The following is a 72,089-nucleotide window of genomic DNA, read 5'->3' on the forward strand; positions in this document are numbered from 1 at the left end:
TGAATTTCCAAAAATAGGGAGAAATTTAAAGAAATTAAAGTCCCTTTATAAGAGATGTTAATTTATGAAAGTTGAAAATAATATTAAACAAAGCTTTTAATATTACTGGGGAAACATTATTTAATTTTTAAAAAAGAAAGAAAAACTCACTCATGATTATGTGTGAATTCACCATTATAAACTTGGCTATAATATTTTACTTTAACAAAATAGACAAAGGTCATTTTTAAATGTGGAAAGTAGCTCTCGAGGTACAGAGGACTTTTTTTTTTTTTTTTTTTAACAGATAAGGAAGCCCTATAGGCTTGCCTGTTTAATGTATATCAATGGAAGAAAAAGAATCAAAATGGGAGGTATTAGTTGACATAACAAATTATGATAAATCAGAGGTTTAAAACAAGAGAGATTAATTTTCTCACTGTTCCGGAGGTCAGAAGTCCAAAATCAAGGTTTTGGCAGAACCGTGCTCCCTTTGAAGGGTCCAGAGGAAGGTCGTCCCTGCTCTGGCACCATCTGTGGTTCTGGCTTTGTTGGCTTGGATCGGCCCGTTCCCACCATGCTCCGTCTTCATGTGGCCTTCTCCCCTGGTCTCTGTACCTTCATCTCTTCTTGAAAGGAAGCTGCTTTTTGGATGTAGGCTACGCTATGCTTGGTTACTCAGTCATGCCCAGCTCTTTGCAACCCCGTGGACTGTAGCCTGCCAGGCTTCTCTGTTCATGGGATTTTGCCAGGCAGGAACACCAGAGTGGGTAGCCATTCGCTTCTCCAGGGGATCTTCCCAACCCAGCAATAGAACCTGGTCTTGTTCATTGCAGGTGGATTCTTTACCATCTGAGCCACCAGGGAAGCCCCTTTGGATGTATGGCCCACTCAAAATCCAAGATAATTTTATCTCAGGGTCTTTAACTAATTACAACTATGAAGATTGTCTCTCCAAGCAAGGTCTCATTCTGAGGTTCTAGGTAGATGCAAATTTTGGTGGTACACTTTTCAATACATTACATAACAGAGAAGAAGAGAAAAGAAATCTTTTTTTAAAAAAGTGGCTGTGTTTGAGTTGAGACGATGCATGATACATTTTACTGAGCATCTTTTTATCAGCTCAAAGGTTGCAATATTTTTTGTACACTCAGAGAATAATTTTAGATAGGTAAGATCTTGAGTCTCATGTAATTACAATTCCATATGTTTTATGTAATTCATTTGAAAAGTTCTTTTTTTTTGAAGTATAGTTGATTCACAATGCTGTGTTAGTTTCCTGTGTATAGCAAAGTAATTTACTTATACATACATATCTAGCTTTTCCCCCAGATTCTTTACCTTTATAGGTATTAAAAATATTGAGAATAGTTCCCTGTGCTATAATACAGTAGACCCTTGTTGGTTATTTTATATATAATAGTGTGTATATGTTAATCCAAATCTCCTAGCTTATCCCTCTCCCCCCACCACTTTTCCCCTTTGGTAATCATAAATTTGTTTTCTATGTCTGTGGGTCAATTTCTGTTTTATATATAGATTCATTTGTATCAATTTTTAGATTCCATGTATAAATGATGTCATATATTTGTCTTTCTTTGTCTAACTTACTTTACATAGTATATAATCTTTAAGTCCACAAATGGCATTATTCACTCTTTTCTATGACTGAGTAATATTCCATTGTGTGTATATATATATATATATATATATATATATATATATATATATCATATCTTCTTTCTCCATTCATCTGCTAGTGGACTCATTTGATGAAAAATCAGCGAGATGTTGAAACTGGTTCAAAGATACTTCCAAGCTTGAGGGCAAGCGACACTGCCTTCAGTACAGCTAAAGTGGGGAGAGCAGAGGCAAAAACACTGAAGCCAGCACCAGGATGCTCTGATGATTTAGTGTTTAAGCATCGGGGTCCAGAGCCACCCTGTGTCCTTCCCCTAAAGAAGGCACTCTGGGCTCCTGAATCTAAGAGGCCAAATTATCCCACCTACCTACCAACAGGGGAGAAAATTTGTGTGGGGTGAGGGCAGGTTGGTTGAATAGTTTCACATGGTTGCTAACAACTTTGCACTACAATGAAATACTGTATAGCCCGGTTGGCAAGCTACAGCCCAAGGGCCAAATTCAGCCCACTGCCTGCCTTCATAAATAAGGTTTTACTAGAACACACATGCACACACACATACACCTAGTTGGACGGGCATTTGAGAAGCTCAATATTAGTAAGTAATATAAAAATAAGATTGCTGATTTAAATAGAAAACTAGCTGAATTTCAAAGGACGATAAACTATAGCCTTTGGAATTCTCCATTTTACCAGACAGAATTGATGTGTACCTCCATAAATAACAATCTTGAGTCAAACAGATAACTTCACTGTCTCAAGACATTAACCAGTGGTAAATGATAAATTAAATATAGTTCTGTCATGCAGGGGTGAGAGAAGAGGAACAGAGTAAATTCCATAATGAAGAGAAATGCATTTTTTAAATGGAAAAAAATCACACACTGAAAATTTCAAAAGTTGAGCTTTCATTATATTCTCAGAATAAAATAGCTCATAAAATAGTGAAGAAATATGATTGGAAGTATTTATTATTCATTCATTTTAAATATAACTAATGGTCCCATATGTAATTTTAATACTAATGGTCTTATGTGATTGTTATATTAGGCTACAACTCTTGGGGTAATTTTAAGTAACAAACATATGTTAGGATGAATCATTAATTTCATTTCAAAAGGACTAAATTCAGACTTATTTACACAGAAGGTTTTTTGGCTATAATTAAAATTGAAATGTTATCTGCATAATTTCTAAAGTAATTTACAGTTATAAAAATAAAATCATTAACTCTTATATGTACAATATTCATTTACTGTTTCAAAATATACATATTATATATAATTTATATGTACATATGTAATCATGCATATATAACTATAATGTAGCTTTAAAAACTATATATGTAGCTTTAAAACTATAGTTTTATGAAAAATGGGACAGAAGTTTTAAATTATTAAAACATTTTCTATATGCAATAACACAAAAAGTAAAAAATGCATTAAAAAATGTATACGCAATAACACCAAAAGTAGAAAATACATTAAAATATATAGATATATACACAATAATGAGTTTCTCAGGTGGCACGAGAGGCAAAGAACCTGCCTGCCAGTGCAGTAGATGTAAGAGATGTGGGTTTGAACCCTGAGTCAGGAAGATCCCTAGAGGAGGGTGTGGCAACCCAGTTCAGAATCCCATAAAGAAGCTTGGCAGGCTACAGTCCATAGGGTCACAAAGAGTTGGACATGATTAAAATGAGTTAGCATGCATACACACATACACAGTAACATCAAAACTATAAAATATATTAAAAATTAAAGTAGCCAGGGAAAGCTTTCAAAATAAATAATCTTAGGTGTAGACACGTGTTTCACTAAAGGCTGTTAAGAACTTTCTTAGATGAAAATTGTTAGAATCTTTTGCTCTCAGGAGAATATGTGTGTTTTTTTTTATAAATATGTTCTCTGGATTTTTACAATCATATCCACCAATTATGCCAACTTGGCAACATACAGCACCAGGTTCTCCTTAAGCACTTAAATACCAAGGATGAGTCACAGGAAGGGATTCAGAAAGAAGACCAAAAAATTAACTTCAAAGAAACTCACCGGAATATATACCAGAAGAATTCTAAACCTTGTAAGCATTCACTACTTCATTTCAATACATCCAAATAATAATTGAGACTCTTCCCTGAGTCTGTACTTGCTAGATGCTTTAGGAGAAACAAAAGTCATACCTTTAGAGCTTTCACGTTTCCCTTGGAAAATTCCTTTAGCCTGAAAATGCTGATAATTACAATATCTTCTCTGTATCGCAGCTGGAAGTTTCTTTCTTTGTTGATCAGTAGTCTGAGAGCCCTGCTGATATGGCAGGACTCTTGCATCATCAAGGCTGAAATAAAAAAAAAGTATATAACCAGGGACTTCTCTGGTGGCCCAGTGGTTAAGACTTTGCCTTCTAAAGCAAGAGGTGTGGGTTCAATCCCTGGTCAGGGAGCTAAGATCTCAGATATCTCTTGCCCCAAAAGCCAAAACAGAAAACAGAAGCAACATTGTAACAAATTTAATGAAGACTTCAGTGCTAGCCTATTCTCAACACTGCTGTGAGAAAATCTGCTTAAAATTTAAACAGGTCATAAACCACCACCACACTCCCACCCCCACCCTCCTCCCATCCCCTTTAAAACCTGCCCACAACCTCTCATTTCATTCACAACAAAAGGCATCATCCCTACAATGGCCTGCAAAGCCCTACCTGATCTGGCCCCAGCTACTCTCTGAGTCATCTTTCTTGGTTCCCACTCCCTCTGCTGGGCAAGTCAGTCAGGACACTTCATTCTTTGAAGCAAAACAAGCCTGTTCTCACTCAACATTGGGTAGTTGTTTCGCCCTCTGCCATGAATTCTATTCAGTGAGGGTGCTTCTCTCTCTAACTTTCTCCCATGTCTACGTATAAACATCAGTCCTTCACTGAGTTCTGTTCATAAAATAATAAGAGACCTCTTCCTACCTCATCCTGATTGTTGTTCCTCGTAGAAGTCAATCACCATGGTTTGCAAGAGTATTGACTCTTTTTTTTTCCTTCTTTGTAGTTTGCAAAAGGACAATGAGCATTCTGGACAGAAAAAAAAAAAAAGAATTTTGAAGACTTTGGGTCAGCCAGAACTAGCTGTGTCCTGGGTCAGTGGAGCTGGGAGGGAGAGAGAGAGAGAAATTGGCTGGGGGGAGGGGTCTAAATGAAAAGATTAGCAGGAGGAGGCACGGTGAGAAGCTTGACTTTCTTTCTAGCTGTGATGAGTATTTTACTTTCAGATTTACAAGGTATAAATATATTATTGAAAGATCTGCTTACTGTGTAAAAAATGGATGGAGAGGAGCATATTGGATATTTTGTGGCTCTCCTTACCCACTTTCTTCCTTGTCTATCCTAGAAGGCTGATCTTTATAGAGAATATCAATCAGTCCCTCTGGCCTTCTGGATTCCTATTAGATTCAGCCGATGGGAGGATTAAGAAGAAGAGATCAACTGGGGAAACTTTACTTCTGACGACATGCCTGCTGAGCTGAGGCTTGACAGCCCCAAGTTCTTCTACCCGAATCCTTGGCCGATGTCAGGAGGAAGCCTGCTACAGTCACTGCTCACGCTGGGCTGCAGTGACCACCGCCTTGCCTTGCCCACCAGGACACGGGACTGGCCTTGACACGTTTCATCATTCCTTGCTGGTTCCTTCGCCACAGTCACATCTTGTCACGTGCCGTCTGTTTCCTGCCAGGGTCCTGACGGTGGGTAAATGGAGGATGAGTTAAACAAGTGCCAGGGCCTCCCTGGTGGTTCAGTGTTTAAGAATTTACCTTGTAACGTAGGGGGTGTGGGCTGGATCCCTAGTCAGGAATCTAAGAGCCCGCAGGCTGCCGTGTGCTGCAACTACTGAGCCCTTTGCTTTGAAACCCACACAACTAGAGACTCTGTGCATTGTAACAAAAGCATATACTTGTTGCAAATAAGAACAAATGCAGCCAAAAGAAAAAAAGAAAAAAAAAAACAGTCTGGAAGAGAGATGGCTTAGACTATTAATTTGATGCAAAAGTAATTGCAGTTTTGCATCTTTGAACTTTGCCACTTGATATTGGAATACTTTCTTAAATAAATGTGACTATGTTGTACATCATTTTAATGCTCATTTTGCTTTTTTTGTTAATAACTTATTACTTGCTATTTATTTTATATTTATTTTACACTATAGAAATGATGTTAGACAAAAAACAAATCTGAATGATTTTTCATTCGAGTTCAAAATGAGTCATAAAGCAGTGGAGACAACTCACAACATCAGCAACACATTTAACCCAGGAACTGCTAATGAATGTAGAGTGCAGTGGAGGTTCAAGAAGTTTTGCAAGTTGGAAAGATCAACAAACTTGGTATGTGAGTGCCTCACGAGCTGATTGAAAATCGAAAAAATCATTGTTTTGAAGTGTTGTCTTCTCCTTTTCTACTCAACAACAATGAACCATTTCTTGATCAGTTTATGACGTGGTGCAATGAAAAGTGAATTTTAAACAATGACCAGCAAAGACCAGTTCAGTGGTTGGACTGAGAAGAAGCTCCAGAAATGCTTCACAGAGTCAAACTTTCACTAAAAATCAAAGTCATGGTCACTGTTTGGTGATCTGCTATCAGTCTGATCCACTACAGCTTTCTGAATCCTAGCAAAACCATTATATCTGAGAAGTATACTCAGCAAATTGATGAGATGTACCAAGAACTGTGATGCCTACAGCTGACATTGGTCAACAGAATGGGCCCAATTCTTCTCCACGACAGTGCCCAACCGCATGTCGTACAACCAACGCTTCAAAAGTTGATGAAATTGGGCTAAAAAATTTTGTTTCATCCACCATATTCACCATATTCTCTTTCTTGCCAACTGGCTAACACTTCTTTAAGCATCTCAACAACTTTTTGCAGGGAAAGTGCTTCCACAACCAGCAGGAGGCAGAAAATACTTTCCAAGAGTAACTTGAATCCCCAAACACAAATTTTTATGCTACAGGAATAAACAAGCTTATTTCTCATTGGCAAAAATGTGTTGATTATAATGGTTTCTATTTTGATTAATAAAGATGTATTTGAGCCTAGTAATAATGATTTAAAATTTACTGTACTAAACTACATTTACTTTTGCCCCAACCTAATAGCATGGTGTCAGCAGAGATAAAGATGGGTCTGAGGTATATTTTGGAGGTAGAATTGGAGGGCTTTATAGTTGGGAATGGCAACCCACTCCAGTATTCTTGCCTGAAAAATCCCGTGGACAGAGAAACCTGGTGGTCTACAGTCCATGGGGTCCCAAATGAGTCAGACACAACTTAGCCACTAAACAACAACATCAGTCACTAGAGGACAAGAGAAAGAAAGAAGAACTCCGAGGTTTGTGCTTGAGCTTCTGGCTGGACTGTGGAGTCATAGAGAGAGAGAAACCAAGATGGTGGAAGCAGTAGGGAGGAGGAAAAGACGGATAGTCCCTTTTGACATGCAGAGCTGAAACTGCCTCTTCAGCAGAGAACTTGATTAAGGGTCTTGAGTGCCAGAGGGACTCTAGAGCTGGATAAAAGTGTGGATGTCATCAGCATAGGTGGGATGTTTAACATGAGACAACCAGAAAGGGGTAACTTTAGGAGAAAGCAAGGGTTTAAATGAAAAAGTATCCAGACACAGTCGCTTTCAAAAGTGGGAAACTCAAACCTTTCAAACCTTTAGAAATGGGGTAGAGAAGGAGAATTCAGCAAAGATAATTGAGAAATATCTCAATTCAAAATATTTCAAAAACAAAGATCAAGGCATCCAGTCCCATCACTTCATGGCAAATAGGTGGGAAAACGATGGAAACAGTGACAGACTTTATTTTTGGGGCTCCAAAATCACTGCAGATGGTGACTACAGCCATGAAATTAAAAGACGATTACTCCTTGGAAGGAAAGTTATGACCGACCTAGACAGCATATTAGAAAGCAGAGACACTACTTTGCCAACAAATGTCTGTCTAGTAAAAGCTATGGTTTTTCCAGTAGTCATGTATGGATGTGAGAGTTGAACTATAAAGAAAGCTGAGCACCAAAGGATTGATGCTTTTGAACTGTGGCGTTGGAGAAGACTCTTGAGAGTCCCTTGGACTGTAAGGAGATCCAACCAGTGCATCCTAAAGGATATCAGTCCTGGGTGTTCATTGGAAGGACTGATGCTGAAGCTGAAACTCTAATACTTTGGCCACCTCATGTGAAGAGGTGACTCATTGGGAAAGACCCTGATGCTGGGAAAGATTGAAGGCAGGAGGAGAAGGGGATGACAGAGGATGAGATGGCTGGATGGCATCACCAACTCGATGGACATGAGTTTGAGCAGACTCCTGGAGTTGGTGATGGACAGGGAGGCCTGGCGAGCTGCAGTCCATGGAATCGCAAAGAGTCGGACACGACTGAGTGACTGAACTGACTGAACTGAGAAATATGATGTATTGGGGGGGGGGTGGATTATGCAGGACAGAAGCAGAGTGTGCAGGTCCAAAGGCATGGAGGCATGAGGGTGAGTTTATTGAAAATAATTTTACGTTAGGTGTAGAGTGAAGGTTAAATGAAAAAACTTTCATTAGCATCCCATCTAGCTCATTAGAGACCTTTCCTGAGGAGAGAGGATAGAATACCATCTAGTAAAAAGAAAAAAATAATGCTCTTTTGTGTTCATTTATGCATTATTTTTCATAGTTAAGGGTATATTTTTCTTGACACCATCTAGGCAGTCTCACTGGTAGGATTCAGGAGGTCAATTCCTTGCCCCAAACACTACATATTTATTTATAAGTATCTATTACCACCACATCTTAATTGAATTATAGGGCAAATTATACTTTACGAAACAGAATGAAAATAGCCACAAAATAAATTACAGATGTTCAAGATGGCATAACAATGAATGTGCTGTCAAAAATCCCATTCCAAAAGTTTCAAGTCTATCCAGAGACCTTATTAATTTTTTTCCACTGCCTCACTTTAATAGTCACTATTCCAAATTGGCATTTATAATTTTTTTTAAAGTTTTAGCTATAAAAGTTATATGGTCTCTTTCACTGATGAGTTCTACAAAGTGTTTCTATTAAAAAAAAATTTCCTTGCTATCAAGTGAATATACAGATCATTTTTTGGGGAAAAAAATGGCACATTGATTTTTCAAGAACTCTACTTCTTTCTCTTTGCAATTAAATTATTCCATTTTTTTCAATATTAATGTTTACATCATCTTTTCTTTTGCAGATAATAACTAATCAATAACAGGATCCTGCCTCAGTATTAAGATAAAATTTAACTATATAGTCAAGAAAATCTTGGTAAAAACAAAATAAATTTGATTTGTAGAAGTCATTTTTAAGCTGCATTTTATTATAAACATCATACCAGACCTTACTAGTTACCCTATTTTTCAGGTGAGATTTTTTTTTAAGTGACATTTCTCAAAGTAGTATAAGTAACATAATTTATGTAAAATCATCCATGGGCTAGCTCTAATTTTCCCATTCTATGTCTTAAGTGGTTTGTTTTTTTTTTTTTTTTTTGATGTGTCAATTTCCTTAGTCCTTAAGAGAATCAAACAAAATTAAAATGCAAACTAACTGATTAAGATTTTTTTTATCTATATGAAAATGAATGCTTTGAGTCAAGACATGGACAGATGGCTATTGTAGTAATTAATTAAACCATGGATCTGTTTTTTACATTTAGATAAACAACATCCCAAAGTACTCCTTTTTTACTTAAAGACACAGCTCTCAAACATCCTTCCCAGCTTCAAAATTATATTTAAATAAACCAGAATGTAAACAGATTAAAAATGAATGATTCCAGCTGGGACAATGCAATGAAAAAAGACCAACTCTCACAATAAGAACAAAGAAGAGATTTGATTTAATATCAAGCTTTACCCATTCACTCTTAGAAAAGTCAAATTTTGCTTGCATTACTTTTTTTACAAGTAAGATAAATGAGAATCTGCTTCTTTCTATTTCAGGAAGAGTTTTTTTGTTGTTGTTGTTGTTGTTGTTATTGTAAGGGAGACTTTTTTGTTTGTTTTGTTTTGTTGTTTTGGTTCATATTTCTAAACTGAAGAAATATGAAGTACAGCTTAAATTAGTGAGATATGTGACGACAGGTATTTGACTGAATACATCCTGAAAATTTCCAGGCGTGATAGACTGTACACTTTAATTTTAATAAGGTGTCAAATTTCTAGTTTGGATTTGGTTTTTCTCTAGGGGAAAAATAACTGATTATTCCCTGATATCAATAAAAACTCTGTGGATCACTGGTATAGGAGTAACTTATGTTTGAATAGTTCATCAGCTCGTACAGAAACTGGGAGAAAACACCCAATCTGATCACTCTCATGACAAAACTTGGAAATTACAGGTAACTTATGTAAATATTTTATTTATTTATGCATTTTTGCAACCTAAGCCCAACTTTATTTTGCCTTCTACCACCTATTTAAAATTTATTCAGTGGAAAAAGTTTTCTCTGATGGAAGAAAGAATTCTGGCAGGATCACTTTTATGGTAACTTGGAGGTAATAGAAAATCCTACAGTCACAGTAAATTATAACCAATCTTGGCTTAGATTGTATTGCCAAGACTGTTGTATTAAACAATATATCCACCTGTACTCAAAGAATAGACTGTTCCCACATCGCAGCTAGCGTATGCTTCCCTTCAGGGAAGAGTGTGCTTTCTCTTCTTTTCCTAACTTTTTTTTAGACATATATAAGATTTACAGAAAAGTTGCAAGAATAAAAAAAAAAAAATCCCTTATGCTCTTCATTCAGATTTCACAAAGGCTAAAATGAATATTTTACCATATATGATATTCTATTTTCTCTATCTGTATATAATTTCTTCCTGACTGTGTCAGTCACTCAGTCATGTCTGAGTCTTTGTGACCCCATGGACTGTAGCCCACCAGGCTCTTCTGTCCATGGGATTCTCCAGACAAGAATACTGAAGTGGGTTGCTATTTCTTTCTCCAGGGGATCTTCCTGACCAAGGGATCAAACACAGGTCTCCTGCATTGCAGGCAGATTCTTTACCTTCTGAGCTACAGAGAAGTCCCAATATTTTCCTGAACTGGATGAGAATAACTTGTAGCCACCATGCTTCTCTAGCCTTAGATATGTTAGCATATATTTTCTAAAAACATGAACTCTACTCAATACTTTGTAATGACCTATCTGAGAAAAGAATCTGAAAGAGTGGATGGATATGTGTATATGTATAACAGAGGCACTTTGCTGTAGAGCAGAAACTAACACATTGTAAATCACCTATCCACCAATAAAAATTAATTAAAACCAAACAAGGCTGTTTTCAGCTCACGGACCTAGACAGCAGACTTCTGTCTGCGAGGGGAAGGGGAATGGCGGTGGGATGGTTTGGGAGTTTGAAATTAGCAGATGAAAACAATTATATATAGAATGAATAAATAACAAAATCCTTCTGTACAGCACAGGGGACTATATTTAATATCTTGTGATAGTGGAAAATAATTTGAAAAGGAATGTATATATATACATATACAAGACAATAAAATATGTATCATGCATGTGTAACATATATGTATATGTGAATATATATGTATCACTTTGTTGTACAGTGGAAATGAGCACAACATTGTAAGCCAACTATGCTTCAATAAAACAAATTTTTTTAACAAGGCTGTTCTCCTATAACTTTAGTATTATTCTCAAAATCGGGGTAATATTGATGCAACACTATGATCTGCTCTGCAAACCTTATTCAAATGTTGCTAACTGTCCCCATAACATCCTTTATAGTAAAAGAAAATCCCAGGTCTATTCAGTTGTCTTGTTTCTTTAGTCTTCTGAGGCTCTGCTCAATACTCCAACAATTTAGGACTAGGACTACTCTCCTCCTAGAGAAACGACTACTTTATATCCTAACAAAATTCTACAACCTTCAAAAGAACCAAGTGTATCTATTAATAAAGTAAATGGTTACACTTCTGACTACAAAGTGTCCAGGCCTCTCTTCTTCAAATTTAGAGAACATCCCCCCTAGGAAGAAAAAACACAATTCCACTCAGTCCCTTCTCCAGTTCATTCTGAATGTTTGGATGAAGTGATTCCAGTCCCTGGGATTCAGACCTGGTGATATGTGAACTAAAAGCAAAGAAAAGTGTCATTTTCCCTGCTTTTCCACAGATACCAGTTCTCTATTTGTTCACAAGAACAAAATATTTCCAATGAGAGTTCCCGCCAGAATAGAAACAAATCAATCTAATCAACTGAAAGTGATTTATCTAAGGTTCTAATTAGAAATCTGTTCTGTGTCTCTTGGATTCACCTTCTGGAAGATTCTTTCTTGTCCATTTTCTTCCTTGACCACAACTGCAGTGATTGTTGAAGGTACATTATTTTGGGTCACTATATTTTGAGATTTCTAGAACTTTCACAGTCTGACTTGCTCATGCAAAAGTGGGTCCCTTGGAGCTCTTTTGATGCTAGAATAGTACAGTCTTTGTTGCTATTGTTTTGCTTAGATTTTTTATTTCTTTAGCAAACTAATCTCTAAAAAATGTAGTAGGCTTTTACTCTATTTGCTTCTAGGTGCCAGTAGGCACATTAAAAGTATTTTTCTCACACATGATTCCTGAATGTGATTTATTTGTTTGCTTTGCCCCATATCTTTTTCTCTCAACATAATTACGTCTGCCTTGGGCCTACTGCTATGAAACATGTCACTTTTCCCCTGTTGGATTCAAGCAAGTCAAAAACTCCACATTTTCTTTCTATATTTCCACTAACAAATTCTCTCTCTTTATATATCAACATTCTATGGGCCCACTTCCATCTTTTTTTATTTCATTAATGAAGTCCTTGGAGTATTAATTAAATGTCAACTCATAGAAGCATTTTTCCTAACAAACAACGTAAAACAGTTTTCCACTGAGTTTGCTCTATAACCCAATTTCTCTTTCTTAACATTTTCACACTCTGAAATTTTAGTTATTCATTTTTTTATAATTCATTTATTTTTTTATTGAAGGATGATTGCTTTGTGGAATTCTGTTGTTTTCTGTCAAACCTCAACATGAATCAGCCATAGGCATACATATTCATTTTCAACCTCACAAGTTTTCTGCCTCCCCAGGGGATACACAGAGTATGAGAGAAGTAGCAGGCACTGTGTCCAGCACACAGAGGCACTCAGCATTTACATCCTGGATGAGCCCGTGGATATATGAGCGAGAAAAATGTGCTTCAGGTAGAACCTGTGGCACTGTGTTCCAGAATTATAATTTTTAATGCCTCTTGAGCCATTACTTTTTAAATGGTTAACAAGAACAGTACATGCAAAAAAGAAAAATTGTCTTAGAAGACAATTCTAGCCAATCTCAAAGTTGTGCATTTATTTTCTGAGTCATGCTGGAACACTTGACATGGGGCAGAACACCCTCTCAGGAAGAGTAAGGCATTAAGCCGATGAGTACCTTGCCCATACAATCTGCCTGGGAAACTCATTTCAAATGGAACGCAAGAGTCTCGTTAACTTGTTCCTTCTAGTTTACCAGCATAGTGCCTTACTGTTAACACTATAAGAAAGCCAAAAGCGGCCTTCCTTTGTATGGAAATTTGGCAGAAACATATGAACTTCTTAACCTCACAGTTGTTTTTTCTTTTTTTTTTTAATTTTTATTTTCAGTACATTAAATTTACTCATAAAATCATTCTAAAAATGTACAATTTTTAAACAAAGTAGAGTCAGCACAAGAATAAAACGTGTGTGTGTGTGTATGTGTCTCATTCAGCCATGTCCGACTCTTCATGACCCCATGGACTTGTAGCCCACCACACTCCTCTGTCCATGGAATTCTCCAGCAAGAATATTGGAGTGGGTTGCCATTCCCTTCTCCAGGGGATCTTCCTGATCCAGGGATCAAACCCAGGTCTCCCATATCACAGGCAGATTCTTTACCAGCTGAGCCACCAGAGAAACCCAGAAGAAAACATAACTCCCCCCAAAACAGAATAATTGACATTTGCAGTTCAAAATCAAATTAGCAGAATATTAAATATTTACAAAACTATTTCTTTTAAAATATGTTACATTAATTCTGTAGAATTTACATAAAAGAATGGCTCAAAATGGGAAAATTTTACTTCATTCCTAAAAGAAAATACGTCCAATAGAACCTGCGAAGATTCTTGAGTACACAATGTCTGTCAAAGCCTGTCTTGGTGCCTCTAAGAACTTTACATGTGTGGGGGGCTTCTTTCAACAATGGGCTAGAGTGGCTGATTGGTCCATGGGTTCAGAAGAGGCTCAGTTACTGAAGAGTCCCAAGGTTCTTGGAAATATCTTTAAACTCAAGGTTTTTAGGATATTGTCAGAATCAGTAATAAAGCAAACATCCTAACCATCCAAAGAAGATACCAAATTGAAAAATATTAGAGTACTTCTATGAGGATACAAATGCATACTACATTTTAGCAAATTATGTAGAGCAGAAAGGTTAGTGTAATATTAACATACTCTACTATTCTTTTCTTTTTTTCTCCAAAGAAGACATACACGGGGCTGATAGGTACATGAAAAGATGCTCCACATCACTATTCATCAGGGAAATATAAGTCACAATGACAATGAGATATCACCTCACACCTGTTAGGGTGATTATCATCGAAGACAAGAGGCAGCAAATGTCGGTGAGAATGTGGAGAACAGGGAACACTTGTGTACTGCCTAGGGTGGGAATGTAAATTGGTACAGTTCAGTTCAGTTCAGTCACTCAGTCGTGTCCCATTCTTTGTGACCCCATGAATCGCAGCACTCCAGGCCTCCCTGTCCATCGCAAACTCCCGGAGTTTACTCAAACTCACGCCCATCGAGTCGGTGATGCCATCCAGCCATCTCATCCTCTGTTGTCCCCTTCTCCTCCTGCCCCCCAATCCCTCCCAGCATCAGGGTCTTTTCAAGTGAGTCAGCTCTTCTCATCAGGTGGCCAAAGTATTGGAGTTTCAGCTTCAGCATCAGTCCTTCCAATGAACACCCAGGACTGATCTCCTTCAGGATGGACTGGTTGGATCCCCTTGCAGTCCAAGGGACTCTCAAGAGTCATCTCCAACACCACAGTTCAAAAGCATCAATTTTTCGGCGCTCAGCTTTCTTCACAGTCCAACTCTCACACCCATACATGACCACCGGAAAAACCATAGCCTTGACCAGATGGACCTTTGTTGGCAAAGTAATGTCTCTGCTTTTTAATATGCTGTCTAAGTTGGTCATAACTTTCCTTCCAAGGAGTAAGCGTCTTTTAATTTCATGGCTGCAATCACCATCTGCAGTGATTTTGGAGCCCAAAAAAATAAAGTCTGACACTGTTTCCACTGTCTCCCCATCTATTTCCCATAAGGTGATGGGATCAGATGCCGTGATCTTAGTTTTCTCAGTGTTAAGCTTAGATCAACATATTCACTCTTCTCTTTCACTTTCATCAAGAGTCTTTTTAGTTCCTCTTCACTTTCTGCCATAAGGGTCGTGTCATCTGCATATCTGAGGTTATTGATATTTCTCCTGGCAATCTTGATTCCAGCTTGTGCTTCTTCCAGCCCAGTGTTTCTCATGATGTACTCTGCATACAAATTAAATAAGCAGGGTGACAATATACAGCCTTGACGTACTCTTTTTCCGATTTGGAACCAGTCTGTTGTTCCATGTCCAGTTCTAACTGTTGCTTCCTGACCTGCATACAGGTTTCTCAAGAGGCAGATCAGGTGGTCTGGTATTCCCATCTCTTTCAGATTTTCCACAGTTTATTGTGATCCAGACAGTCAAAGGCTTTGGCATAGTCAGTAAAGCAGAAGTACATATTTTTCTGGAACTCTCTTGCTTTTTCAATGATCCAGCGGATGTTGGCAATTTGATTTCTTGTTCCTCTGGCTTTTTTAAAACCAGTTTGAACATCTGGAAGTTCACACTTCATATATTGTTGAAGTCTGGCTTGGAGAATTTTGAGCATTACTTTACTAGTGTGTGAGATGAGTGCAATTGTGTGGTAGTTTGAGCATTCTTTGGGATTGCCTTTCTTAGGGATTGGAATGAAAACGGATCTTTTCCAGTCCTGTGGCCACTGCTGACTTTTCCAAATTTACTGGCATATTGAGTGTCACACTTTCACAGAATCATTTTTCAGGATTTGAAATAGCTCAACTGGAATTCCATCATATCCACTAGCTTTGTTCGTAGTGATGCTTCCTAAGGCCCATTTGACTTCACATTCCAGGATGTCTGGCTGTAGGTGAGTGATCACACCATTGTGATTATCTGGGTCATGAAGATCTTTTTTGTATAGTTCTTCTGTGTATTCTTGCCACCTCTTCATATCTTCTGCTTCTGTTAGGTTCATACCATTTCTGTCCTTTATTGAGCCCATCTTTGCATGAAGTGTTCCCTTGGTATCTCTAATTTTCTTGAAGAGATCTCTAGTCTTTCCCATTCCGTTGTTTTCCTCTATTTCTTCGCATTGATCACTGAGGAAGGCTTTCTTATCTCTCCTGGCTATTCTTTGGAACTTTGCATTCAAATGGGAATATCTTTCCTTTTCTCCTTTGCTTTTCGCTTTTCTTCTTTTCACAGCTATTTGTAAGGCCTCCTCAGAGAACCATTTTGCCTTTTTGCATTTCTTTTCCGTGGGGATGGTCTTGATCCCTGTCTCCTGTACCATGTCACGAACCTCCATCCATAGTTCATCAGGCTCTCTGTCTATCAGATCTAGTCCCTTAAATCTATTTCTCACTTCCACTGTATAGTCATAAGGGATTTGATTTAGGTCATACCTGAATGGTCTAGTGGTTATCCCTATTTTCTTCAGTTTAAGTCTGAATTTGGCAATAAGGGGTTCATGATCTGAGCCACAGTCAGCTCCCGGTCTTGTTTTTGCTGACTGTATAGAGCTTCTCCATCTTTGGCTACAAAGAATATAATCAATCTGATTTCGGTGTTGACCATCTGGTGATGACCATGTGTAGAGTCTTCTCTTGTGTTGTTGGAAGAGGGTGTTTGCTATGACCAGTGCATTCTCTTGGTAAAACTCTATTAGCTTTGCCCTGCTTCATTCTGTACTCCAAGGCCAAATTCGCCTGTTACTCCAGGTGTTTCTTGACTTCCTACTTTTGCATTCCAGTCCCCTATAATGAAAATGACATCTTTTTTGGGTGTTAGGTCTAAAAGGTCTTATAGGTCTTCATAGAACCATTCAACTTCAGCTTCTTCAGCGTTACTAGTTGGGGCATAGGCTTGGATTACCATGATATTGAATGGTTTGCCTTGGAAATGAACAGAGATCATTCTGTCGTTTTTGAGATTGCATCCAAGTACTGCCTTTCAGACTCTTTTGTTGATTATGATGGCTCCATTTCTTCTAAGGATTCCTGCCCAAGTAGTAGATATAATGGTCATCTGAGTTAAATTCACCCATTCCAGTCCATTTTAGTTTGCTGATTCCTAGTAGGTCGACATTCACTCTTGTCATCTCCTGTTTGACCACTTCCAATTTGATTCATGGACCTAACATTCCAGGTTCCTATGCAATATTGCTCTTTACAGCATCGGACCTTGCTTCTATCACCAGTCCCATCCACAACTGGGTATTGTTTTTGCTTTGGCTCCATCCCTTCATTCTTTCTGGAGTTATTTCTCCACTGATCTCCAGTAGCATATTGGGTACCTACCGACCCGGGGAGTTCCTCTTTCAGTATCCTATCATTTTGCCTTCTCATACTGTTCATGGGGTTCTCAAGGCAAGAATACTGAAGTGGTTTGCCATTCCCTTCTCTAGTGGACCACATTCTGTCAGACCTCTCCACCATGACCCGATCGTCTTGGGTGGCCTCACACGGCATGGCTTAGTTTCATTGAGTTAGACAAGACTGTGGTCTGTGTGATCAGATTTGCCTGTTTTCTGTGATTATGGTTTTAGTGTGTCTGCCCTCTGATGCCCTCTTGCAACACCTACCGTCTTACTTGGTTTTCTCTTACCTTGGACGTGGGGCATCTCTTCACGGCTGCTCCAGCAAAGTGCAGCCGCTGCTCCTTACCTTGGACAAGGGGTATCTTCTCACGGCCACCCCTCCTGACCTTGAACGTGGAGTAGCTCCTCTTGGCCCTCCTGCGCCCCACACAGCAGCCACTCCCATAAATTGGTACAGCCACTATGGAAAGCAGAATGAAGTTTTCTCAAAAAATGAAAAAGAAAACTACTATATGGTCCAGCAACCTCCCTTCTGCGTACATATCCAGAAAATGAAAATAGGGTTGTCTGCACCGTAAGTTTACTATACGGGGTTATTCAAAGTAGCAAAGGTGCAGAAATAATCTAACTGATGTGGTATGTATATATGTTATCCACAATGGAATATTATCCAACCATGTGAAAGAAGAAAATTCTGACATTTGCAATAACGTGGATGGACTTTGAGGGCATTGTACTAATTGAAATAAGTCAGAGGAAGATACATACAGCATGGTGTTACTTATCTATGAAAAACAAAAAAGAAAATCCAGTGTATAGAAACAGTTGAACAGTGGTTACTAGGGGTAGGGTGGGTGAGGGAAACAGGGAAAGACTGGGAAAAAATATATATAGTTTCAGGTAAAAGATGAAGAAGAAAGACACAAGATCTGAGGCTATAATATATTACATGGTGACTCCAGTTGCTAACATGTATAATTAAATTTTAAATGTTCTCACCAAAACCAAAAGCAAATGCAAGCAAACAAAATACTTTATAACTTGCAAAAACTGTAAATACCATCCAGAGAGAAATCAATAAAATGTGATATATTCATACACTTGAAAACTACAGAATCACTGGAAGTTTAAGGAGGAATGAACTGCTGTAAATGTCTCACAGACATTAAGCAGAATGAAAGAATCTGGACATAGGAGTACTTATGTGACGTTCAAAGAGAGCAAAGCTAATCTATGGTGACAGGAGGTGGGGTATTTGGGGTTACCAAATGTGAAGTGTTCTGTAGTCATGTTCTAAAATATTAGGCTGAGTGTAAAATTTACTGAGCTGAACACTTAACATTTACGCACGTTACCATAGATATGACTGGAGAAGGAAGTGGCAACCCACTCCAGTGTTCTTACCTGGAGAATCCCAGGGACGGGCGAGCCTGGTGGGCTGCCGTCTATAGGGTCGCACAGAGTTGGACAGGACTGAAGCGACTTAGCAGCAGCAGCATAGATATGACATAACTTAATGAAAAATATATTTAATCCATGGATGACAAGTATATATGTTAACCAAACATTTCTCATCAATGCTGTATTCAGATTAATTTTTACTGCCACAAACCATTTCCATCTGTTTCATACACACTTTCAGGGTCAGTTTCCCCTCTTTCTGCCCCAGTTAAGTGTAGGACATTTACTTGTTAACTGCCATTCTGCTGTTTTATGAACCAGCTCTGTTTTCTCCGGAAACTTCTTTCTAGTTCCAAGCAATAAGGAGCATGTGGAGTGTTGAAGAGTCTGAATTAATTTGCCTACACCAACACATCACTTTCAAGGTCAAAATCCATTTGAATCATCAAACAATTCTGCACTAACCAAGGAGTATGATTTAAATTGCAGCAGAAACCTAGTTCCAGGGCAGGAATAGAGACACAGACGTAGAAAAATGACATGTGGACACAGTGGGGAAAGTGGAGGGTGGGATGAAATGGTATATTAGGCTTGACATGAATATACTACCATGTGCAAAATAGATAGCTAGTGGGAAGCTGCTAAATAAAACTGGGAGCTCAGCTTGGTGCTCTGTTATGACCTAGATGGGTGGGATGACCTAGATGGGACCTAGATGGGTGGGATGGAGCAGGGGAGGGTGAGAAGGAGGTCCAAGAGGGAGTGGATTCATGTATGCATATGCCGGAGACGCAGGAGACATGGGTTTGATCCTGGGTCAGGAGGAACCACCAGAGTAGAAAATGTCAACTCACTCCATTATTCTTAACTGAAAAATCCCATGAACAGCAGAGATTGGTGGGTTACAGTCCATGGGGGTCACAAAGAGTTGGACATGACTGAGCATGCATAGCTGATTCATTTCATCATTCAGCTGAAAATAACACAACACTATAAATCAGTTGCACTCTTTTTTTTTTAAGGAAAAATATTGCAGCAGAAATAGCAAGGAAATTCATAGTGAGGAGATATGCTAGAGAGAAAGCATATCTAATAATATCTTTCTTTCTCTTATTCCAGAAGTACCAGATTAAAATGATTACTAATGCCTTTGCTACTCAGATACTCACACTTCAAGGGACCAAAGAAACCACGGATATTAGCACAGGTTTTTCTTATGAATAAGAATACCGTGTGCTTTGCCTTTACTTACTTGAAGACAAATATATAGAGACTAGAAAGACTAATACCATTCAAGAAGATTACAGAAAATGCAATTTTGAAGCATAGATTAAATTTTGTAAATAAATTATATATTTTGGGGGCAAAATGGTTGTCTTGGATTGGGCTGCTGTAACAAGATACCGTAGATTGGATGGTTTAAAAAAATAGAAATTTTTTCCTCATAGGTCTGAAGACCAGAAGTCTGAGATCTGGATGCTGGCATGGTGCTTCTCTGCCTCGTGGCCTTGTGAAAAGTAAGAGAGACGTCTTTTCCTCTTTTTATAAAGGCACCAGCCTGTCAGAGTAGGCTGCCACCAGTGCGACCTTGGGCTTCCCTTGTGGCTCAGCTGGTAAATAATCCACCTGCAGTGTGGGAGACCTGGGTTCCATCCCTGGGTTGGGAAGATCCCTTGGAGAAGGGAACAGCTACCCACTCCAGTTTTCTGGCCTGGAGAATTCCATGGACTGGAATGGGGTCACAATAAGTCAGACATGACTGAGTGACTTTCACTCTATGTGACCTTTCATGCCTGCTAAGTTGCTTCAGTTGTGTCCAACTCTGCACAACCCTATGGACTGTAGCCTGCCAGGTTCCTCTTTCAAAGAGATTCTCCAAGCAAGAATACTGGAGTGGGTTGCTGTGCCCTCCTCCAGGAGATCTCTCCAGACCAGGGATCAAACCCGAGTCTCTTCAATCTCCCGCATTGGTTCTTTACCACTAGCGCTACCTGGAAAGCCTCTGTGTGACATTATTTAGCCCTAATTAACTCTTAAGAATCCTACCTCTAAATAAAGCTCTTTGGGGGTTAGGATTTCAATATATGGATTTTGGGCTTCCCTGGTGGCTCAGAGGTTAAAGCGTCTGCCTGCAATGAGGGAGACCCGGGTTCAATCCCTGGGTCGGGAAGATCCCCTAAAGAAGGAAATGGCAACCGGCTCCAGTATTCTTGCCTGGAAAATCCCATGGAGGGAGGAGCCTGGTAGGCTACAGTCCAAGGGGGACATAAATCAGTCCATGGCAATAGTCTAGTAATTAAGGGTGGGCGCTCTGGAGTTATAATAACATATTATAATAATATATAACTATAATATATAATCGGAGAAGGCAAAGGCAACCCACTCCAGTACTCTTGCCAGGAAATTCCCATGGACGGAGGAGCCTGGTAGGCTGCAGTCCATGGGGTCGCGAAGAGTCGGACACGACTGAGCAACTTCACTTTCACTTTTCACTTTCATGGGTGGAGAAGGAAATGGCAACCCACTCCAGTGTTCTTGCCTGGAGAATCCCACGGACGGTGGAGCCTGGTGGGCTGCCGTCTGTGGGGTCGCACAGAGTCAGCCACAACTGAAGCGACTTAGCAGCAGCAGCAGCAGCATAATATATAATAAAAATAATAAAGTTCAAATCTGATATACCATCTCCTAACTGTAACCTTAAACTCTCTATGATATACTTTTCTCATCTGTAAATCAGATAATAGTAACAACCCTATAGCATTATTGTAATATTTAAATGAATACAGACATGCATAGCAGATAGCAATTTATTCAAGATACAGTTGATGCATAACATGGTATTTTTTAGCTGTGCAATATGATTTGCTATGACTGTCTATTGCAAACTGATTACCACAAGTTTTGTTAACATGTATCTTCCCACAGTTACACTTTCTCTTATGGTGAGAGCTTGTAAGATCTCGTAAGATCTACTCTCTTAGCAACTTTCAAATATATAATAAAATATTGTTAACTATAGTCACCATGCTGTGGATAGTATCATCAGGACTTACTTATCTTCTAACTGAAAGTTTTTATCTTTCAGTTATAGAGATAACTCCTTTATAACTCCTTTCAGCTATAAAGATGACTCCCTTTACCCGTTTTACCCACCTGCGACCTCCATGCCCTGCCATTGGCAACCGCCAATCTGTTTTATAATCTACGAATTTTTTAGATGCACATGTGAGTGAGATAATGCAATATTTGTCTTTCTCTGTCCGATATTTCATTCAACATAATTCCTTTAATGTGCATCTATGTTGTTGAAAACAGCAGGCTCCCCATCTTTTACGACTGAATAATATTCCATTTTGTATGCATGCAAGTGTAGTCCATGGGGTCACCAAGAATCAGACATGACTTGGCAACTGAACAACAATGGATGTAGGCATGTATATATATATGCATGTGTAGGGGGTTTCCATGCTGCAATTGGCGGCTGTAAATAATGCTGCAATGAAGACAAGCTATAGCAATATCTTTCTAAGATAGATGATAATTTAAAAAACAAATATTAGTTATTATTACTATTAGGTGCCATTGCAAGAGTACTTCTCCTCCATGGGGGATAATCTTTTAAAAATAGATTGGATGAGTCAATGCGCTACTGAATATAATTTTTTTTTCCATAAAAAATAGCTTGTAGAAATGCAGCAAAACTAATGTAGTGGTAGTTCTCAACTTTATGTCAGACCAGAAGAATCTGGAAATTTGATATAAATGCAAATTCTCGAGCCTACACCAGATGAAATAAAGACAAGTTTTAGGGATGACATTCAGTAATCAGTGTTTTAGCATGTCCTCCAGGTAATTTTTTCACACACACATTAATGTTTGAGAATCACTGAAAAATAAGTAAGACAGCCCTGTGAAGGAGATAACCTTCACAGAGGGAAAGCCTTCATAAAGAGGCAATCTTTGATGAATCTTTGGCCTGGAACACTGAGCCTTCTGTTACTTTCAACTGTTGAATCAATGAAATTAAAATCCATGTTTTACTGCAAATACAAAAACAGTAAACTATAAAATAATTGACATAATTTATGCCAGTAATGAATAGAAGAAATGTAGAAGGCTATAGGCAACAATCACACTACTAGTAAGGTGGTTTTACTTAGCATAAAGGCTTTTAAATTAAATCTACTTCAGAGACAGTTCTGTGAATTCTGCTATCTCTGCTGAAATCTCCAGGATTTGTCTTTTTCTAAAAAAAGGAAAGGTCACATGAGGAGCTCTACTGCTAGAATTTATGCAAGCTGTTTATGTTCTAGGCTAAGCCCTTAAGGTCAGCTTCATTTGATAACCCAATTGTGCAAATACCTGCTTGAGAATCAGAGACATTTTTGCATAATCTTACTTGATCTTTCCCTTTGGCTTTGCAAATGAGCATCACTGTATTTTAAAATGGCATTATGTCATTTTTCAGTTGGAGTTCATATTGACTGAAATTACTAAATGAAAGACACCAGGCTGAAGTCCAAGTTATCATCTGCAGTCATATTTTCAAGGCATTAAAAATGAATAAAATGGAGTCAAGGCCATAAGCCTATTTCACAGATGAGGAGACAGAATGGATCAAAAAATTCCTCTGACTTGTCACAGCTGAACATGAAAGTCAAGAAGTGGGTCAATGTACATGTGAGTCTTATCCAGAAAACTCTTCACCATTAATTCAACTTCAGCGTTTACTTCTCTATTCAATACTCATGCCTGGCCTATGGCCATGGTTATAAAAGAATCTTCTCCCAGTAATTAGGGGTGAGGAGCAGATGAGTGAGTAGGTCAGAGGGAGGAGGAAGAGTTAAGAGGGAAAAAAGCGAAGGTGAGTGAAAATCTTTAACATGAGACATCCTTAATATCCTAGAATTCATGAAATGCTTTATTTTGTATAGTTGTGATGGAATCTTCAGACCATAAACTAGTTGACAAGAAGTTTTTGCAGTTGCTACCCATCCAATGAGGCAGGGCAAAGAGAAGCCAAATATAAAGCTGTGCAGAGAGCGGATATTCAAGAAAGACTTGATTATTACTCTGACAAACAGAATATCATGGCGTACAATCATCAGATTGCCTCTCTCCACCAGCCTCTCAGGGGCATTTCATGGGGTTCTCACAATATTGCAAAAGCCCACCTTCATGCTTGAGTTAAATTCTTCCTGTTGTTAAAGCAAGTTCATGTGCCTGATGCACAGTGAGGCCAAACAAAGGGGAACTTAGGATTTTGGAGCAGAGAGAGGTTTATCGCAAGGCCAAGCAAGGGGGTGAGGTGGCTCATGCCCTGAAAAGCCTCAAGCTCCCCAAGGATTTAGGCAGAGCATTTTTAAAGGACAGGGGGGAGAGCAGGAGTTGCAGGGTACATGGTCTGCTTGTGCAGTCCTCCAAATGGCAGATGATGAGGCAGCAGCTGGCATCACAGGGGTTAAGGGGGCCTTCTAGTAGTTATTCCATTTGGTGGGGGAGGTTTTTAGATCGGCAAAACAACTTGGGAAATTTGCATCAGATACTATTATCTTTACCATCTGAGCAAAGAGTCAGATATGACTGAGTGACTAACACTTTCACTTTCACTGTTATCTTGGTATTTCCGAGAAGAGCTAAAGCAGATATAGGGGAAGGCCCCATAGGGGTCTGCTGGGTTACAGCTGCTATTCATTCAGTAACTGGTTTACCGTGCCAACTTCATTTGTACAGGAAATGAGGTACTCCACGAGTGTTTAATTAGTATTTTATTGCAAGTGGAACTGAGGTTAATGGCTTATCAAAGCCTTTTTAAGTGAGAAGTTGGCTAAAAATAGAACATGGCATTAAACACACATGCATTAAACATTCAGACCACAGTTTGAGGTATTTTGTCATGTTAGTGGGCTTATTATCCTGACTATCCTAGTGCTAAAGTCCTTGAAACATTCGAGTTTTCTTTAAGATTCACTAACCATCATTGTCACATATAAATCAGAATGGCATGCTTTAATTTAAAGCTTTACACAAAAATATTGTTCAGATATTAACTCACAAGAAAGCAATTTATAGTTAAAGCAAAACTGCTCACAGCCTATCAGTTTACAGTAGACCATTTAATTTTAATTAACTAAAGCTCTCAGTACCATGCCGAAGGGCTTAAAAATAGGTCTTTCAGTTTTTAAAGACAAAGGAATCTTAAATGTCAAGAAAAATCCCTTGTGAGACTCAAATGCCTTTTGAAAATTTTACTATTTAAAAATACTTCTTTGGTAGTTATCTCATTCTTAAAGAAGCCACTTTGCCCCTTAACACTGAATTGTGTGCTTTTGTGTTCAGTCACTCAGTCGTGTCCGGCTCTTTGAGACCCCATAGACTGTAGCCCACCAGGCTCCTCTGTCCAGGGAATTCTTCAGGCAAGAGTACTGTAGTGGGTTGCCATTTCCTACTCCAGGGGATCTTCCCGACCCAGGGATGAAACCCATGTCTCCTGTCTCCTGCATTGGCAGGTGGATTTTTGATCACTGTGTCATCTGGAAAGCCCTAATGTTGCAGAAAATGAAAGTGAAAGTCACTCAGTTGTGTCCAACTCTTTTCGACCCCACGGACTCTACAGTCCATGGAATTCTCCAGGCAAGAACACTGGAGTAGGTAACCTTTCCCATCCCCAGGGGATCTTTCCAACCCAGGGATCAAATCCATGTCTCCCGAATTGCAGGTAGACTCTTTACCAGCTGAGCCCAAGGGTCTACCATAAATATTCCTATTTTTAAAGTTAGATTTCCATTTTATTAGGTACAATATAATTTTAAGCAGAAATTTTAACTTATTAGAATTGTCTAATGAGATTTTACATGTAGAAAGTAAAACAACTTTGAGGAAAAGAAGTTTTAATTATACAATTAGTGTCAACTAAAAAAAAATTATTCACAATGTAAATGTCAGGAATGTTTTAATGGTTCAAGTCTGGGAGGCAGAACCTCAAGTAAGCCTGAGAGAACTGCTCTGAGGATGTTTGGTGGGGAGCCAAGGTATATAGAAGTGTTGCAATAAAGGGCAGGTTATCTGAACATCAAAAGATTATTGTTAATTAAAGAAAATCAGATATCCCAAGTTAAGGAATTTAGTGCTTTTCTATGTATGGGAAGATGCAAGAGTCTGGGCTCCCTGCAATCATTTCTTTGATATGCACCTCAGCTCTCTGGGGCCAGCATCCTGTTTTCACATCCTGAGTCCCTTCAGGACTCATCAGCTCACCTTTAGCTGTGGCTGTAATAGCTGATGACCGTGACATTCTTTATTTACTATCATTAGCAATCAATAATTTACAGATATCCTATTTTAAATTTCAGTAGTCTGCAATCATTGAAAGTCTTAACTGCTCAAAACAATTTTTTCAGAAAATAAGTCCATTGCTGCTCAAAATAATTTTGTTTTATTGGAAAGCTTTACTATTTGATACACAGTTTTAACATGTGTTACACATTCAATGTCATGTATTTGCTATAGCTGCCTCTGTTGCCTATAAGTTTTAATCATTTTTTTTTTTTAAAAGCAAAATGGTAACTCATGCAGCCCTGGATTCAGGCTGCCTGGAATTGATTCTTGGTTTTCCATTAAACTAGCTGCAAATGAGTTGCAGGTTATTTTTTGGTTTTCATGTCTGTAAAACAGGATGCATGTGCTATGGCGTGAGCTCAGTTGTGTCCAGCTCTTTGCGCCCCCATGGACTGTAACCCACCAGACTCCTTTGTCCAGGGGTTTCCCAGACAAAAATACTGGAGTGGGCTGCCATTTTCTACTCCAGGGAATCTTCCTGACCCAAGGATCGAACCTACGTCTCCTGTGTCTCCTGCATTGGTAGTCGGATTCTTTACCACTGAACCACCTGGGAAACCCAAAGTGGGAGGTATTAATGATCTACTGCTGTGAAACAAGTTGCCACAAACCCAGGGGTGTCAACCAGGCTCCATTCTCTTCAACACTTATTCAAGTGCTTGACAGAGTTCATTTCCTTGACGTTGAAAGACTGAAACCCTCAGATCTTAAGACTGCCTCTCCACAAACAGTACCTGAATGAGTGCTCCAAGGCCAGAAAAGAGAGTCCCTCCCACCTCCAGTCTCTTCTCTCAGGAAAAGGCTGAGCCCTCTTTTAAAGGGCTCACCTGATAAGGTCAGGCTCACCAAGGAGATGCTCCCTTTTCATCAACTCAGCATCAGCTGATTAGGGACCTTTTAATTTCACCTGCAAAATGTCTTCACCTTTGCCCTATTCTGAGTTAGAAGCAAGCTGCAGGTCCCACCTGAACTCACTGAAAGGACTGAGGGGGCAGGAGAAAAGAATTTCACAGAACATCTGATAATTTTGCCTAACATACTGGAATAATAACGGTACATACCGCTTTGGGCTGATTTTTTTAAACTTATTTGTATAAAGTATTTAGAATAATGCGTGATACACAGACTATTATTTGCTACATATATATTTTTTAGTTTGACAGTCATTTCTGCAGAAGCTTGAACAAGTAAAGTGGTGTCCTTACTGGGGAAGACTGCACGTTGACTTGGAGGTGGCAGGTCGGAAGGAGCCTCAAAAGCTCTCTGTACTCTGCTGAAACTTTGGCGGTAAGTGTATTCTGTTACTTTCCCATATAGCACTAATGGAACCAAGTGACAAATTTCCATGGGACCATCACATAGTTCCATAGAGCTCCGTGGTCTATTGTTTTTTTAAAGATGTTTTTGATGTAGACCATTTTTAAAGTCTGTGTTGAATTTGCTTCAACATGGCTTCTGTTTTATGTTTTGTTTTGTTTTTTTTTTTTTTTTTTGCCCCAAGTATATGAGATCTTAGCGCCAACCAGGGATTGAATCCATACCCCCTGCACTGGAAGACAAAGTCTTAACCATTGAACTATCAGGAAATCCAGGTCTATCATATTTCAAATGTTAAATATTTTTCCTACTGGATATTGGGAAACTTAAGTTAAAGTCGAGGAGAGGTAGGGAGGTTATTACACAGATTATTCTATAGGTCTCCACATTTATATTTTCCACATTGCTTTAATGTAGGATCAAGAATTTTTTTTTCTAAGGGAATAATTTCTGCTCAAATGAATAGTAATGTACTATATTAACCAAAGAAAGTATCTTAAAAACCTATTTCTGATGATTTTGCCTTTTCCTCTACTCCCCACATTCCACAGAAAATCTGAATCATCCACAGAAATGCTCTGTTTAATTAGAATAGAGTAAGCCAGCTATGGTTGTGTTAACTTTTAACTTTGAAAAATGAGAAAGCTCTTTTTCTTCTTGAAGCCTCAGGCTATGGTGAGGTGGAGAGAGGTGGGGTAAGAAGGGGGGAAGAAAAATTGAAAGTGAAAGTCACTCAGTCCTGTCTGATTCTTTGCAACCCCATGGACTATACAGTCCGTGGAATTCTCTAGGTCAGAATACTGGAGTGGGTATCCTTCCCTTTCTCCAGGGGATCTCCCCAACCCAGGGATCAAACCCAGGTCTCCTGCATTTCAGGCAGATTCTTTACCAGCTGAGGCACCAGGGAAGAAGGGTGATATCCTGGTAAATAAAATTTTTATTTTCCCAATAAGCTTGAAAACAAAGCCATCATCTATTTCCCTCCACAGTATTCAACTCTGCATTCAATCCCTAGAGAACTCAGAGGGAAATAGGGCTACACCAAAACACAGCCCTATTATTTTTTCAGTAACAGTCACGAGAAAAACTTCACAGCTTTTTCTCATTAATTCTCAGAAAATCCCAGTGGAAAAAGGAAAGTCTTAAAAACAAAATGTAAAGAGCTTAGTGATTCCAAAATGTAATTTAGATAGAAATACATCTTTCTTTGCTTTGATAAATCATCAACATTTTAGCTTAATTTACTAAATGTTTTAAGGGAACTTCAAGAGTATTCTCACTCAAATATGCAACATTAAAGCAACTCATTATGTTCTTCTTCTGACATCTGATTGTTGCCCCCTTCTACATTCCTCACAAAGTTTCCTTTACTAAGATTTCTTGAAAAATAATTGGTTTGCATATACTGCCAAAGCAGTTGATTAGTTTCATATTCTGGTCAAAATGTTATTAATAAGTTCACTATTTAAATTTCAAAGCAGGCACACATGTTGAAGTGACAAAGAGAAATTGTTTTGTCAGTTGTCATTTTCTTCTCTTTCACTGAGTTTTGAGGTATTTCTTAATCCTTATAGCAGTTTTTAAAATCATTTTAGGTTTTTCATTATTTGATATCTACTAACAGTTGGAGTTTATGTCTTGATTTCATAATTTTAGTGATTATTTTCTTGGTGATTTGTTTCTGTATATAGGGAAATATTTTAAAAGAAAGAACTGGTTTATGCAAACATGTATATCCTCAGATATCCATAGCATCATAATATTCTGTTTATGTTGGAAGAGGAGATTTATCTCCCCATGTGGCATGATTTCAGGTCTTTTTGAGACCACACTATCACATATTCATAATGTTCAATTTATTCTCTTATGTGTAAGATTGCATATTCAGAATCTTAGTTTTTTAGCTTAAAATGTTGATGCTATTGAAAGTCAGGTCCAGGTATAAAATCCAACTTGACCATTGTTTGACAGGCAGTTACTCTGTCTCCCTCAAATCCTTAGGAAGTTACACACACACAACTTGAAAGCAGATCCCTTCTTAAAGTGGGGCTGACCACCCACTATTTCCATTAGGTTCAAAGTCCATGGAACTAGACTGCAAGCCCAATTAGTAGCAGAGCCTGTGATATGTCAGTAACTCTATTGTTTCAAAATAGTTTGAAAAATCCTGTCTGCTCCCCTCTTTCTTGAGCTCTTGTTGGGTTGCCCTGCCCACTTCCTCCAGGGGATCTTCCCAACCCAGGGACTGCATCCAGGTCTCTGGTACTGCAGGCAGATTCTTTACTATCTGAGCCACCAGGCAAGTCCTTAAAGTGAAGTCGCTCAGTCATGCCCTACTCTTTGCGACCCCATGGACTGTAGCCCACCAGTCTCCTCCATCCATGGGATGTTCCATGCAATAGTACTGGAGTGGGTTGCCATTTCCTTCTCCAGGGTATCTTCCCGACCCTGGGATTGAACACCAGGTCTCCCCCACTGTAGACAGATGCTTTACCGTCTGAGCCAGGGAAGTCCTTAGATAAACAAAAGAAAAAGAAAGCTGCCAACATTTCAACTCACGGCTACATGTCTAAGGAGCCAGTGGACTCCTCCTCTTTTTATAACCTCATCAATCTCTTCTACACCACTGAGAGACTAAAACGCTTGAGAAAACAAAACAAAAAGCAAGAACAGAGCAAGGAGACTGAACTAGGCGGGGAGTCAGCTAGAGCCGGCAGGTTGCTTAATGGGAATCACGGCTCCTGTATTACAAGGTAGACTTGGCAGAAAGAGAAAAAGTTCCTAAATGCAGGCATTCTGAGAATTACAGTTATTATATATGCACTTCTTGTACGCTAATTCACCCTAATGTTCAGAAAATGAGTCCAATGCTGATGCCAGAAAATAAAAACTTTTGGACATGGGGAATTGACTGAGCTGGCATTTCCCCAAGTACATATGCTCTTTTAAAAATGACTGTAAGATATCAGATATTGCATAAAAGTACAGAAAAAGTACAGGATTCTGTGCTCAAGTGAATGAAAAACAAACAGGTTAATTTTAAAAAGCAGTTTTCTTTTTAAAATTTTATTTTATTGAAGTATAGTTGATTCACAGTATTGTGCTTATTTCTGTTGCGCAGCAAAGTGACATAGGTATACAGTTATACACACTTTTTCACATTCTTTTCCATCATGGTTTATCACAAAACATGGAATGTAGTTCCCTGTGCTATACAGCCAGACCTTGTTGTTTATCCACCTACATATAAACACTTAATCTGTTAATACCAAACTCCCATTCCATCTCGCCCCCATGCCCCCCACACACACCACAAGTCTCTTCTCTATGTCTGTGAGTCTGTTCCATAGACAGGTTCATTCATGCTATATTTTAGAGTCCATGTATAATTGACACCATACAGTACTTGTCTTTCTCTGAGTGACTTAATTCATTTAGTGTGATCATCTCTGGGTCCATACATGTTGTCAAAGCAGTTTTCTTGACTCAGGTTTTCTCAGACTTCATTATGTCAATGTTTATCGTAATGACGATCATGGGGGCAGCCAGCTGCCTGGTTTGCAGCATTTATACAAAAAAAAAAAAAAAGTATATCATAAACTACAACCTTACCCACCCCAGAACATCATAGGGGATGAGTATTCAAAAAGAAGATACAATTATTAAAATTACATATGTCAACCTACCCTTAATCTGTAAATCTAAGAACCTGTACAAGTCAGACCCTTAAAGATAAGGATTTGTAGCAAAGATGAGTAAAATGAGACAGGCAGGCCTTTGGTGAATGAGGCAGACTGGTAACAAACCATTTCTTTTCATGGCCCTGCATGATTACCAACTCTTCTCTCACTACTAATTGGCCAACCCTTTCCCAATAGCCTCGTCTGTCCCCTCTAGTTCTAGGTCTGAATTCAGGAGGAGCCAGTGTCTGTCTTTGATTAATCAACACACACCATTTTGGACTTTGCTCTCAGCACCTTGCCAGTTCTGTGTCCTTTGATGCCTGCGTGGGGTCCTCTTTGGCCAAAGGACCTGCCCAGTGTCCAGTTAGAGTCTACCCTGACCTGTCCTGTGTTCCTGACCTAAGGACTATTGGAAAAGAAAATTGAGCAAGGCTGAAACCCTGGTAGAGCATTCTATGTTTGCAAAGTAAAATTACAGAATTAAAGGGGGGAAATAAGCACCATCCTAAAAACACAGACGAGAAGCAAATCCCTGAAGGTGACCTTTCAAAAGAAGCACAAGTGTGTGAAAATATGGGGCGATCTCAAGATTCCAGGAGATCTCATTTGTCTTGGTAAAAACAGAAATCCCTAAGAAATGAAAAGTGGAGAAAGAAGCAGGATAAGAAGGAGAGACAGGATGTCAAAGAAAAAAGAAATGGCATAATTCAAATATACAGAACAAGGAATAGAAGCAGAATCAATGCTATAGAAATTTAAATATATGCTGTGAAAGTCAAAAGTACAAAGTGATGCAAACAGGAGAAAATAGTATTTACGTAAGAAGACATTAGCTCAAACGCAAGCCCTCTCAAATCTTCCTGGTATGCCCTCTGGGATTCATGGTCAGTTACCAGCATCTTCTCTACATTCATTCCTTACTGAAACTTTTCCTAAGGGTGAAACCTAACTTAGCAACTCTTTCAGGTCAAGGCTGTATTTCATTTCATGCACCATGTATCCCAGTGCACAGAGATAAGCAAAGTGCTTCTTCATTCTCCATTGCTGTTTCCAAACCATTTTTAGTTCTTTTTCCTTTGCAAATCTCAACCTCTTTAAAAATCATGTTTTGGAACTCTGCAATTTGCTACCCTCTCTGATGTGTCATCCACTTTTTTTTTTTTTTTTTTTTGTACAAGACAGTATCTCCCTCTCCACCAGTATTTCTGCAATTATACTTGATGCTTTCAACACTCATTTGGATAATTCCTTTTGGCCTTCAAGTTCTTTGACCTTCTAAGCCCCAGTTATATATATATATATACACACATATATAATGTATTATATATACATATATAATGTATATATACATATATAATATATAATGTGTGTATATATATATAATGTATATATATGTATATATATTGTATCCTACCTTGACTAAGCATGTGGTCATTGACTTGATTTGTTTATAACATCTGCTCTCCCCCTTCAAAATCACAATAAGTATTGTGGGCTTCCCTTGTGCCACTGGGCTTCCCTTGTGGCTCAGCTGGTAAAGAATCTTCCTGCAATATGGGAGACCAGGGTTTGATCCCTGGGTTGGGAAGATCCCCTGGAGAAGGGAAAGGCTACCCACTCCAGTATTCTGGCCTGGAGAATTCCATGGACTGCATGGCATCGCAAAGTCAGACATGACTGAGCGACTTTCATTCCCCCCCTTCAAAATCACAATAAGTATCCCTTTTTCTGATGACCACCTCTAATTATTCCAGCTCACCCAACCTGGGATCTCCATGCCACCAACCCCTCAAGAGTGCTGAGAGCTCCAATCTGTGAACCCATCTACATTTTCTCATATTTTTTTAAACATTTTTTGATGTGGACCATTTTTTAAAGTCTTTATTGAATTTGTTACTATACTACTTCTTCTTTTTTAATGTTTTGGTTTTTTGGCCCAGAAGCATGTGGAATCCTAGCTTCCCAATCAGGGATCAAATTTGCACCCCTGTATTGGAAGGCAAAGTCTCAACTACTGGACTACCAGGGAAGTTCCCAGTTATATTTTCAGCATTAGTAATGCTTCTTATGTCATCCAGCACTCTACTCCATGCTCCGCCTGGATTCCAGACCTCCTAACTCCCCATCCACCCAAGCTTTTCCCTTCTCTAGTCTCCTCTATCCATCCCTTTGTACAAACAAACAACCATGCAACAATATTTAAAGCTTCTTTTTCTCAAACCCCATCAGCAAGTCTCGCCAGCTGTTCCTCCAAACCATATCCTAAATCCATGCGCTATTCTCTGTTGCCTACCATCTCCCTAGTTCAAATGACCGTTACTTCTCACCTGAACTATGTCATGCGTTCTCACCCTAACCACACCTCCTACTTCTTTCCTATCGATAACCACTCATGATATACCAACAAGGCTAGACATTTAGAGAATGTAGACTGAATCAGAGGTTTCCACTTTGTAAAACCCTTCAATGGCTTTCCATCTCTCTGCAGGTCCCATTAGATCCTTTGTAAGCTGGACCCAGCCTATCTCTCAGACTTTAGCTCCTAGGAAATGATGTCATATTCACTGTGCCCAAGACGTTCTGGCTTTCTTTTGTTTATGCGAACAGTCACCACTACCATGATACCTGCACACAAATGTTGCGTTTCAGAGAGGCTGTTCTAATACCTCTGTTTAAAACTGAGTACCTCCTCCCTCTTTTCTCACCAGTGCTTTCTGTCAGCTTCCCTGTTTTTCTCCCCTGTGTCTATGGTCCATCTATTTCTCATAGAATAAATCTAAGGATCCACTACAACAAGGATCTTTCTATTGTACATACTGTGGCACCTTCAACAGTGCACAGTGACTGCTACTCAGTAAAAAAAAAAAAAAAAAAAGTTAAAAAAGAAACTATCAAAACTGTCAGAGTTGAAAACTGATCTGAGTGTTCAGATTTAAAGTATTCAAAGTGAGTGAGTGAAGTCGTTCAGTCCTTTCCTACTCTTTGCGACCCCATGGACTGTAGTGCACCAGGCTTCTCTGTCCATGGGATTCTCCAGGCAAGAATACTGGAGTGGGTTGCCATTTCCTCCTCCAGGGGATCTTCCCCACCCAGGGAATGAACCCAGGTCTCCCGCATTGCAGACAGATGCTTTAACCTATGAGCCACCAGGGAAGCCCAAAGTATTCAAATGTATTAAGAAAAATCATCAACCTAGTAAGGACAAATTTATGAAAAGTTGCAAAATTTAAAGACAGGTTTTCCACAGACTTTTCAGCTGCAACAATAGGAGCCCAAGGACAGTGGAATTACGAAAAGGGATGGCTATTACTTTGACATTTAGAGCCAACTTAATTTCCTTCCATATGGGATGCTTCTAAAAGACTCTCAGATGGGTTATAGCTGAGGAAGGTTGCCATCAACTCTTTTAGGGTTAAAATAAATAATAAACTAGAATAAAGTTGTATTTTATTTCTATTACTATTATTTTTTAATGTTTATTTGTGTATTTGTCTGCACTGGGTTGTAGTTGTGGTATGCAGGTTCTTTGTTTCAGCATATGAGATTTATAGTTGGGACATGTGACCTCTTAGCTGCAGCATGTGGGACCTAGTTCTCTGACCAGGGATTGAACCCAGGCCCCCTGTACTGGGAGTGTGGAGTCAGCCACTGGACCATCAGGGAAGTCCCTAGAATAAAATATTTTAAAAGAATGAATACAAACTCAGAGATCAAAATAAGATTTTATTTTTTAACTTCAAGAGCAGATCAGGAAACTACTTAGGTACATTTTATAGACTTACAAACCATGCCTCAGAGCGCTTCTATTAGCAGTTTAATTTTTCCTACAACTTCCTTCACATACCAGGAATTATAGTTCTCATTCCACATGCTTAAGATTTCAGATGAACTATCTTGCCAACCATGATAACCAATGAAAACAATAATTGGTTCTTTTCCATTCCAAGCTTGAAATATTTTTTCTATTGTGACACTGTGCAGGGGGAGGTGTAAGTAAAATTACTCTCTCTAACCCTCATTCCATGGAGGAAGAGATTCATCAAGTTCCGTCATGACAGTTTTCATTACCTAAAAGCATAAGTAATAATTTTAATTATCTTTGAATGACTTCAAACACTTTTTTTGCTGTTGTTTGTTTGTTTTAATCTCAGGAAAGATGATGAATCACCCAGATGCTGTCATGAACAAGACTCCCTTTATGTCTCTTGCTTTGTTGTTGATTATATAAATGTTTCTTCCTTGACAGTACTGAATGGAAAATGATCTCATCTATGTTACATATATGCAAAGACAAAAAGGCTGAAAGGAAATTAGCCAAAATTATGCATCATTTCCCTCTTTACATATTCCTGAATTTTTAAAATAATTCGTGGCTATCATTGTGTTTATGACTTAGTTTTGTTTTCCAGTTTGTGCTTTAGTTAGTTTTGTTCTTAACTGGTAGATATAATTATTGATTTCCTCTGTTCACCGGGTCAATCTACTTTATTTTTGTTGGGCTGTTTTGGCTTTGCTCATGGGTTTATATGTATATGAGCATAGTCCATTATTTTAATTACTATTTGCCTGATTTTGTAACTGCCATTTGTCTGGGGTTCATTTTTTGGTTTCTCATTTTTGGATATTTGTTTTAATCTCACTTAATGCCGTAACAAACCACTTGTGGAACCTTCATTCCTAACCAGAAATCAAGCCCTGAGCCTTTGCAGTGGGAGCACTGATTTGAAGACCCTAGAATACCAGAGAACTAACCCTAGTATCAGTATCAAATAGGGAGAATCAAATAGTGAGAACTCACACAAAGGAAACCACTCAAATACGAGACCCGGCATCACCCCACCAACAGTAACACCCTGTGCTACACCTCTAAACAACCAACAAAACAAAAATACAAACCGAATCATCAGCAGACAGGATTATCACCTCACTCAGCCTTGCCCATCAGAGGAAAAACAAACAAACAAAAGCTCAGCAGAAATCTCAACTTATACAAAGCTTACGCAACCACTGGACCAAACTTAGGAGGACAGAAACCAAAAGGAAGAAAGAATTCAACCTTCTTAAAGAAAGAATTCAACCTTCCTTCAAGCCTGGGAAAAGGAGACCTCAAACACAATAAGTTAAAAATAAATAATGAGAAGTCAGAGAAATACTACACAAATGAAGGAACAAACTAGAAATACAGAAGTCCAAATAAATGAAGAGAAAATAGGCAAACTACCTGAAAAGGAATTCAGAAAAATGATAGTAAAGATGATCAAAAACCTTAAAAACAAAATGGAAAAAATGCAAGAATCAATTATCAAAGACATAGAAGAATAAAAAATAAACATACAGAGACAAACAACACAATTACTGAAATCAAAAGTACTCTAGAAGGAATCAAAAGCAGAATATCTGAAGCAGAAGAACAAATCAGTGACCTGGAAGATAATATGGTGTAGATAACTTCTAAAGAGCAAAATAGAGTTAAAAGAATGAAAAGAACAGAAGACAGTCTCAGAGACCTCTGGGACAATATCAAATGCACCAAGATTCAAATTATAGGGGTCGCAGGAGAAGAAGAGTAAAAGAAAGGGTATGAGAAAATTTTTGAAAAGATTATAGTTGAAAATTTCCCAACACTGGAAAAGGAAACAGTCAATGAAATCCAAGAGGCACAAAGAGACCCATACAGGATAAACCCAAGGAGAAACACACCAAGACACATACTAATCAAACTAACAAAGACTAAACACAAAGAAAGAATATTAAAAGCAGCAAGGGAGAAGTGACAAGTAAAATAAGAAGGAAACCCTGTACGCTTAAGAGCTGATCTTTCAGCAGAAACTCTGCAGGCCAGAGGGGAACAGCAGGACATATTTAAAGTATTGAAAGGGAAAAATCTACAACCAAGATTACTGTACCTGGCAAGGATCTCATTCAAAATTGATGGGAAACTCAAAAGCTTTTCAAATGCGCAAAAGTTAAGAGAATTCAGTACCACCAAACCAGCTTTACAACAAATGTTAAAGGGACTGATATAGTCAAGAAATATAAGAGAAGAAAAAAGATCTACAAAATCAACCCCAAACAATTAAGAAAATGACAATAGGAACATATATATCAATAATTACTTTATTATTTTCATTTATTTTTATTAGTTGGAGGCTAATAACTTTACAATATTGTAGTGGTTTTTGCCATACATTGACATGAATCAGCCATAGATTTACCTGTGTTCCCCATCCTGAACCCCCCTCCCACCTCCCTCCCCATCCCATCCCTCTGGGTCATCCCAGTGTACCAGCTCAGAGCATTTGTCTCATGCATCCAATCTGGACTGGCGATCTGTTTCACATTTGATAATATATATGTTTCAATGCTATTCTCTCAGATCATCCCACCCTCGCCTTCTCCCACAGAGTCCAAAAGTCTGTTCTATACATCTAATGCATTAAATGCTCCAACCATAAGACTGGCTGAATGGATACAAAAACAAGACCCATATATATGCTGTTTGAATGAATACAAAAACAATACCCATATATATGCTGGCTACAAGAAACCAACTTCAGACCTAAAGACACATATAGATTGAAAGTGAGAGGATGGAAAAATATATTCCATGAAAATGGGAGGCAAAAGAAAGCTGGAGTAGTAATCCTCATATCAGACAAAATAGACCTTAAAATAAAGAATATTACAAGAGATAAGGAAGGATACTACATATTAATCAATTCAAAAGGAAGACATAACAATTGTAAATAACTATGCACCCAACACCAGAGTAGGCAATGGCACCCCACTCCAGTACTCTTGCCTGGAAAATCCCATGAACGGAGGAGCCTGGTAGGCTGCAGTCCATGGGGTCGCTAAGAGTCGGACACGACTGAGTGACTTCACTTTCATTGTTCACTTTCATGCACTGGAGAAGGAAATGGCCACCCACTCCAGTATTCTTGCCTAGAGAATCCCAGGGATGGGGGAGCCTGGTGGGCTGCCATCTATGGGGTTGCACAGAGTCGGACACGACTGAAGTGACTTAGTAGTAGCAGTAGCATACACCCAACACAGGAGCACCTCAGTACATAAGACAGACACTAACAGACATAAAAGGAGAAATTGACAGTAACACAATAATGGTAGGAGACTTTAACACCCCACTCACACGAATGGACAGATCATCAAAACAGAAAATTAACAAGGAAACACAAGTCTTAAATCATACTTTAGATGAGATGAATCTCATTGACATCTTCAGGACATTCCATCCAAATGAAGAATACACCTTCTTCTCAAATGAACATGGAACATTCTCCAGGATAGACCACATCTTGGGTTACAAGTCAAACCTCAGTAAATTTAAGACCACACGTTATGAGACCAGATATCAAATACAAGAAAAAAACTGTAAGAAACACAAACACATTGAGATTAAACAACACGTTTCTAAATAACCAACAGGTTACTGAAGAAATTAAAAGGGAAATAAAAAACTTTCTAAAAACAAATGACAAAACATGACAACTCAAAACCTATGGGATGCAGCAAAAGCAGTTCTAAGAGGGAAGTTTATAGCAATACAATCCTACCTCAAGAAACAAGAAAAATATCCAATAGACAACCTAATTTTACACCTAAAATGAATGGAAAATGAAGAACAAATAAATCTCAAAATTAGTAGAAGGAAAGAAATCATAAAAATCTGAGCAGAAATAAATGAAAAAGAAATGAAAGAAACAATATTAAAGATTAATAAAAACAAAAGCCAATTCTTTGAGAAGATAAACAAAATCGCGAACCTTTGGCAAACTCATCAAGAAAAAAGGAGAGAAGAATCAAATCAACAAAACTAGAAATGAAAAAGGAGAGGTTACAGCAGACAATGCAGAAATACAAAAGATTATAAAAGACTATTATGACCAAATATATGACAATAGGATGGATAACCTGCAAGAAATGGACAGATTCTTAGAAAAGTTCAATCTTCCAGGCGTGAACCAGGAAGAAATAGAAATTATGAATAACCCAAATATAAGCACTGTAATTTAAGTTGTGATCAAAAATCTCCCAAAAAGCAAAAGTCCAGGACCAGATGCCTTCACAGGAGAATTCTATCAAACATTTAGAGAAGAGCTAATGCCTATCCTTCTGAAACTCTTTCAAAAATTCACAAAAATTCCAAACTCATTCTACAAGGCCACCATCACCCTGATACCAAAACCAGACAAAGACAACACAAAAAAAGAAAACTACAGGCCAACATCATGGATGAACATGAGCAAAAATCCTCAACAAGATTTTAGCAAACAGAATGCAGCAACACATCAAAAAGCTCATACAGCATGATCAAGTTGGGTTTATTCCAGGGATGCCAATCAATCAATGTGATACACCATATTAACAAATTGAAAGATGAAAACCATATGATCATCTCAATAGATGCAGAAAAAGTCTTTGACATAATTCAGCACCCATTTATGATTAAAACTCTTCAGAAAATGGGCATAGAAGGAATCTACCTCAAGACAGTAAAGGCCATATATGAGAAGCCTACATCAAACATTATTCTCAGTGGTGAAAAACTGAAAGTATTCACCCTAAGATCAGGAACAAGTCAAGGGTGTCCACTTTTGCCACTATTATTCAACATACTTCTGGAAGTCCTAGCTACAGCAGTCAGAGAAGAAAAAGAAATAAAATGAATCCAAATCATAAAAGAAAAAGTAAATCTCTCACTCTTTGCAGAAGGCATGATACTGTATATAGAAAACCCTAAAAATAGTATCAGAAAGTTACTAGAGCTAATCAGTGAATTTAGCAAAGTTGTAGGATACAAAATCAATACACAAGAAATCACTTGCATTTCTATATACTAACAATGAAAAATCAATTAAAGAAATTAAGGAATCACTTCCATTCACCATTGCAACAAAAGAATTAAATATCTAGGAATAAACTCACCTAAGGAGACAAAAGAACTCTACACAGAAAATTATAAGACACTAATGAAAGAAATCAAAGATTACATGAACAAATGGAAAGCTATTCCATATTCCTAGGTAGGAAGAATCAATATTGTTAAAATAACTATGCTACCAAATGCAATCTACAGATTCAATGTGATCCCTATCAAATTACCAATGGCATCTTTCACAGAACTAGAGCAAAATACCTCACAATTCATATGGAAACACAAAAGACCCGAATAGACAAAGCAGTCTTGAGAAAGAAGAATGGAGCTGGAGGAACCAACTTTCCTGACTTCAGACTATACTACAAAGCTACAGTCATCAAGACAGTATGGTACTGGCACAAAAACAGAAATATAGACTAATGGAACAAGATAGAAAGCCCAGAAATAAACCCATGTGCCTATGGGTAGCTTACTTTTGACAAAGGAGGGAACAACATACAATGGGGCAAAGACAGCCTCTTCAATAAATGGTGCTGGGAAACCTGGACAGCTACACATAAAAGAATGAAATGAGAACACTTCCTAACACCATACACAAAGATAAACCCAAAATGGATTAAAGAACTAAATATAAGACCAGCAACTATAAAACTCTTAGAGGAAAACATAGGCACAACACTCAATGGCATAAATCCAATCAAGATCCTCTATGCCCCACCTCCTAGAGTAATTGAAATAAAAACAAAAGTAAGCAAGTGGGACCTGATTAAACTTAAAAGCTTTTGCACAGCAAAGGAAACTATAAGCAAGGTGAAAAGACAACCCTCAGAGTGGGAGAATATAATAGCAAATGAAACAACAGGCAAAGGATTAATTTCCAAAATATACAATCAGCTCATACAACTCACTATCAGAAAAACAAACAACCCAATCAAAAAGTGGGGAAAAGACCTAAACAGACATTTCCCCAAAGAAGACGTACAGATGGCTAACAAACACATGAAAAGACGCTCAACATTGCTCATTATTGGAGAAATGCAAATCAAAACCACAATGAGATACCACCTCACACCGGTTAGGATGGCCATCATCCAATAGTCTACAAACAATAAATGCTGGAGAGGGTGTGGAGAAAAGGGAATGCTGTTGCACTGTTGGTGACAATATAAATTGAATCAGCCACTACAGAAGATGGTATGGCGATTCCTTAAAAAACTAGGAATAAAGCCACCATATGACCCAGCAATCCCACTCCTAGGCATATACCCCGAGGAAACCAAAATTGAAAGAGACACAGGTAATCTGCTGTTCATTGCAGCACTATCTATAATAGCTAGAACATGGAAGTAACCTATATGTCCATCAATAGATGAATGTACAAAGAAATAGTGGTACATATACACAATGGAATATTACTCAGCCATACAAAGTAATGCATTTGAGTCAGTTCTGATGAGATGGTTGAACCTAGAACCTATTATACAGAGTGAAGTAAGCCAGAAAGAGAAAGATAAATATTATATTCTTATCCTTATATATGGAATCTAGAAAAATGATACTGAAGAATTTATTTACAGGGCAGCAATGGAGAAACTGACATAGAGTTAGACTTATGTACATGGGGAGAGGGGAGAAGAGGGTGAGATGTATGGAAAGAGTAACACAGAAGCTTACATTATCATATGTGAAAGAGATAGCAAACAGGAATTTTCTGTATGACTTAGGAAACTCAAACAGGGGCTCTGTGTCAACCTAGAGGGGTGGGATGGGGAGGGACATGGGAGGGAGTTCCAAAGGGGAGTGAATGTATGTATACCTGTGGTTGATTCATGTTGAGGTTTAACAGAAAACAGCAAAATTCTTTAAAGCAATTAGGCTTCAATAAAAAATAAATTAATTTTAAAAATTGGGTCATTTGTAGAGACATGGATGGTCCTAAAGACTGTCATACACAGTGACGTAAGTCAGAAAGAGAAAAACAAATATTGCATGTTAACATTCCATATATATGTGGAATCTAGGAAAATGGTATAGATGAACCTGTTTGCAGGGCAGTAATAGAGATGCAGGGGTAGAGAGTGGATGTGCAGACACAGCGGGGGACTGGGAGGGTGGGGTGAACTGACGCATATGCACCGCCACGCATGCCACAGATCCCTGGTGGTAGCTGACATTGTAGCTCGAGGAGCTCACTTGTGCTCTGCGTGACCTGGAGGGTGGGATGGAGTGGGGGGGGGGCTCTATGTATACATATATATACATGTATTCACTTTGTCTTACAAGAGAAGCTAATACAACATTGTAAACCAGCTATACCCCGACTAAAAAACTTAGAAAGAAAACCATGTTTTCCCTGGAAAAGGTAACATATCCAGCTGCAATCAGCTGCTTTACATCTCAGTGTGAATTAAGAAATAAAGCATGGAACTGATGGGGTGGCGATGGGATGATAGGGAAGGAGAAGACTAAAGAGAGAGCAAGGGCTTTAAGGTGTAGGAAAATTCTATGCAGTAGGTAGAGGGTAGAGGAGGAACCGTAATAGATATGCAAGTTTTCCATAATCACATTCCCCAGAGATGCTCTTCTTACCTACTTCCAAACAAAGTTGAGCTATTTACTTACTTTTCAGTTTTGCTTAAGGCAGACTGGACTTTGCTTAAGTGAAACCATGAGCTGCAACATTGTCAGAATGATATTCTTGACATTGCATTTATAATTACAATGCATTACAACAATCCATTCATTCATCTCCCAGGTATTTATCTGACGTCTACTTCTAGGTCTTGGAGTACATACTAAACTAGTATGCATTAAAAACTAGTGCAAGTGTATGAGAGGAGGATGATAAGAAAAGGTAAACACATAATCATGATAATTTTAAACATTAATTAATACTGTAAAGACAAAAAATAATTAATAGAATAGGGGCAATTAGAAAAACGGGAAAATCTGGACTTTGGTATGAATCTAAGGGTTCTCTACATGATGCCTGAGTGAAATGTTTAGCAAATGTCAATTTACTGAGAATTTATGTTCAACACAGTGTGTTCAGGGAGATGAAGAATGATAAGAAAATGTTATTTTTGAGGGAACTCACAAACTAGTTGATTTATAGAGCACCTATTTTTTAAAAAATTATTTATTTGAATATGCCAGGTCTTCATTGCTGCATGCAGGATTTTTGCTTGTGGCGAGCAGGACCTAGTTCCCAGACCAGAGATGGAACCCAGCTCCTCCGCTTTGCGAGCATGGAGTCTTAGCCGCTAGAACACCAAGGAAGTCCCTAAAGCACCAATTTTTTAATGCAGTGGTTATCAAGGTGTGTGCTAAAATCAGCAGCATCAGACTGTCCAGGTACTTGTGAGAAAAGTAACTGCTTGGATTTGACCCTACACATACTGAATTAGAAATGGGGGAGGGGCAGTGTGGGTGTTTTAACAGCCCTCTAGGTAGTTGCGATGCATGCTAAAGTTTGGGAACCACCGCCTTCTTTCCTGCTCAGCTGAATCTGCTAATTAAGATCCAATTCTCTCAGCAAACTGGAAAATACTGGTTATTTAAATAAGTTCCCTGTTAAAGAAATGCACGATGTGCAAGTTGCAAGTTAAGTTTTATCGGGACAAAATGAGGACTGCAACCTGGGAGACAGCATTTCCGATAGCTCTGAGAGACCATACACAGAGTCAAGGGCAGGAACCAGGATATTCGGAGTTTTTGAAACAAAAGGCAGGTAGTCCAGAACATTACCATTAAAGAAACCAGATATGTCAAGTTAAGGAATTTAGCACTTCTCTGTGTATTCCAGAGTCTGTGCTCACTGAAATCATTTCTTTGATATGCACCTCAGCTATTGAGGGTCAGTATCCTGTTTTTTCACATCCCGATTTTCCTCAGGGCTCACTGGTTCATGCTGGAGCCCTGTGATTGCTGACGACTGTGACATTCTTGTTTACTGGAAAGATTCCATTTCTTATCCCTTTCTCCCTCCTTATGTAGGACTTCTCAGAAATTCAAAGACACTGTCCAGTGACTCAAATAGTCTAAAAAATCCCAGTCCCTTCTCAGAATCCCTAGGGAAGAGCACGGGCTTTTTTTCACAGATAACTCTGCAAAGTGACTCATTACCAGGCTGCAAGAGAGACCAACTAGGAGAGGCAGGCAGTCCCACTTGTCTCAGAACACCCCGGCTGCTAGAAGGAAAAGGGGGGAATTGTTTATTTTAAAGCACTGAACCCAGAGGAGAGCTATATGCTTACTGTTTCTAAGAAAAAGCATGGATCTTTATACAAAGTAGATAAATTGATCTCATGAAAAACAACTCATTCTTGCAGTTTGTTTGCTGTTAGGGAATAACTGTGCAAAGAAAAAAAGGTAAGATAGAATGTAATCTTTATGACCACAAGTAACTCCACTGGAAAATTCGCTAGAATGTTGACACAGCAAACTCTAATAATCAATATTTATCATCTCTGACATATATTGCACTTTCTCTAAAGAGACTTCCAAATATTTTTTACTGTTATGACAAGAACAGGTATGCGGATGCCAGTTCCTATCTCTTTACAACATTTAACTTGTCAGTACTGCAGTCCATGGGGTCACAAAGAGTCAGATATGACAGAGCGACTGAACTGAACTGAACGGAATGCTACAATCAATTTTCCAAATTATAAATGAAGTTGGCATGGTGTTGAGTTGTAATTATAAATGAAGTTTATTTGTTGGTGGGTTGTGGGTTGTACCCCCACAGACCTGGAAGCCTTGAAGTTACCCAGCCTCCAGATTGAAGAAATAGCCCAGAGACAGTGACAAAGATATTGGTACTGAGTCCAAGCTCAATCTGCTCACAACACAACAGGTCAATAATTGGGAGATGAGATGTTGAGGCAAAGGATAGTGAGTTTATTTAGAAAACTATGCATCTGAGGAGAAGGTGGGCTAGTGCCCTATAGTACCATCTTATCGGGGTCCAGATGTTAGTTTCTTTTATAGAGCAGAGGAGGGGAGGAGGGGAGGAAGTAAAGTAAAAAGGCTATTAGTCTTGCAAGACAGCTCCTGCTCGGCCCACATCAGGGAAAGGATGTGTTAATTTCTTTTTTTCTGCAAGCATTCACAGGTGGGCAGGGTCAGACTGTCTCCCCATTAGTTGACCAAAGACACTTTAACATTCAGGCAGAGGGGCAGGGTTCCCTGAATCAGGCCATTATGTACACGAACAGCTATAGACAGCATCCTTTTAGTGTTTACAATAACAAGAACAATGAAAAGCAAAGTTTAAATTAAAGCAAACAGATTCAACACGGAGTCAGAATTTGCTCTTCCCTGTTACAGTATAGGTGGTTTGTTAGATGATGGACGTCACAAAGGCTCCTGGAGTGATACCCCACCGTGTGCAGCAGATGATCGGCATGGCATGGCACCAGTCTTGGCTCCTCGAGGGAAAAGGAGGCTACCATGTATAGGGAAGACTGATGTCAGATGGGCTCGTCAGTTGCCAGGGACGATTCAGCCCTGTGGCTGAGAGGACTGGACAGTCATGTGAGGGAAGCAGGGATGCTGGCTGAGCAGCGGATGTATAGAGAGCGAGAGAACAGCCATGCTGAACACCCCGACCACAGCGGTGTATCACGTTCGCCTCAGCCTCATTTTAACAGAAGAAAGAGGCAAGAGTGAGAAAGGAGAGAAACTGAGGTCAAACTCTCAGCTCCAGGGCCGAGTGAAACGTAAAGCAAAATAAAGTTCAAATTAAAAATCCTTCTCCATGAAGAAAATAAAACCAATCTCAGGATTTTCCTGTTCTACATTTTTAGAGCCCAAACACATTTAAACTAAAAGGGATGGAAACAACATAATGCTAGGAAATTCTAATCACCGGATACGGCCACTGTTGCTGAATGTGTAAACCAAACAACCGTTTTAAAGAATAATGCTTTTAAATGTATGTATAAATTAGACTCAGCACCATGCTAGCTGCTTATTCTATTATTTTCAGCATCCATGTAATTCTGAGAGGCAGTGTTTCATTCCAGTTTTGAATATTTACCTGCTGTGTGTCCAAATGGTCCAGAAGAAGGTAGTTAGCCAGAATTACCATCCTCCGTCCTGCTGAAGGGCTGTCACAGACGTTTTATCACTCTTGGTGGGTTCTGTTCGTTCTGTGTCCAAAACGTGTTTATGATGAAGCCAAACTAATTACACAATTTCAATCCCAAATTGTTCCAAGTTTCTGGTAAATTAGAGTGTACAGAGTGTACAAGTTTAATTCATTCACTCGTGGATGTCGAAAGCACTGTTAATACTACACAAAATCCAGTTTAACAAGATTCGTAATTATTCAACAACAAAAAAATACAGATAATGAAACTCCTTTGATCTATATAATATATATAGTATATAAAATATTTCAATTCCTTGGAGTAACATTTTTATAAAAGTATGCATTAACATACATAGCAATTTGTGAAATTAATAATTATTTATAATTTCATATTTTGCATCTCATTGAAATACCTTGATTTTTTGATACATTTATCTAAAAAAGAAACATAGTACAGAAAACACAAAACTCTAAAAGATGGAATTTCTGTAGTAAATACAATAATATGTGAAAAATAATAATTCTCAACGAAGTCTACAAGGATTACAAAAAGAAGGAAATAAAATCAAATATTGAATGAGGAGATAATGATTTAATAGGTATCTTGTAAAGAAAGCAAATGGACTTCCCAGGGGGCTCAGTGGTAAAGTAATTCACCTGCCAATGCAGGAGATACAGGAGATACCAGCTTGATCCCTGAATCAGGAAGATTCCCTGAAGGATGAAATGGCAACCCACTCCATTATTCTTACCTGGAGAATCCCATGGACAGGGGAGCCTGGTGGACTACAATCCATAGGGTCACAAAGAATCAGACACAGTTGAGTGACTGAGCATGCACAAAGAAAGCAAATAGGGACTTCCCTGGTGATCCAAGTGGTTAAGACTCTGGGCTTCCATTGTAGGGACCTGATCCCTGGTTGGGGAACTCAGATTCTACTTGCCATGCAGAATGGGCAAAAGATTAAGAAAAAAAAAAGAACAAATAGAAAACCATTGTCTTACAACAAAGAAGGATATGAGAAGGCCACCATAAAGTCAGAAACACTGTGAATTTATTATTTTGAAAAGAAATCTCTTTTGCAGCTCTCTCAGTAAAGTATCCTAGTCCAAAGTCACATTGCTACCAATAGCATGAGGAAGACAATTTTATGTGTACCCTTAACAGTGATCAAGACCATCCCCAAGAAAAAGAAATGCAAAAAGGCAAAATGGTTGTCTGATGAGACTTACAAATAGCTGAGAAAAGAAGAGAAGTGCAAGGCAAAGGAGAAAAGGAAACATATACCCATGTGAATGCAGAGTTCCAAAGAATAGCAAGCAGAGATAAGAAAACCTTCCTCAGAAATCAGTGCAAAGAAATAGAGGAAAAAATTAGAAAGGCAAAGACTAGAGATCTCTTCAAGAAAATTAGAGATACTGAGGGAAAATTTCTTGCAAAGATGGGCACAATTAATGACAGAAATGGTATGAACTTAACAGAAGCAGAAGATACTAAGAAGAGGTGGCATGAGTAAACAGAAGAACTATACAAAAAAGATCTTCAAGATCCAGATAACTACAATGGTGTGATCATTCACCTAGAGCCAGACATCCTGGAATGTAAAGTCAAGTGGGCCTTAGGAAGCATCACTACGAACAAAGCTAGTGGAGGTGATGGAATTCCAGTTGAGCTATTTCAAATCCTAAAAGATGATGCTGTGAAAGTGCTGCACTCAATATGCCAGTAAATTTGGAAAACTCAGCAGTGGCCACAGGACTGGAAAAGGTCTGTTTTCATTCCAATCCCAAAGAAAGGCAATGCCAAAGAATGCTCAAACTACTGCACAATTGCACTTATCTCACATGCTAGTAAAGTAATGCTCAAAATTCTCCAAGCCAGGCTTCAGCAACATGTAAATCGTGAACTTCCAGATGTTTAAGTTGAATTTTGAAAAGGGAGAGGAACCAGAGATCAAATTGCCAGCATCCACTGGATCATCAAAAAAGCAAGAAAGTTCCAGGGAAAAAATCTACTTTTGATTTATTGACTATGCCAAAGCCTTTGACTGTGTGGATCACCATAAGCTGTGGAAAATTCTTAAAGAGATGGGAATACAAGACCACCTGACCTGCCTCCTGAGAAATCTGCATGCAGGTCAAGAATCAAGAGTTAGAACTGGACATGGAACAACAGACTGGTTCCAAATAGGAAAAGAGTACATCAAGGCTCCATATTGTCACCCTCCTTATTTAACTTATATGCAGAGTACATCATGTGAAATGCAGGGCTGGATGAAGCACAAGCTGGAATCAAGATTGCTGGGAGAAATATCAATAACCTCAGATATGCAGATGACACCACCCTTATGGCAGAAAGCAAAGAAGAACTAAAGAGTCTCTTAATGAAAGTGAAAGAGGTGAGTGAAAAAGTTGGCTTAAATCTCAACATTCAGAAAACTAAGATCGTGGCATCTGGTCCCATCACTTCATGGCAAATAGAGGGGGAAACAATGAAAACAGTGAGAGACTTTATTTTTCTGGGCTCCAAAATCACTGTAGATGGTGACTGTAGCCAAGAAATTAAAAGACACTTGCTCCTTGCAAGAAAAGCTATGATCAACCTAGACAGCATATTAAAAAGCAGAGACATTACTTTGCCAACAGAGGTCCATCTAGTCAAGGCTATGGTTTTTCTAGCAGTCAAGTATGGATGTGAGAGTTGGACTATAAAGAAAGCTGAGTGCTGAAGAATTGATGCTTTTGAACTGTGGTGCTGGAGAAGACTCTTGAGAGTCCCTTGGACTTCAAGGAGATCCAACCAGTCAATCTTAACAGTAATCAGTCCTGAATATTCATTGGAAGAACGGATGCTGAAGCTGAAACTCCAATACTTTGGCCACCTGATGTGAAGAACCAACTCTTTGGAAAAGACCCTGATGCTGGGAAAGATTGAAGACAGGAGGAGAAGGGGATGACAGAGGATGGCATCACCGACATGATGAACATGAGTTTGAGTAAACCCCAGGAGTTAGTGATGGACAGGGAGGCCTGGCGTGCTGCAGTCCATGGGGTTGCAAAGAGTCGGACATGACTGAATGAGTGAACTGAACTGAACTAAACTGAACATCACTGAAATAGAGAGACTGGGAGAGAAACTGAGTTCTTTTCTCACTGTAGGGAAAACTCAGTTTAGATTAGGACTGTCTTGAGAAAAAGCAAGGGATCTTTTCACAGGTTTCAAAGGTATTGCTGAAATGGAAAAGGAGCCTTATCAAACTTTCAGATGTTTAATCTCAATAAAAGAAAAAAGCCTACAATTAAATGTAGCAAGTTGAAACTTTGAAAAGCCATAAACCCCAATGGATACACAAAATGGAAAAATAGATGCAATAAAAATAAATTCATTCTGTTTAAATAAATTGCATACATAATTATATTGATTTTTAATAAGCTTGGGAGTATTTGAGCCTGTTTCTAACTTCAAGCCTATTTTCACTCAAAGTATGAACACTTCTCTGTCAATCAATTGAAAGAATGAAAGCAAGGATTACTCAAAATGGAAAAATAGAGGCAATAACATAAATGCAAAGTGTTTAAGCAATTATTTATCATGCAATTATTTATCAGTTTATATATAATTATAATCATCTTTTAATAAGTTTGGGAGTATTTGAGTCTGTTTCTAATTTCAAGCCTATTTTCAAAGTATGAACACTTCTCTGTCAATCAGAGAAATGAGAATAAAGAATGTAAACTCCTGGAAATGAACAGAGAGAACCAATCAGCAGAGTAAACCTATGTGTACTAACCCATGGCCAGTCTGTACTAGAGCTGACATATTGACAAGTAAAAAGAGCTAGCATGATGCCTTAGACATGTGTTCTTAAGCGGAGAGGTCATTTTGCCCTCAATCCTTCATCTCCTGGAAATAAAGTCCTTAAATTGTTAGTAATTAAGGATTCACTAGTCAAGCCTAAGTTTTCACTTGTACTAATGGGCCAGGTCAATAGGAATGAGAACTAATACTGGCATATATGTAACACTGGAAAGTCAAATTCCTCAACAGAGTCAAGGGAAAGGGAACAGGATCCCAAGGCTAAAGCTCAGTGGAAATGTCTGGGCTCAGAGTCGAACCAATGTAGCAGTGAATTTGAGTTATAAGAAAGTGCCCAGTTTCCTTGAGACAAGAATATTTTTATTTTTTGTTTTTTTCTGGCTTGGAATATGGTTGTATTCTAAGGAAAGCTTCCATGAGACAAGAATCTTTTTATTTTATTTTTTCTGGCTTGGGATATGGTTGTATTCTAAGGAAAATACAGAAATGTATCTGATGAAATTGTTGCAACCCAAGCAGGCATAAGAAGCAGCCTGAAGATGAGCATGTTCCCTGAGAATGAGAGTAAGAATAAAAAAGATAATTAGAAATAGATCTAGAAATTAGAACTAGATCATCTTTTTACATTGATAATTTTATACCAGATTAAGTAAAATTTCATACCTCTGACCAATTTTAAAATTTGAAAATGTGGTTTGCTTCTTTAAGTGACTAAAGCAATTATATCTCTTATAGCGTACTTCACAATTTTAATTACATGTTTGAGAAATCTGATTTAGTAAAAGTGTAACAGGGAAGAACAACGTCTGATCACATGTTGTGTCTGCTTCTTTTACTTTTTTTGCTTCCCACTGCTTCTGTTCACTGAAAGGATACTGTCTATAAATACATGGCCTGTCTCGAGGAACCTTGTCCCTCTGCCTAAATGTTAAACCAAAGTGCCTTTGTTCAGGGAAACATCTCGGCACTGTCCACCTATGAATGGCTGTAAGAAGGGAAAAATTAACACATCTCCTCCATGAGGCTGGTCATTCCAGGGGATAGAAGATATTTGCAGGATTCATGGCCTTTTTACTTTACTTCCTCACCCTTACTCATCTCTGTTCTATAAAAGAGACTGACATCCAGACCCCAATAAGATGGTTATTTTGAGACATTAGTCTGCCATCTTCTTGGTCCGCTAGCTTTCTGAAGTCATTATTCCTTCCCTCAGTATGTCAGGTCCGATTTATTGGCCTGCTGTGCGGCAAGCAGAGGGAGCTTGGACTTGGTAACAAAAGTAATCAATACCCAAATAACTAGGAAATTTTGCTTTTTCAACTTATAATACATTAGTTTTTTCAATAAGAATTCAGAACAATATTATTTAATTGATATACAATCTTGAAACATTGAGCATTAAGTAGATTACAAATGTATCTCTGATATTGGGCATTAAAGTTAAAAAGAAGACAACCTACTGAGTACTTAGACGTGCTAGGTACTGTTTCCCATACCTTATAATGTTTTACCTTGCAGTGTATCCTGATCTCTGCATTGTCAGTTTTATTACTGTTGTATTGTACAGATGAGGATGCTCAGGCACAAAGAGATGAAATACAGTAAGTCCCCTATATAGAAACCTTCAAGGTGCAAACTTTCAAAGATGTAAACGTGTATCCTATCAAATGCCAGGTGTGAGTGAATTGCAGCTTGCCTCCGCCTCCTATTGCTGCTGGCCTTTCAGCTCCACCACCTCCCTTCTCCAGCCAGGAACTCTTCTTGCCTGCTCACTCTATGCCAGTTCCGGAATGCCAGCTACTGTACTGTACCACTGTACTTTTCAAGGTACTGTACAGCAGGATTAAAGATGTTTTCTTCATTTTCGTGCTTTTTAAAATTTATTATTCATGGGAGAAGCACAATAAACCTTTCACAGCACAGTGCCGTCTCGCCAGTTGTGTTAGCTGTGTACCGCACTAACTTTGTTGGACTTCTAAACAAACCAGACTCACTGACACACTCTTAGAATGGAACTCATTCATATGTAGGAGACTTACTATAATTTGTTCTGGGTTACACATTATGCAATCCCAGCAAATGTGATTTCACTTATTCCCAATCTTAACTACTGTGATGGGGCCCCAGTCACACCCCCATATCATGAACAGCACTGAGTCACTGGTACATGAATTGAGCGTGAACGCCTCTCAGTAGGGCTGAACTGATACACTTGAACCCTGGCCAGTCTACATCCAGGCAGAGCATTTGCACAAGTGCAAATGGCCCTCATAGATGCTCTGTCTTAGTATCTTCCACCTCTGCTCTGCTGACAGTAATGAAGCAAGACTTCATTTAAAATTCAAATCTTTGGAAGAAAGTCTCTGAAGAAAATGCTTGCCCAGGCCCATAATTCATATTTTGAATGACAGTAATCATGTATGAAATAAACATTTTTGAGTTCAAAATAATTTCAACCCATTAAAAAAATGTTCTTCCTTTCATTCAAAATACCAAGAAATACAGAGACATAGGTATTTCTTATGTTTAATGTTCTTTCCAGAGTTCAACTCTCTTCATTTAATTGTACCTTTTACTTTCACACAAGGTTAAAAGGGATATGCAATGAGTCAAGACTCCAGTTCTGGAAAGGACCGATTTTGCCCTGCCTCTTGACACCAGCCAACAGCAGAAGTTTCCATATTATAGTTACAGTCCCTTAATGTTTAATGATCATGGTGCCTTCCCAGGCTAGAAGAGTCTTCCTTCTTCCTGCTGGTCTCTGTCATCCTAGGGCACGAGAGCGTGGTCTGGTCTCCTCACTATGTTAATTGAGGTTTCTCTTCATTAAGTTTTATAATTATCAACTTAAGTCCAACTTAAGTTCTCTCATTTCTTTCAACTTTCCTTTTACTAAAATTCTTTTTTCCTATATCAGTCAACAGTCTTGATTTCATTCTGCTTGTGACATACAGCTCTTAAAATTGAATCGTAAAATCTTGCCATGCACAAGCTTTGTAGAAGCTTGAGACAATCAACTCTTCTTGGATAAATTATTTGCCACTCCTGTCTTCGTAACTTCCCATGGTTTGTAAGTTTATATGAGAGAACATTCAGGTTTCTGGATCTGCAACTCAAGGCAGGCTGTTGACAGTGCCGAGGCAGTGCAGGGTTAGGACGTGGGCTCTGAACACAGCCCACCTTATCACAGATCTCAGCTATGCCATGAACTTGAGAACATGGCTTCCCTCCTCCATGACAACACTTCACAGTGACTGTTTATCCCTTCAAATAATCATACTCTAATCATGCTTCAAAATTTCCTCCTCTTGGAGCCTTGTCTATATTACAGGGGATGAATCCTTCCTCTTCTGAAATCATTTAAAAGGTAAATGTCTTTCCCATGTCACTCAGTTGTCTCTTAACAGATTATCCACTTTGTTGGTAATGGTTCAGAAAAGGTAGTCTGTCTTTCTAAGCAGAGTCAAAGATTCTCAAGGATAGCAAGTAGTCTTTTCTGCACTTTATACAAAACTGTTGGTTAGTTCCTTGCAGTTCATCAACAGGCTATAAACACAGACAGGATGTTTACTTATAAATAAGGGATCTATTTCTGACATTAGCTTTTTGGCTTTATATCTTTTTTATTATATTATAAAACATTTATATTATAATTTGACTTTATATCTTTTTCCAGATTTCTTAAATTTATTAAGATATGCAGGAGCAAATATCAGCTACCTTCCCTTGTGAGATTATGTTCCTAAAGCCTTTTTCCCCTATAAAATTAAACACAGGCACAAGCATAACTATGACTTTTGGCTCCATACCATCCAGAAAGATGCCCACTAAGTCACTTCTTGATTTAAAGCCAACGTTAGTGTCAATACCAGTTTATGGCTGATCCTGTTCGTGACGCCAGTTGTCTTGCTGTTCACCCTGTCCGCACTGTTCGCTGAGTCCATGGTAGACAAGGCGTGAGCTAGAAGGAGGAGCTAAGGAGCTAAGAGGCTGGAAGGAGACCCCACACATTCATTTTCTCCTGGCTGGCACGGCAGCCATAACACGGCCTCTCTCGATGCTGGCTCAGCAGTGGTAGCAATATTCTCTCCTGGCTGATGCGGCAGCCATTCCACAATCCTGTCCTCTGGTGGCTGACCTAACGGACACAGCCATGACACAGGAGTAATTCCCTTGCTTTTCTAGGTCGAGTTCACACATGCGTGGAGCACAAAGTAGTCTATGACCAAGCGAGTGCCTCGTGATGTGCATGCACAGTGATATAAGTGATCTCAGCTGTTGCATAGTCTTTATTTACATCATTTATGAAACATGGGGCAACAGAGCCTGAACATGCCATCTTGACTAATTTGCTCTCTCCCCACAGCAGTAAAAACCATGTGTGCTCACACACACACACACACATATACACACACACATACAACCAGAGCTAGCTTGTAAACAGCAAATAGTTTTGAACCCTCTCTTTTATTTCCAGGGTATTCCTTTCCTTATGGCATCTCCTGCATCTGATCACTAATTGGCTTCAACTGAAAGAGCACATCTTAAATGAAGGGGAATATATAACTGCTGACCATATTATCATTTTTCCTTCTCATAGTTTTATGCTCTCAAATAGGAATTGGATATTTATCATGCACTTCTTTTTGCACACTGCAAGTTTATCTTGTGCTGTGCTGGACTTAGTCGCTCGGATGTGTCTGACCCTTTGAGGCCCCATAGACTGTAGCCTGCCAGGCTCCTCTGTCCACTGGGCTTCTCTAGGAAAGAATACTGGAGTGGGTTGCCATGCCCTCCCCTCAGGGGATCTTCCTAACCCAGGTATCGAACCCAGTTCTCCCACACTGCAGGACAGTTCTTTACCATCTGAGCCACCAGGGAAGCCCCAGGTTTATCTTATGAGGTTATAAAAATGAAAAAAAAATCTGAAGCAGTGAGGAATATACTGACAGTTGGATACACTTGAATGTCAAATATTAATATTCTGAATAATTATCTTAAGTTATTTTGGTATCTTTTGCTGGGTTGAACTTCTTTGAAGATATTTTTGTGGGAATTAGTTTAATTTTAAAGTTACATGGGCAACTAGATCTATAGAGTCCTTAAATTTAGTGAATAACAAAAGATGAGTCATTTTGCATGGAATTTAACCTTTGTTAATCAACTGTTAATTCCTTAGAGTCTCTAAAAAGTGCTGCAAAATAATTTGAGTGTTAATAATAGCAGTCAACACTTAGGTAGTTTCTGCTGTGCAGTAGGCATTGTTCTAAATCTATGTATTAGTTTAGTTAGCAGTCAATATTACGTTTCCTGAGTTACAAATAAAGAAACTATAGCATGACCAGGATCATAGTATTATTTGTATTGCCCCAATTGTACTATATTCTATATTTAGTGAATATTTAGGAACACAGACCATATATAAGCAACTTTACATACTTTTATGTATTTTTCCCTTTGAACTGAATCTCTTGATTATTTTTTTATCCATTTCTATTTTGTATACTTTGGAAGCTGTAAAAAATTTGGACTATAACACATGTATATATTTATACACATATGTATAAACACATGCCTATGCATTCATGAAACAAAACTCCCAAGGCTGATTTTGAAGTGTGGATAATTTTTATGCCTTATGCCCTACTTCTTCTCATGAGGCCAAAACATTCTAGACTTTATCATCTCTTCAGCATCGTCATCATCACACACTGCAGTGTCCTTCATTCTCTGTTTACTTGAATCTTCTCCTGAAAGTCCCATCTTCTCCATGAAGTCAGCTCAGATATCCCAATCCCTGTATTCTCTCTCCTCTGAAATCCTGCACTTACCATTATAACACAGTCACTGCAGAGCCATGATACACACTTCTAAATCCCATGAGACACTTAATACTCTGGTGAATACCAACTAGACAGCTGATTGATCAAGAAGCACAGTTATTCTTTTCTCATATTTCCATTTCATATAAGTTATTACTAAGAACATATAAATTATTGGGACTTCCCTGGTGGCCCAGTAGTTAAGACTTAATGCTTCCATTGCAAGCGTGGGTTTGATCTCTAGTCAGGGAACTAAGATCCCACATGATTCATGGTGAGGCCAAAAACAAAAAAAAACTAAAGTCTTCTGTGGAGTAAGATAAGATTCTCCTAGAGCCTTAAAAATTATCTCCCTGATGTTACTTGTATAAACAATGTCCTGAATTTAATTTTTTAAAAAAACTAGAAAAAAGAACCTATAAATTATTAAAGAGTAATCAGAGAGAAAAGACCATGTCCCAGGCTTATGGTCAATAAGATTAGCATGCCATTATTTTTTCTTCTAAGGACACCAAATTAACATAATTATTTATTAAAAGATAGTCAGAATATGTACTGAGTTGGTAAAATATCTCATATTGTTATATCAATTATTTATTCTACATATACAGACACAACAGCTTTTATAAATGTGGATTTTATAAAAGAATGTTTTCCCGAATCAAACCTTTACAGAGGATTTGCTTTTCTCCTAGGTGAGTCATCGTTTTAGAATGATTCATAATCTTTGTTTACAGAGTCCCTTAAAATCAGAATCTCTTTTAAAAGAACAATTTTGAGAAGTAGAAACACTTTAGTGCATTGCTCATCAATTTAGGTAAATTCAAAGTGGCCGTTCAGATATGTGTGTTTGACCTCATCCTTAGAGACGGAAAGGTTAAAAGGAAAACAAAAGAAACATTTGTGCTAATGGTCCTGCCAAGTACTTAGTGTTGCAACACCACAGGGTCTTTTTTTTTTTTTTTTTCATTTTTTTTATTAGTTGGAGGCTAATTACTTTACAATATTGTAGTGATTTTTGCCATACATTGACATGAATCAGCCATGGATTTACATGTGTTCCCCATCCCGATCCCCCCTCCCACCTCCCTCCCCATCCCATCCCTCTGGGTCTTCCCAGTGCACGAGCCCTGAGCACTTGCCTCATGCATCCAACCTGAGCTGGTGATCTGTTTCACGCTTGATAGTATACTTGTTTCAATGCTATTCTCTCAGATCATCCCACCCTCGCCTTCTCCCACAGAGTCTAAAAGTCTGTTCTGTACATCTGTGTCTCTTTTTCTATTTTGCATATAGGGTTATCGTTACCATCTTTTTAAATTCCATATATATGCGTTAGTATACTGTATTGGTCTTTATCTTTCTGGCTTACTTCACTCTGTATAATGGGCTCCAGTTTCATCCATCTCATTAGAACTGATTCAAATGAATTCTTTTTAATGGCTGAGTAATATTCCATTGTGTACCATAGCTTCCTTATCCATTCGTCTGCTGATGGGCATCTAGGTTGCTTCCATGTCCTGGCAATTATAAAATACAAATCAAAACCACAATGATGTACCATTACACGCCAGTCAGGATGGCTGCTATCCAAAAGTCTACAAGCAATAAATGCTGGAGAGGATGTGGAGAAAAGGGAACCCTCTTACATTGTTGGTGGGAATGCAAACTAGTACAGCCACTATGGAGAACAGTGTGGAGATTCCTTAAAAAACTGGAAATAGAACTGCCATATGACCCAGCAATCCCACTCCTGGGCATACACACCAAGGAAACCAGAACTGAAAGAGATAGTGCACCCCAGTGTTCATCGCAGCACTGTTTATAATCACCATAGGGTCTTAATGTAAATGGGTTCTGAAGATGTCCTTTTATAGAAAAATACTCTAGAACCCACTATAAAGGGAAGAGTTCAGGTTCTTAACCTGAAGTGTCCAACATTAACCAAACACTTCCCTATGTAAAATAGTGTCCAGAACATCTGTCCCTTTGTTTGCAGTGACAGAACTATATCATTTATGTTTCTGTTCCAATCTTTAGCTGGGTGGTAAGAAGAAGGGGTTGGAAAACTGAGGTTCATGGGCCACAATCTTTCCTCCCCCACCTGTTTTTGGAAACACAGTTTTATTTTCTTAGAACACAGGCACATCTACGCATTTTCATGTTGTCTATGCCTTCTCTCAGGACACAACAATGGAGCTGAGCAGTTGCAACAAGCACCATATAGGGACTTCCCTGGTGGCCCAGTGGATAAGACTCTGTGCTTCAAATGCAGGGAGTGTGGGTTTGATCCACACTCAGGGTCAGGGAATTAGGGTGAGCAAATTAGGATTGCACATGCCATGCAGCCAAAAAACTGAAACAAACAAACAGAAAAAGCAAACAGCAGATGGATCACAATATTTAAAAATTTTTCTACCGGGTCCTTTATAGAAAAGGTTTACACAGCTTTAGTGTAAAGTATATTATGTAAAATTCTTATTCTTGGGTTGACATGATGCATACACGCCATCTCTCTCCTTATAAATAGATCTGAAGTGTCAGGATGATTACTGAAACTTCACACTTGTGATATGTTAACCAGTAAGTCTTATCAAGTACATGTTGTTGCTATTATAATTTACACTATTATTGTTACTGGTGAATGTTATTGAACACTTATGGTGTGACAAGCACTTTGTATGTAGTATCTTATTTAAACCAAAAAAAAAAAAAAACTTGGGAAGTAGGTACTATTAAAATTTCAGTTTTTGAAATGGTGAAATTGAAGTGAATTTGCCCAAAGTTACACACAGGATTAGGTAGGGCAAGAGTTGGAAACAGATCTATTCAACTCTGCCACTCATATTTCAAACCACTGCGTTCACAGTGCACCACCAGGAAATAGGAAAATAGTAGACTCAGTGCTACTGCAGCAAGCTTCTAACCATGTTACAGGCAAGACAGACACACCGGGAGCACCTAGGCAGTGTTTGTGGTGGGGCTGTCCTCAGACCTTTACACACATTATCCCATTCAATCTTCAAAGCAGTCTTTTGGCTTGAGCTCTGCTGTCCACCACCATCTACAGATCAGGCAGAAAGACTAGGTCACTACTTAAGCCCATGAAGTTAGAAAGTAACTTCAGGGTGTTTGCTTCATCACGCTATTGAAGTTCCAGCAGTCAAGCAAAATGCATACAATTGAAGCTTAATTAAGTTCTTTATTCTTAAATCTGATCAGATATCCAGGAAATGCCAGACATTTAAAGAAATATTTTAACACAAAAACAAGAAAATATAAAGGAAGTAGTCAAAGAGATTGAAGAAAAATACCTACAAATTCTATATTTGGAAAATTAAAAAAAGATGTTTTACTTATGAAACACAATCAGGATGCTAATTTTTTGAAGGAGGGACATTAAAAAGCACAGATATAGGTTTTAAAAAATAAAAATATGAGACCCAACACATATAATAGAAGGAGAAAAACAAACAGCAATAACAAAATGAAGTCATGAAGATGTTAGAAAATGGTAATAGTAGGAGATAATTTTAACGTGAATTAGACATCTCAGAAATCATCATATTTAAGATAATAATAAATAATTTAATGTAATTTTTTAGAACTTAAGGATATGAATTTCCAAAGCGAACAGGGCCTGCTGTTGGCTAACACATTGAATACAAAAATGCAAAAATCATCATTACTATGAACAAAATCAGGCATATGGAGAACTCAAACACTTTCAGAGAGAGGAAAAAAAAAAGAGTTTACACATAAGATACCTTATACCAGGACAACTTATGACTTGAGATGCTTAAAGAAAATGGAGCAAGGTGTTCTTTATTTTATGCAGGAATTGTAAATTCTGTGGATGTGATAAAGCTTTCAGCTAGGCTTTTCATATTGTCAGTTTCTCTTTGTGTATCTACCAGTTCTGCCTTTGGCTATTTTGATCCTATTTACTTTCCTATATAACATTTTATCTCTACTTTCTTCAAGGTTAAACCGTCTGCCTGCAATGCGGGAGACCTGGGTTCAATCACTGAGTCGGGAAGATCTCCTGGAGAAGGAAATGGCAACCCACTCCAGTATTCTTGCCTGGAGAATCCCATGGACAGAGGAGCCTGGTGGGCTACAGTCCACGGGGTCGGACACGACTGAGCAACTTCACTTTCACTTTTTTTTCAATATGTACTTTTGTCCTTTGTAATCTTATATGTTGAATTCTTCTTTAATATTAGTAAAGTCACCTCTATTCTGCATTTTTGTACATTGATTTACCTTTTAGAGCTTTTGCCACCTCATGATATTCAACAGACTGGTTCTTTCATTTTAGAAATATGCTTTATAAATACTTAAGTTACTTAAATGTATTTGACCATATATTTTTCTATCAATATCAGTAATTAAAGTCTCCATGATCTTTCACATACTCCCCCCTTCTTGCCATGAAAATGATGGGAACTTTAATTTTACATTTCAAAATAAAATGTTTCCATTACCTTGTATTTTTTAATTAATTAATTTTTAAAAATTTGTTTATTTTTTTAATTGAAGCATAACTGTTTAACAGAATTTTGTTGTTTTCTGTCAAATATCAACATGTATCAGTCACAGGTTCCATTAAAGAAAATGAGCACACTTGAAAATTTCTTAGCATGTGAGAAAGAAATCCCATTATTTCTTTAGAATAATAATTCTGGAATTAATGAGGCTACATTGTACTTTTGGGAATTGTGTGTTGGGGGCAATTCTTGCTAAGGAGCTATTATAATTGTTTAAGGGAGAGATGATAATTGCCTGGTCTAAGGCAGTTAAAGATTGAGAGATGACTAATTGGATTTAAGAGGTCGAAAGAAGTAGAGAGAAGAGATTGCCCAAGATCTTGGGCTCTCAATTTTGAGTAATAGGGGGATGACAATAGCATTACTTATCACAGGAAGTGAAAGAGAAAGAGAAGGTTTGTCTCTATTCAAGTTGAAGTGTCTCAGGAACCAGAACTCTACCTTAGAGCTGCAAATAGGGGCGAGTTCAGTAATGAGTCTGATGTTGAAGCTGAAACGCCAATACTTTGGCCACCTGATGTGAAGAGCTGACTCACTGGAAAAGATCCTGATGCTGGGAGGGATTGAGGGCAAGAGGAGAAGGGGACGACAGAGGATGAGATAGTTGGATGGCATCACTGACTCAATGGACATGGGTTTGAACGGACTCCGGGAGTTGGTGATGGACAGGGAGGCCTGGCGTGCTGTGATTCATGGGGTCACAAAGAGTCGGACACGACTGAGCGACTGAACTGAACTGAACTGAAGTAATGAGTCAGTCTTAAAGACTTAAAATAAAAGAGACCCTGGTTCTCCTACATTGCAGGTGGATTCTTTACCAGCTGAGCTACCAGAGAAGCCCTTAAATTAAAACTTGCCCATAATTCTGCCTTGACCTAGAACTTGAGCTCTAATTAGACTTTAACCTGACTGATCCTATGACTAAGTCTTCATCTGTGAACCAATCCCTCTTATATTTTTCTCACTTGCAAGGACAAAAAAAATTGTATCATGTTTACAAATAATATTAAACAAAAGATTATTTTTCCATAATAGTTAGTAGGCAGATGTCTGAATTTCAATAGCTTTTTGGTAAACTTTTCTGGAAAAACAGATCATTTTGTAAAAATGATATTTGCCAGTATCTTGTATTGGAAAGTGATTTTTCACCTGACCTGTTCACATTCTATTCGTGAAAATTACAGCTGCTTTGAAACACAAAACAGCAAACAAACAAAAAACATTCGGAGCTGCATGTTGAGAATGTTGGCAACCTACTGTGTCATATAGAAACATTCAGGTTGGACTTCAAATGAGCAAGAAATCAAGTTGTATTGTGTTTAGCCCTGTAAGATTTGGAATTGTCTTGTTGCCACTGATAGCTTATTATTAGAACACAGAAATTAAAAATAAAATAAGAACCTTAAAAAGAAGTCCTGGAGTGCAAACCCAGGCACCAACTCTGGCTAAATTATTCAGTGAAGTAACAATAATAGGTATTACAAAGACTCAATAGAAAAGCCAGAGAACCAAGTTTAGAAAAGAGTTGAATCCCAAAGAAGCCTGGACAGGGAGAACCACATCCCAAGGCCAATGAAAGATTTAGTTAAGACTCAACTTCTGGGTCATCCACCAGGGTGCTGCAGAAGATGCTACTACTGCTGCTGAGGATAACATCTCAACAGATCTGCGCGCGTCCTTCAAGGGCCTAACTCCCTGACAAAAGCGTTTTCTTGGATGTACCAGAGTCACCTGCTCATGTCCTTGATGTCAGGTATGAAACAGAGGTTATCACCTTTCTTTGGCTTCCCTAGTGAGGGGCAGGCATTGTATCCCACCAAATTATTCAACAAATATTTATTGAGTGTGTACTGAGTGCCAGTTCTAGGCATTGGGAGAGAGTAATGAACAAGCAAAACTAAAGTAAAGCAAGCAAAATTTCTCACCCCCACAGATCTGTAGAGTAAAGATAAAAGTATCTGTAGAGTAAAAAGAGAGTTTCTGGCGTGCCTTTTCTCCCAGTCTATTGTAAATCAGTTTCACAAAGATCCAAACTCTAGACAATGATTGACTGATAGTCCAGATCTATGTTTGCTTAAGAATTTAGTTCAGCAGCAGGGTTGAAGATGCTATCTGATAACAGATACGTCTTCAAAGTTTGGAAAGTCTAAAAGGCAGCTGTGCAATCTTCCAGCTCTGCACTTTCCACACAGCCCCCTATCCAAAGTGTCTCTTCAGCTGATGCTTTTCGCATCTGTGATATGATTCAAATTTGTACCAGCCAAGGTTATTCATCAGGTATCTTTGACAATTTTCTGGTTCTAATTTCACATGCACAAGCAAATCCTAAAATATTATACAAATGACTAGTCCTTATCCTGTTCAGTTGCTGAGTTATGTCTGACTATTTGTGACCCCATGGACTGCAGCACTCCAGGCTTCTCTGTCCTTCGCCATCTCCCAGAGCTTGCTGAAACTCATGTCCATCGAGTCAGTGATGCCATCCAACCATCTCATCCTCTGTCACCCCCTTCTCCTCTAGTCCTCAATCTTTCCCATCATCAGACTCTTTTCCAATGAGTTGGCTTTCTGCATCAGGTGATCAAAGTATTGGAGCTTCAGCTTCAGCATCAGTCCTTTCAATGAACATTCAGGTTTGATTTCCTTTAGGATTAACTTTTTGATCTCCTTGCAGTCCAAGGAACTCCTAAGAGTCTTCTCTAACAACACAGTTCGCATCACACCTGATGCGAAGAACTGACTCCTTGGAAAAAACCCTGATGCGAGAAAGATTGAAGGCAGGAGGCGAAGGGGATGAAAGAGGATGAGGTGGTTCGATGACATCACCTATTCAATGGACGTAAGTTTGAGTAAGCTCTGGGAGTTGGTGATGGACAAGGAAGCCTGATGTGCTGCAGTCCATGAGGTCACAAAGAGTCATACATGACTGAGCAACTGAACTGAACTGATATCCTTCAAAGCTGCTAAGAGATAGATCTGAAATGTTCTCATCACACACACAAAATAGAAAATTATATGATAAAATGGAGGTGTCAGTTAATGCTCCAGTGGTAGCCATATTGCAATACATAAATGTATCAAACCAATACATTGTACACCTTAAAGTAATATAATATGTCAATAATATGCCAATTACATGAGCAACTGACCATGCACACACAGATCTCAATTTAAAAAGATGTAAGAATATGACCATAGAACAATGCTACTATTTATATATTAGTAAGTTTTCATTGTTCCTGATCTTTTATTTTATTAACCTTCTTTTTTATACATTTTTGAGGGACTCTAAAGCTTTTATGGTATTCTATTGATACCAACAATATGTTTTTTCTGAACTGACACTGAAGTAATTATTTTCTACTCTCCCAAAATTCTTATGTACAAATTTTAGCTCTGATTCTCTTTTAACAAAGCATAATCCAAAACTTTCTGTTGTGTGAAAATGGTCTCTCTAAATATTCTATATCTCAAAAATCTTGATGGCACAGGGAGCATTTTCCTTGCATCCAACTAAAAAGGAGCATCAGAAATATTGGTAACTTGTGGTCTGAGATGAAGAGAAGAAAGAATCCATAGGTAAATCAGATATATTTTCTAAGCCCTTCAACCATCACCTGATCAATGTCCTTGGGAGGGCACCTCTGTGTTTGGTGTGTGATCCTGTTTTCAACAATTGGCTCCTCAGGAGTCTGCCTGGGACTCTTCCTGTCAGCTTCTAGGATGAACTCTTGGGTTGGACTTGTCCTTGGCTTTCTGCTGCCACAGTGGCCATGGCGACTGGCTCAGACGTGGGCACCTGACCTCCCCTCCTTGAGGCCCAAGCAGACCTCAGGCTTATGACAAGCTAAAGGAAAGGATGTTCTCTTTCCACCAGACCTGGAAGTGTGAGTTCATGACTAGACTTACTGCAATGAGCCTATTTGAGAGAGCCCCTTTGAGAAAAGAAAAATGGTCTAGATAAGCCTATTTATAGAGCAGAGATAGAGACATGTATGAAGAGAACAGACAGGTGGACACAGGAGTGGAGAGAGGGGTGAACTGGGAGGTTTGGGCTAATGGATGTGTGCTGCCCCGCATCCAGCAGAGAGTGGGGACCTGCTGAATAGCACGGGAAGCTCAGCTCAGCGCTCTATGATAACCTGGAGGGATGGAGGAGGCAGGCGAGGAAAGCACTAGATGGAGGGAACATGTGTATGCCTATAGCTGAGTCACTCCGCTATACAGTAGAAACTATTAATAACACAACATTGTAACGCACCTGTACCTCAATTTAAAAAGAAAAAAAAAAAATAGAAACAATCCAGCAGGAAAGAAACTGAAACTCAAAGATAGAAATGAGATCTTGAGGCCATTACTTGAAACTTTGCCTTATGTTCACCCTAAGGCTGGTCTTCCTCAATGTCTCACTTTATATGAGCCATAAAACTCATTTTCTTTAGGCTACATTGAGTTGGGTTTTCTGTCACTTGAAACTAAAAATATGGTAATGATTATATATTGATTTCACATAATCTTGAAATGTATTTGAAAAGTATCTGATGTATTTCAAAAATGTATGACACAAGATATTAGCATGTTGTTCTCCTAAATCATAGGTACTATGTTTTCTAAAGAGCCTCTTGATGTAAGGTGAAAGAGGAGAATGAAAAAGCTGGCTTAAAACTCAACATTCAAGATGCACTAAGACCATGGCATCCAGTCCCATCACTTCATGGCAAATAGACAAGGGATAAAAATGGAAACAATGAAAAACTTTATTTTCTTGAGCTCCAAAATCACTGCAGATGGTGACTACAGACATGAAATTAAAAGACACTTGTTCCTTGGAAGAAAAGCTATGTCAAACCTAGGCAGCGTACTAAAAAGCAGTGACATCACTTTGTTGACAAAGGTCCCTCCAGTCAAAGCTATCATTTTTCCAGTAGTCATGTATGGATGTGAGAGTTGGACCATAAGGAAAGCTAAGTGCCAAAAAATTGATACTTTTGAACTGTGGTATTGGAGAAGACTCTTGAAAGTCCTTTGGACTGCAAGGAGATCCAAGCAGTCCATCCTAAAGGAAATCAGTGCTGAATGTTCATTGAAAGGACTGATGCTGAAACTGAAGCTCCAACACTTTGGCCACCTGATGCGAAGAGCTGACTCATTTGAAAAGACCCTGATGCTGGGAAAGATTGAAGGCTGGAGGAGAAGGGGACGACAGAGGATGAGATTGGTGGATGGCATCACTGACTCGATGGACATGAGTTTGAGCAAACTCTGGGAAATGATGAAGGACAGGGAAGCCTGACATGCTTCAGTCCATCAGGTCACAAAGAGTTGGACACAACTGAGCAACTAAACAACAACACTGTCTTCTTATCAAGTGAATGGAAAGCTATATATTAATAAATATAAAATAAAATTAGTAAGCTCTAAGAAGTGAGAGCTCAGCAACCTGGATTAGGGCGGAGAACAGGCACCCAGTCAGGACACGGGGGAAAGGGTCGATGTAGGCTCAGAGCACAGAGCCAAGAGGAGACCTGGACCGAGTAGATAGCCCGATGGAAGCATCAGCCACGGAGGCCAGTCCTAAGTCAGAACACAAGCAAGAGGCCACAGACCACGGGGTCTCCTAGACCACTGAAGAAGGTTTAACACTGGGGTTTTAAAGGCAGACTTGAAAGGGTGCTTGATGACTTGGAGATGAGCTGCATGCTTTAATAGGTCACCTCTGGAATCAGCACAGGGAGAGAGAATTATAAAAACATTGAGGAGCAGGAATACGCTTGACAAAATAAAATATTCAGTTATGTATCCAGGCCAAGTGAAATACTCAGAATTCAGTAGACCTTCAAATCCCCAAGGCAACATGACTTTGAAAGGGGGAATATCTTCATGTAGAAAAACATTCCCTATTGATGAAATGGTAATTCTCTATGACCTGCCTCTGAATCACTGAAAGCAATCCAAGAACAAGGGGAACATTACATTTCTCTGCTTCTCTCCTGCACACCACCTCTCACCTAACATCTGGCATTGACCACTTCACAATAAAAAGTAAAAATGACCTCAACTTCCTATAAACGTATGTGAGATTAATGGACAAAGTGAATATGTTAAAAGGATTGCTAATGATTAAAGAAACAAAAATCAAAAGGACAATAAGTTATCCACTCACTCGGGTCAGAATGACCATCATCAAAAAGTCAAGAAATAACAAATGCTAGAGAGAATGTGGAGAAAAGAGAACCCTTCTATGTCGCCGGTGGGAAAGTAAATTGGTGCAGCCAATATGGAGAAGAGAACAATACGGAGATTCCTTAAAAAACTAAAAATAGAGCTACCACGTGATTCAGCAATCGCACTCCTGGGCATATATCAGGAAACGGCAAAAACTCTAATTCAAAAAGATATATGGACCACAGTGTTCATAACAGCACTATCTACAATAGCCAAGATATGGACCCATCTGTTCATTGACAGATGAAGGAATAAAGAAGAGCTGCTACATAATATTCCAATATACAATGGCATATTACTCAGCCATAAAACAGAATGAAATTATACCATTTGCAGCAACATGGATGGGCCTAGAGATTGTCATACTGAGTGAAATAAGTCAGACAGAGAAACACAAATACAATATGGTATCACTTCTATGTGGAGTCTAAGAAAATGATACAAATGAACTTCTTCACAAAGCAGAAGCAGTCACAGAAACATAGAAAACAAGTTTATGGTTACCAAAGGGGAAATAAGGGGGATGTATAAATTAGACGTTGGGATTAACAGATATATACTACTATGTATAATAATAGGTAAATAACAAGGTCCTGTTCTATAGCAGATGGAACTGTATTCAATAGCCTGTGATAAGTCATAATGGAAAAGAATATATATGTATATATATATAATATATGTGAATTATATGTATTTCTGGATCACTTTGCTGTATACCTGAAATTAACTCAACATTGTAAATCAAATACACTTCAAAAAACCTAGACAAATAATCTTTTTAAAATGTTGCTTATATAGAGGGAACTTGGAGAGTCCACTTGCCTCACAGCTGCAGGTCAAAGCTACACTCAGAAAGAATTATGAGATGAAATCTCACACCGGGTAATCCTAAAAGGGCTTCCTGGACCAGCAATATCAGCATTGCCTGAAAGCTTGTTAAGCGGAACTACTGAAACCAAAACCCCAGGGATGGGGCTCAGCACACTGAGGTTTAGCTAGCCCCCCGGGGGATTCAGTCTTACAAGCAAGCTTATGACCTGCTGCCTTAGCTCACCACCTCTCACCTGAAGTCACTGAGCCTTTCCTCAGACAAGTCAATTGCAGCCATTTTCTGAGCACATATCTCATTTAAAAAAGAGAGACAGAGGAAAGCTTCTTGCTATGATGGCAAATTCCTCAAGCACTTACTAATGAAAAGAAGAAGAAATATTAACATTTGTTTAAAAGGAAGAGAAGGATGGAGATCTTACTAAGTAAAGGAAAAAAAGTAAAGTTTTTTGCCCCTTGAGGGATAGTTTTTGTTCATGAAAAACAATTGTTTCTGAAGCCAGTCACAAAAACTTTGGCAATGTGATTGCTCTACTACAAAAATGCCTACATTGCATAAAGATTCAAACATGCATTTGTTAACATTTTTCTTTTGTTTCTAATTTTTGTTGTTGCTCAGTTGTGTCTGACTTTTTGTGACCCCATGTACTGCAGCATGCCAGGCTTCCCTGTCCTGCACTATCTCCGAGAGTGTGGTCAAACTCATATCTGTTGAGTCAATCATCTCAACCTCTGTCAACCCCTTCTCCTCTGGTCCGCAACCTTTCCCAGCATCAAAGTCTTTCCCAATGAGTTAGCTCTTTGCATCAGGTGGCCAAAGTATGCGAGTATCCAAAGCTTCGGCTTCAGCATCAGTCCTTCCAATGAATATTCAGGACTGATTTCCTTTAGGATGGACTGGTCCTTGCAGTCCAAGCGACTCTCAAGAGTCTTCTCTAACACCACAGTTCAAAAGCATCAATTCTTCGGTGCTCAGCCTTCTTTACAACTCCCACATCCATGCATGACTACTGAAAAAACCATAGCTTTGAATAGGCAGATCTTTGTTGGCAAATAATGTCTCTGCCTCTTAATATGCTGTCTAGATTGATCATAGCTTTCCTTCCAAGGAGCGAGTGTCTTTTAATTTCATGGCTGCAGTCACCATCTACAGTGATTTTGGAGCACAAAAAAATAAAGTCTGCCACTGTTTCCACTGTTTCCCCATCTATTTCCCATAAAGTGATTGGACTGAATGCCCTGGTCTTAGTTTTCTGAATGTTGAGCTTTAAGCCAATTTTTTCACTCTCTTCTTTCATTTTCATCAAGAGGCTGTTTAGCTCTTCTTCACTTTCTGCCTTAAGGGTGGTGTCATCTGCATATCTGAGGTTATTGATATTCCTCCTGGCAATCTTGACTCCAGCTTGTCCTTCATCCAACCCGGTGTTTCACGTGGTATACTCTGCATAGAAGTTAAATAAGCAGGGTGACAATATACAGCCTTGACGTACTTCTTTCCTGATTTGGAACCAGTCTGTTGTTCCATGTCCAATTCTAACTGTTGCTTCTTGACCTGCATACAGATTTCTCAGGAGGCAGAGAAATCTGGTCTGGTATTCACATCTCTTAGAATTTCCCACAGTTTCTTGTGATCCACACAGTCAAACGCTTTGGTGTAGTCAATAAAGCAGAAGTAGATGTTTTTCTGGAACTCTCTTGCATTTTCGATGGTCCAACGGATGTTGGCAATTTGATCTCTGGTTCTTCTGCCTTTTCTAAATCATTCTTTTTTTTTGGGGGGGGGGGGGGGTGTGAAAAGAATGTACTTGAATGCCAGCAAATCTGAAGCTTTAAGGACCTCCAGGAGGAGAAATTATTTTAACGCAGCAGCCTCCTCTGGCATAGATGCTATTTTGTGGAGCAACAATGGAACATGAGAGTGTGAATAAGAAGAGCTTTTATTTCGGTACTCATTGTGGAGCTTCGCTCTGGTGCTGGCAGGAGCTGGGACCAGCAGGAATACCCATGCTGCAATGGAGGAGCATCACCTCACAGATTCTGCCATTCACCAGCTTCCATGCTGTTTGAGAGAAAGGAACTGATGGCAACAACGAGCCAATTATTTTTCTGTTCCCTTAGTGTCTGAAAATAGCACTAACTTCCTTTCGAGCAAATTAAACTCCTTGATTTTCTGTGCATTGGCAGTAGGTGGGCAGATGTCTCAAGAGAGACAGAATGGATTTACAGTTACTAAATAAGCAAAGGACTGAATGACTAATTAAAATAATTTAAGTGGTTATATATTTATAAAAGGGAGTGAATTGGTGAGGTTGATCGTGGAGGTTATTTTTACAACAGCAATGCCTGCCATGTAAGTTTCTGTGCTATTAAGTCATGGATATGTTATATCTAACCTTCCCAGCAGTTCTGCATGCTGAACCACACTTCTGCTTATTTAACAACTGTACAATGTCACTCAGCTGTCTATCAGAAACTGATTACACACCACTGTTGGTATAGCTTAACAGTTCAAGGCTTCCTCTTATTAAACCAATAGTTTTCCATCGCATGTACTGCAGCCATACTAAACAGAAGCCACCCAAAAGAAATCAGGAATTTTTTCAATGAGGTGTCTTCATTGTGGAAACTATTAATATTATAGCAGCACAGTATTATCTTATGGAGTTCACATATTCAGAGATTTGACTTTTTTTAATTTTTTTAAGTAATCCATTTGTTTTCATCAGAAGCTAATTACTTTACAATATTGTGGTGGTTTCTGCCATACATCAACATGAATGTACACCCATTGCTGATTCATATTCAGAGATTTGAAATTGTTTATTTGATGAGCAGATTTAGCCCTTTCCTCTCAAAAATAATCTTTTCTCTTTCTGTGTCTTAGTTGGGAACCCACAGGAAGTTGAACTGACCAGGTGGCCCATCATTTGTATAATGATGATGACCTTCTTTTTGCACTAAGAATCCACCTGTCTTGGAAGAGACACAGGAAATGCTGGTTCAACCCCTGGGTCGGGAAGATACCCTGGAGGAGGGCAAGGCAGCCCACTCCAGCATTCTTGCCTGGAGAATCTCGTGGCCAGAGGAGCCTGGTGGGTTACAGTCCATGGGGTCACAAAGAGTTAGACACGACTGAGCTTACATGCACTGCTTCGATCACACCATTTTTATTACACACATTTCTTCTCATCAATGTTTACTGCTCTCTGGAGAAGGAATCTAGTTTTTCACTAGTATTTTGATGCTTGGCTCTTGGACTTTCAGAGGGCACGTGCAATCATGAAGGGAAAGCTTGGAACGTTAGAAAATGAAAGTTAGTCACAGAGCTGTGTCTGACTGTTTGCGATCCCAGGGACTGTAGCCTGCCCGCTCCTCTGTCCATGGGCTTCTCCAGGCAATAATATTGGAGTGTGTAGCCATTCCCTTCTCCAGGGGATTTTCCCAGCCCAGGGATCGAACCCAGGTCTTCTGCATTGCAGGCAGATTATTTACCAACTGAGCCAGACCTTCAAAATTCCTTGGTAGCCTGTGGTCCTGAAAAATCAAAACGGTAGGGCTCCCAAATAATAGCATTAGAAGTTTCCCTTTGGAGTTTTGGTTCCAGTAAGTCTGCTCATGTCTTGAAATATGATTATTTATAGTAATGGTAAATAACACAGAAAGGGAATCATGTATAAAATTATGTGTGAAAGATCATTTCCTTGAATTAGTACTGAAACACAGTAAAATCTCTTCTTAGTGATTAGTTGAACATTATTAGGCTAATCAGGTCCAAAACTCTAGAATTTAGATGCATCTCTGCATTTTTTTCCCATTCCAAAATTCTAAATGGCCATGACTATAGAGAAGATCCTGGTATAAGTTAAAAAACAAAAACAAACAAACAAAAAAAAAACCCTCCAACTTTTGTGCTAGACTATTTTTGAACATGTGTACCTCTTAATCTTGCTTCAGTCTGTTTTTCAATTTCACAAGACATTTCTGAACTGCCTGTGTGCTTTTTTTGCCCACGTGTCCTCTTGTTTCAGCCCACCCTCACTCCCACCAGATAATCAACAAACCTATTAAATGTACGATGCTCGTTCAAAACAACATTTTAGATAAAACCTTCAAGTAGCTTCATCTTTTCTTTGCAAAATAAACTTATGGGCTTGGACTGTATGACAGCTGCTTATTTAGCTTTTTCATCTACTTCTGAGAACACACAATGACAGTGGCTGAGAATTTTCTAAATTCTGATCATCATTGAGATGACAAGTTATTCCTATCAAGTCTATTCCAGTGAAAACACTGCAAACATAAGACTGATGAACTAGACCATGCAGAGATCAAATACTTATGTCCTTATATGCATGCCATAGTTTTATAAATTCTTAGAAAACTGAGACCAGCTGAACTCTTCGAAAATACATTACTTTGGGATATTAGGAGACTTTATTTTGAATTTTACAGAAGAGTTATTCAAAAAATATAACTTAAATAGCATATTTATATACAATGACATTAATTCTTTTATAATGTATTGATGGAATGTTTTTGTTTGACATCTATTTATTGAAAACCGAGTGTGTTTCAGGCATTGTTTGTGGTTCTGAGGAAACAGAACAAATAAGAAAGACAATGCTCTGTATCTCAAGGAATGTATATTCTTGTGGGAAGAAATCTAATTAAATATATCATTAATAATTAAAAATTTTAGATGATGATAAGCTCTATGAAGAAAATGAAAATGGTAA

General features: G+C 38.6%; 1 long non-coding RNA gene across 1 annotated transcript; it reads left to right on the top strand.

The window, feature by feature from the left end:
• Positions 1 to 14,208: 14,208 nt before the first annotated feature.
• On the top strand, positions 14,209 to 34,423 carry LOC122697690. The gene is made up of 3 exons (XR_006342151.1): positions 14,209 to 14,290; positions 17,066 to 17,067; positions 34,413 to 34,423. It is a non-coding gene; the product is annotated as an uncharacterized LOC122697690 (long non-coding RNA).
• Positions 34,424 to 72,089: the final 37,666 nt, after the last annotated feature.

The sequence above is a fragment of the Cervus elaphus genome, chromosome 7, assembly GCF_910594005.1.
Source record: "Cervus elaphus chromosome 7, mCerEla1.1, whole genome shotgun sequence".
NCBI lineage: Eukaryota > Metazoa > Chordata > Mammalia > Artiodactyla > Cervidae > Cervus > Cervus elaphus.